Source organism: Aulonocara sp. 'chitande type north' Nkhata Bay, linkage group LG3 (assembly GCF_057382095.1).
Source record: "Aulonocara sp. 'chitande type north' Nkhata Bay isolate Kocher_YH1m ecotype deep benthic linkage group LG3, A_spYH_male_GT1.1, whole genome shotgun sequence".
NCBI lineage: Eukaryota > Metazoa > Chordata > Actinopteri > Cichliformes > Cichlidae > Aulonocara > Aulonocara sp. 'chitande type north' Nkhata Bay.
The window spans coordinates 22,423,518-22,484,465 of NC_141346.1; the positions used below are offsets into that span (position 1 = coordinate 22,423,518).

Below are 60,948 nucleotides of genomic sequence, written 5' to 3' on the forward strand. Positions count from 1 at the left end.
TTCTTTATGGAAGGGGAGAGCTGCCACCCAGGCCAAAGAAAAAAAGAGCTATATTGCATTATAATGAGAAGACCTTTTCATTCTAACAATATGCTTTTCATGATAGTACAATATACTTTTCACATTCAACATAATATCACGTTGTTACAATATACATACTCATCATGTTATAAAAAAGCCTTTCACGCACTTACAATATAAATATTATATTGTACGAATGTGATCATGTACTCTAGAAGTATAAGTATATCCTATCCTAATCCTATATAAAAGTATAGCATTATAAGGCCCCGAAGGTAAAAAAAACGACATTTTCCTGAGGTCACTTTCGGTTTTAGGCAGGTAATGGTGGAGGAAGTGTTTTGAACAGCTGATCAGATCCTCAAAGCGTGCTTCTGGAATATTATGTTTTTGTTGCTGCAAGTGCTTTTTGTGCAATTTTTGCAAAGCTATGTGTGGAAGTACAACTGCTCCAGTTTCATATGCAAAAAAAAAATAAAAAATCATTGCGCTAGCTTATGTGGTTGCAGTTCTACAGGGTTTTAAAAAACTACTTACTGTTCCAACCTTCTGTACCTCCTGATTCTTTTGATTCTGAACTGGTATAAAACACACGACTCGAGACATCATACTTCACTTCCCGTGTTCTTCTTTATTTACCCATGCACATGGGGAGATGTGCACAGCACGAAGCCTCCTGCAGATCTGAAGGCCGCTCCTTCAGTCATGTACATTTATAACTTTTGTCACACAATACATTTACACACTTTGACCTGACCCTCCACATGTGACTGTGATCACTGAATCCATACGCTCCATCCCATGACCATGTATGTGTGTAACTGTCGTGTCTCTTACCGCTATATGTCCTGGCTCCCTGCTCCTCCTGCTATGAAGATATCAAAATGCCCTACTTCTTTTCCCTGCTTGCTTCTTACTTAACCCTTTAAGACCTACTATAGAACCAAGTCCGCCAGAGCTTATATTATATTTTTACATGGTGTGGTGCCATTTTTGGGACCATTTCAAGTTGCTATCCATCAATACAACAATTATAGCCCAGATTTTAATGATATGTATTCATTAAGTGCATAGTAATTACATAAATTGCAAAAAAGTGCAATAAACTACAAAAGAATTGAAAATCGTTTTTGCTTTTTTAACATATATTTCTAGTTAGAGAAATTTAAGAGGCTTATCCCTCAAAACTGTAAATACAAAAAAGTTGCACACAATAGTTTCCTCCCACAGGAAATTTATTTTGAGTGTCTTCATAGTTTTATTTTTGAAATACACCAATTTTTATATACTGCAGGAAAAACGAAAATAAATATTATACTGCAAATTTGCAAAAACGCAGCATGTGCATCAAAATAAACTATTTCCAGCAGTGCAATATGAGTCCTAAGCATCCCAGAAACGACACAGAAAGTCATAAAGTCAAAGATAACTTTTAAAAACACCAGTATAGGCCCTGAGGCCCTGATGGTAAAAAAAAAAAATACATTTCCGTGAAAATGACGTCACTTCCGGTTTCGGGCAGGTCATGGCAGACGTGCAAAAGTTCGCGCTGACGTCTATTCCAACGTAGGAAGTGTTATGAACAGCTGATCGGATCGGCAAAGCGTGTTTCTGGAATATTATATTTTTGTTGCTGCAAGTGCTTTTTATGCAGTTTTTGCAAAGCTTTATGTGGAAGGAAACCGTGACCGAGGACAAGCTGATGGCATAAGATGTAAGTACAACTCCTCCGGTTTCATATGCAAAAAAATTATTGCGCTAGCTTACGTGGTTGCAGAGCTACCGCGATCTAAAAATAGTTACGCAAAACAGAGCGTGCCCGCTCCGACCGGCTCTAAAGGGTTAAGGCCAGGTCAGAAGATCATCCTGTGTACATATATAGACACATCACTGGCGTCTCCTCTCCTGCATTATCTACCCCCACAGTTACACACATGATGTTTCACATGATCTCTCCCCCTCCTCAAACTATTCATACTTTATTATTTTGCTGCATTTCTACAAACAGAGGCCTCTTGTTAGCAAGCAAACCTAATATATTTATCCACATTACGCAAAACGGAGTGTGCCCGCTCTGCTTGGTCAAGTTTGCTGTCTAAGGACAGCACTAGCAAGCACTCTCCGCTTATGTCCAAAAACTAAAACAACAAAACAAAAAACACCCCTTTGTATTGGTGGAAAAATGTACAATGCCAACCAATGAAAAAATGGTATGGGAACATCACATTTGGTTGTTTAGGAAAAGGGGGACGTTTTAGGAGTGATGGCGAGGGAGAGCGAGACAGAGAGAGAGAGAAAGAAGGCAGAAAAGCAAGAAAGAGAGAGAGTTTTTGGAGTGTACACTTAGTGTGTTGTCTTGTGTAGTGTAGTGGATAGTTTTGTGTTGTGGGTCAGAACAATGAGGTGATAGCTGAATGTCACAGTTGCTGCCAAAAAACCACCAAAGACAGATTACAGTGTCTCCAGGCAGAAAACAGGAGCGTTTCTGATGGCACAGATTTCTGCCCATACGATCTCTACCAAGATAAAAAAAAAGATGAGAGAGACTGGTGTCACGACACTAGTCAGTCTTTTACCTTTTCACAAAAGGTTAAAAAGTGATTGTCCACAATTTAGACTTTAATTCCAGAATAGTTTTGCACAATATTTAATTAAAACAATTTTGCAAGAGGAAAGCAAAATCAAATAATATCAATAACAAAAAAATGATCAAATAACATGTATCATATTTATCTACTTAACCTACTCTGAGCTAATGCTGATTTTGTTCTTGTCTTTAGCGGAGAGAGGCTGAAGAAAGGATGAGCATACCTGGATCCATAGATGCACTTATTGATGATAATCTCCCAGAAGGAAAGCAGCATTCTCTGGGCATTTTGTAGAAGTATGATGTAACCCAAAATCCTTCTGAATTAACCATCTAACACAGCAAAAATGAGCAGAGAGGAAAGCCAAAAATATACAACCAGTTTGCAGAGGTCGGGTTGGACTGGGTCAATAACTCTACCATCCCTCTTTGAATTTTCAACTGTGAACCTCTTATATCCAATCATCTAAACTGCTCATCTCACAGAAGACAGAGGGGAAGAACCCCAAATGTCTTTTACTGCCCACTTTTATACCACCTCTAACACCTAGCCTCACCTCTGGGGACATGTAGTCACATCATTAACATTTAATTACCCACACGTTACCATCCTCTCTCTGACTTACATGATCTAACACACAGTTTAAAGTTTAAAATCACTTCATTATATTTTCTTCATTATTCTAAACACAGAAATTCTAACATCGTTAAACATTCAACAGCATGTAAATGGTAAATGGCCTGTATTTGTATAGCGCTTTTACTAGTCCCTAAGGACCCCAAGGCGCTTTACACGTCCAGTCATCCACCCATTCACGCACACATTCATACACAATTCACACAGTGAATTAAATATAATTCACTTCATGTTTCATTCAATTATTCATTAGATTCATCTTTAGCAAATTTTCACATGAAAATTTTAACATAATCTCTTTTTAATTGAAGTACACAGGAATATTTTACTTTTTTAAAACGGAGTTTGTCAATCACCATCTATTTAATACAAGTTCTTTTTATTAAATCATACATTTTATAAATAAACCATTTTCTGTGATTTGCACTCCGATCATTTTAATCACTTAAAGGTGGATTCCCCCCCCTCTCAGCTGTGACAACAAGCAGTAGCAAAGGGGGACTTTCAGTCTCTCTCTACCTCATGTCACCTGACACATCTTGATTGACACTCACTGCTTTACAGGATTGACATTAAGTTTAGAACGATGGACGCACCAACATCCTAAACTATTTATACCAAAATACAACCAACTTCTTGAATATTCTCAGAATTTTAAAGAACCCACCATTAAATCTTAACAACCATCTAAAAACAAACGCCCAATCACTCAAAAACACAACCTAACACCCCAGCAAACAGTCTACACTCCATCAATTACAAATATACGAAATAAAACCACTGGATAAGTGCAACTGAAAAGCAATAAATAAAATTGAAGTCTTTCTTCTGATGATGCTGTCTAAGGGACGCATGCATAATGTAAACAGAAGTGGTGCTAGCATGGACCTTAGTGTGTGAAGAGGACTTTCCATTTACATGAAGAAATCAGAGTCAGTTAGATAGATATGATGCAAACCACTGCAGCGCAGTACCTGTAATACCTACAGCGTGCTCTAATCGCTCTAGTAGGATATTATGGTCAACAGTATTTTTCGAACACTGCACTGAGGTCAAGCAGGACAAGCACAGAGTTAAATCCACTGTCAGAGGCCATGAGAAGCAATGAGCTCTGAAACCTGACTGAAACTCCTCAAATAAACCATTCTAGTACAGTTAGCTGTTTTACGGCTAATGCATTTTATTTATTTTGGCACTGGCAGGTCATCTAACTAGTCAAACACATCAGTTCCTGCCATATGATAAAACCAGTGTAAGCATTACTGAAATTACATACGGGAACATTCAATTTTAAAGGAACTACAGCATTTATATTCAAGATAGCGGTCTTTTAAGTTTGCTTAAATCACTATTTTCATTCTTTTTCACTTGCAGCTCAGTTACATTTAGGAGCCAAAACTACAAGCAGACAATGACAAAACCTCTGCAATTATCTGAAAAACTCAGTACAAACCAACTATGCTGAACAGATTCTGCTTACATGACAGTGAAAGGTGTGAAGACAGGTCCCTTTGTTTTAAAGTATTTTTTATGAAAACATAAAAGTTCCACTGCAACAATTGCCCTGACAACTACGATAAATACTCAACTAGAATTCATCAATAGTTTCCTAAAAGAAAAGCAACATGTGAATTTTCCTGCTCTGTGTAGATAAAGCAGAGGTAACACCAAACAGCTGGGAAGGTTAAGTCCCTCTACACTTATTTCCACCAAACACTTGACAGTCTTGCTTATTACAGGGATATTGTGCACTGGAACAGAGGCAAGCAGCCCAATGCACCACAACCAGAGCACGGATGATATAACTGTGATGGTGTAGAAGGCTCTTTGCTTTGATTGGTCAACCTGTTTCTTTTCTCCACTTGCTTCCCCTGGCCCTGGACGAATCAGAACACGGAGAACAGCGAGGTTGCAGAAAGATATGACTGTTATGGATAAAATCAAAACACATAACAATTGTATGGAGAGTTCATTATGCATAACTAGAGCTCCAAAGCTCAGTCCAAAACATAGCAGCCAAGCACAGCCAATGCTGATGTTTCTGATCTTGACCCCACGGGCGTTTCTTAGACTCATGTAGGTGATGGGATGAACAACAGCCAGGTAACGTTCTACACAGGTCAGGATGTGGAAAATGATCCTCCCATAGAAAGTCATATAATACGCATTTAATCCAAGGTTTGTCAGTGCTGAGTTATTAATATAATTGCTACCAAGAACAAAGAAGCCCCCAAAGATCCAGATCAGCTCCATGGCAGCCATGTGGTAGGTGAAGATGTCAGAGTGACTTGCTGTTTTAAAAGAGCGCTGCTGCCGCCATTGTCTATGGCCCAGGCAGAGGACGATAGTGGAGAGAGGGAGGAGGAGGAGGATTCTCAAGGTATTGATGGTAATGCTTACATATCTGTAAACATTGTAGTTGTTGCAATCCAGAACACTGGAGGTGGATGAGGTGTTAACTGACATATCTGCCATATCTCCTGTATATTGTAGTTGTGCTGAAAAAAGGGAATTCAAGAGACAAATAAGGAGACAGAAGGTATAGAGTAGAAAAAGGAAAAAAGAAATTGAAACACTTTTACTGTTGGTCCCTGGTGTTTCTTTTGTCTCGTCAGGTTAATCAGGTCCAGCTGTGTGTGATGTCCCAGTGTCCCTGGGTGTATTTATGTTGTGTGAATTGGTGTGCTGGTTACTGGACCGTCTGTGTTCGTCTCCTGGAAACTGTCTGCGAACCTCTTTGTGAATCCACTGTGTGCTCTCCCTGCTGTTCCCCTTCGTGTTCAGGTTTTCCGTTCAATAGTTTAGTTTCTCCCAGTTTAGATTATCCTAAGTTCTGTTTTTGCCATCCCCACTTTGTGTTCTTTCATTTATAATAAATCTCCCTCGCATCTCACTAAGTGCCTGCATTCGAGTCCTTTTCCCACACACCACAAGACTGTTGCCGTGACAGTCCCGTGACAGTCTCATTTTAAAAAAATGCTGGAATTGCACCCACTAGTTCACAGATTAGAAATCCAATCGGTTACATTTGTAGAACATTTATTACCAAAGATGTTTATTCAAATCAAACTTAATTTCTGGACTATAACCTGCTCTGCCATCGTGTTTTATGAATTATGCAATTTGAAGTCACAAATAAGTATTTAATCTTAATAAAAACTGCAATATCATCAGCAGTTAAAGTTTTTTTTGGTTGATTTTAATTTTGGTGTCAAATTGGGATATTTTTTATCCTATTTTCCAATTGTAGCTCTAACAGTGATCATTTCTTAGCACAGGTAACAATCATTTTCCATTTCTTATTGACTTTCAGGGACATCTGTTTTGATCATAGTGTGCTGCTGTTATATCACCTTTTACTTGTTGTCATTCTGCACCTTTTGGGGCCTTAATGCATATCATAATTCAGTCTTAGTAGAAGGCTGCTGAGTTTAAGTTCAGCATGGCCAAAATATTACAGTACATTTTGGACACACATAACAGCGTGTGTGTGTTTTTTCCACAGCTTTTATTGTGTATTTAAATTGTCTGGGTATCATTTATTTGGTTTCCAATGCAATATCAATAATTTTAATACATTATATGGCCATTAAACTAATCAAGTCCCATTTCCCAGTCAGGTATAAATACTATTTTTAATTCATGATCATCAAACTTTTTACTAACAGAGAGCTGCAATGTATTTTTTCTCTTTAAAGTGTTTAATAAGAAGCAATGAAAGTGTAATTGTTTTTTAAACAAAGGTAAGTGCAGATTTTTAATTTTCTACAAACAAAGACATAGAATGCAAACTTTTCTGCATAATATGGATTATAATAAAGAACAAGTACCTCGTCTGTCGTCTCGTTGTTGTTAATCTCAGGCGTCCAAACTGAGTGATTGCTGTTCACTGCAAATGTCCTTTGAAGCATCTGGCTTGTGCTCACCACCACAGCAGCAGGACTGTCTGAGTTGTTTGCAGCAGAGTGTTCTCTGACTCAGTTACTGTCAACTTTATCAGGCATGGAGAAACTACAATCTTGCTCTAGGGCCCATTCTAATGACCATGGACTCTTTATGTGGCAGATAATAAATAATAGAAATTCAAACATGCAGTAAATAAACACCAACTCAGAGTTGAATTAGTTCAGACTTTACAACAAAGTAAACTGTTAATGAAGTCTGAAAAAACAGTAAGCCCTATTTCATTATACTGACTCATTTCTATATGACTTGTTGTGCTTGAGGCTACCAGTCCATTACCTTTGACAGGATTCAAATGTACTGCAAAGAAAAAAACAGGTGTTAATTCAAATAAGGCATAATCTTGCAGGCAGCGTGTACAGGGAGCACTTTCTCATTCTCATTTGCATGATTCATGATTCTAGTAGTCATGAGCGCAGAAGGAGTTGTTTGTTTTATGTGCTGGATTCAATTTCCATGAGTTAAAACAACTGCATTCACAAATTGTTGAACAATTACAGAATAAGTCTTCTCAACGTAAAATTTTGAAGACTACTGCCATCATCAACAGTTCATAACATCATCAAAATAAACCATCAGTCTAAAGCAATCTCAACAGGAATCCTTACAGGAAAACATTACATAACAGACAGTAGTTATAGCTTCTCTGCTTTGATGACCTTTGGAAACTATAGAACAAGGACTGGAATTTCATCAATTTAGGACTCGAAATAACAAAAATAAACAATGGAACAATATAACATGTAACTGGTTTTTCTGTCTCTTTGTCTCATGTCCTCCAGGTGTAGGCATCCACTTATTGGCTCATTTAAACTTGGTATACCTGTATTGGCTTCTCTAAGCATAGGCGACCAACCCCTCACCATGGATCATTGCAAAAGGAGCAGCTTTCACATATATTGTTCAAGATTGGCTGGAGCAGCACAAATAAATAGCATAGAATAAAATAATCCTTTAATCGTCCCACAAGGGGAAATTTGGTTGAAAGAGCAGCCAGAAAGAAACATATACAAACAAACAGTACACAGGACACAAATATACACAATTTTTAAAATATTTTTTTATAATGAAATGGTTATACAACATACATCATTAAAGACTTTTAAGAACAGTTAGTGGGCACAGAAGTTTAAAAATATTTTTTTATATTTTCTAATTCACACAGAGTCAAAAGTATACATACACCCGAACTAATTGTAGTTATTTCTCACTTAGCTTTTCACAGCTGACAGTTTTTGGACTGTTATGACATCATTTTTAAGCTGAAGTTTTGCAGGCTGTGACTATTGGATAGCAGTCATTTAATTCTGTTTTAAAAAAGTGACATTTCCTGTACATGTTATACAGGATGTTGGAAATTTTTCAAGTCAGTTGTTTTGCAATAATGACAGCATGTTTCAGTGGTCCTACTCCGCTCTTGCCCCAACATGAAACACTGCGACATTTTCTCTCAGGGAGATGCAATGCTACATACAGTTTGACTCTAAATACATCTGAAAAATGTGTCAGTACAAAGAAAGTCACGGCTCACATATGTGTACATAAAAGCAATTTTATAAAGAAGAAGCAGTGAATACTTTACATATGCCTATGCTGATGCAGAGTTTTAGTGAAATATAGGAATATAATATGTTTCATGTTTTCATTTCTTGAAACTGTCCCAGCACATAATGGATCTGCTTCTAGAAACTTAAAAATAAAAAACTCAAAATAAATGAAGCACATTAATGTCTTTCTATTATTTCACTTGTACTACTTGCCATCATTGCACTGTTTCGTGCATCACAACAGTTAAAATGCTGGTGAATTTGTTGTTTTAACTTTGATTTTCCCACAGCAAAGAAATCCCAGCAGCAGCAGAGCCACCATCACGATGGTGAACACAGTCCGTAAGATGAGGTAAATAAGAATCTCTGGGTAACTGACTGCAGAAATAATAGAAATTAATTCGTTGTCTTAACATTGGCTGGTTACTTAATATCTACATTTTATTCTGGCAAATTCAAGGACAGAAAAATTGACAGAAACTGCATTTTGTGTAAATGCCCACCTGAGTAATAAACAATAAAACAAACATGTTTATAGGCTAGTACAAAACACTCTTTTGCTATATTTCCTCCGTCTCTACCAATATATTTAACCCTCTGGGTTCCAGGGTATAATTGGCCATTGTTGATTACTTTTGATTTTCTTTTTTTCAGTGATTCATTCCCACACTGATGGACGCATCGGAGAGAAACTTAAAGTTAGTATCTTGCCCAAGGATTTTTGGCATATAGACTCTGATCGAAGAAACGACAACAAATTAGCTGCTCTTCCGCCTGAGCTATAGTCACTAGTGATGTGTCGGTCGCAAACGAAACGGCTCTTAGAGCAGATTCTTTAAAGTGAACGACCCGAGCCATTTTTTTTCTCTCATCCTCTCTCTCTCGCACTTTTGTCCCGCTTCACTTCACACGCCAGCCTTGTGCTTTGGGCTGAGCAGAGGGGGAAGAGCCGGTAGTTACACTCACAGTAGCACAGGAACAGAGCAGGAGGGAAAGAGAGCCAGAGACAACAACGTCACATTAGAAAGGTATAGTAATCATCCACAACTATTTTCAGTTGCAGATGATAAAGGATTCAGAAAGTTTATTCATGCAGGTCCATATGACAGAGAATATGCATCTTCTTTTTGTTTTCATATTATAATTTATATTTAATTGTGTTGTGGTTTGCAGTGTTTTGTGTTGTTTCATTTTAAATTTGTTTAAAAGGAAAAACCTGAAAATTTAAATAGTTAAAAGTTGAAATGTAAATAGTTGGTTTTTGTATTATATGATTTATTTATTACATTTTATGCGGAGTGAATAAATAAAAGTATATTTACGGTGACCCCTAGAGACAAAGCACGTACAAACTTCAAATCACGTACTAAACAAAACAGAAGTGCTCCAGGATGCTGGGCGCAGTGTTGAGCTTTTGTTATCTAGTGGCTACACAAGCCAGCAAGTACCAACAACCGGATTTAGTGTGTGGTAGTAACAGGTAAATGAACTTGTTTGAATATATATGAATGCTTGTGTATAAACACACAAATGCTTTCAATTATGTAATTTAAGTGATCAAGGTAGCTCTGTTTTGGAAGTTCAATTAACGATAGAAATATGTTTTGTAGTTTGTACGTGCTTTGTCTCTAGGGGCCACCACATATATTTATATATAAACATATATAAATAAAACCATGTTTTTTTTTACATTAGTAATTCCTTTTGTGCATAATCGTATATTGTTGTTAATAATAAATTAATTAAAGCAACAAAACAACTTGAAGAGCCGGTTCGGAGCCGAAAGAGCCAGTTCTCTAAAAAGAGCGGGGAATCCCTATCGCTAAGGCTAGGTTCACACTGCAGACGAAAGCGCATCAAATCCGACTATTTTGACCCTATGCGACCCATATCCGATCCAGGTATGACAGTGGGAACGGCACAAATCCGATATTTTCATATCTGATCTGGGGCACTTTCGTATGTGGTACTGAATCCGATACATATATGTTTTAGAAAGCGACTGCTGTTTGAACGGTCATGTCGCATTAAATCCGTCTTTTACGTCACTGACACAAAACAGACGCCAATTAGCAGCGCCGGAGAAGACATCGCGAACACTTCCTTGTCCATCCCGTGTAGATGTTTCGAAACTGTTGGGAAGACAATGTTGGAGAAACGTGAACATTTTATTTGTACTGTATAATCTGCAGATTCTGACAGAAATCTGCAGCTATCCTTTGAAGCACCGCTCCTCTCTACACTGTAAAAAAGAAAAAGTTGAGAAAACTTAAAATTTCAAGGCAACATGATGCAAGAGATTTTTGAGTTTTCTCAACTTTTGCCAACTGTTGTTGACTTAACGAAGATTTACAAGTTCTGCCAACTTGGATCTTCTTGTTCACCTAATTAGGATAATCCTGGAGGTCTAACGAAGAAATTCTGGTTTCATTGCCATGTTTTTCTGCCTTCACCAAACAAGGATATTCTTGTTGAGTAATCATACAATTCTTACTCCAGTGAGTTGGAAATTTACCTATATAAGTAAAAGAAATGTATGCTGTTATTGTACTTGAAAAAACACTCAAATAGATATAGAATAAAACAAAGCACAATTCAATGTTATCTAAAAGCTTGTTTATTTTGTTCAACAGTGCTTTCAGTACATTTCAGAATGTCATGGGTAGTAGGGTGAATTTCTGTTAAAAAAAAAAAAGAAAGAAAGAAAGAAAAGGAAAAAAAGAAATAACAAACAAACAAAAACTTGTTGCCAGTTTCTTCTGGGTGCTTTGTGCACCCCAGCAGAGACATTAAAATTCCAGAGCCCAGAACCGAAATAGAAAAGTGTCCAGCAACTTAATAATTCACGCACACACCCTGACCGTCTTGTAAAAGCTGAACATAACTATTGCACATTAAATAGGGTAGTGCCACAAACGAGTGCCTATGTACCCAGACATTGACATTTTACATGGGCTTGCCATGATGAACTATGGAAGTTAAAAGTTATTAGAAATGTTACCATCAATGAAGAAGAAACTAACAGGTAAAACACCAGTTCTATGCTTCATATGGAAAACACTATAACAAATCTTTTAAAATACTACAAGACAAATTTTCACCATATATTCTCAACAATACAGATTCATCTGACTCAAATTTACATTTCGAATAATGATTTATCCACTTCACTTCACCTTCCGACCAGGTCAAAATAAGATGGCCTGAACTGCTTCAAAGGTATAACTCATCTGCTTTGGATAATCAATGTTGAGGGCAAACAGAAGGCCAAAGAGGTGTGGCAGGGCAGTAGAGAGATCTGGAATGTTATGTAGCACGATGTCCCCTTCCAACACATCGTTGGCATCGTCATCTTGTAGGATGATGCACCGTTCAATACTGGTTCCAAAATGTCAGTGTCCTGAAGAAAAGTAAAATATGAATTATTGAAAGCTAAGAAAAACTAAAGACAAAACAAATTTGTAAAGATTTTAACTTTAACCTCTATACCATGCTGGTCGTTTGACTTATGGAGGTTTTAAGAAGAAAAAGCTTATTTTCCTTTAATTAATGCCACCTTGTGAGTTTTGTACAAACATATTTTCTTCTGGAACACCCACTAACAATGCCCAGCTGCTGCTCAGCAGAAAAAAAAAAGAAGTGGGAGTTATGACAACTGCAATCCCCACTATAAAATTATCTGGACTGCACTGAGGACGTGTACATTTCCATTTTGGATTAACTCATCCTTTAAAAACATCTTATAGCAATTAGTTTTACTTGCATTACTTTTTTGTACTTACTAAGCATTTCAGGAAAACCTCTGTTGCATCTTCTCTTGAGGAAAATGGGCTGGCCTCTCGGTGCCCTTTGGACACAATGTCAGATGTCTAAAGAGTATTCAGTGGAAAACAAGAATTTCAATTAGTGTAGTAACATGGTGTACTATACACAATGCAAAATCAGAACTCTCATAGTAAAGAAAATAAAGCACAGGTCAGACCCAGCAACACGCAAAACTTACAAAACAACAACAACACCACCATGTTAACAATTTTACTTTCTTTTTACAAATTAAATAAAATATTGCCAAATAAGAACAAAGCAATGACTGATGACATTAATTTTTACTGACATGTCCACTGATGTGTTTTGTTTGAAGCCAACATCTTTTTCCGTTTCTGTTAAGAGAAAAGTATACTCTCTTCTAAAAATGTCAGATAAAGAAGCACTTCACTCACCTGTTCGTCAAGTTTATCCAGGAGGTCTTCCATCTCCTCACAAAGAGCTCCCTTCTTAGACCGGTACAGATTCAGCAGGCCAGGCACAAATTTGTCAAGGGATGCATTGAAGGTCCCCAGGAGGTCTTTGCTTGTGATCCGATGAAATTTTTCAGATATCTAAACAAGACATTCACCAAAATATTGTCATTTATTCAGCACAGAAAATTCCTGGGTAGCTGTCTTGGACAGTCTGCACCATGTTATATGCCTGACTGTGTTATCAACAGCAAAACCTACTTCAAAAATCTCTTATGAATACATCTTTAGCACAGGAACAGAAACACCCTCCACAAAAACCAGTATCAATATGCAAATACATATTATGTTCTAAGTTGCACCAAAATCCGTGACCAATCAGATTCTGTGACCTACCTTAGTATTCTTTCCCTAACCATCTCAGTCTATAGAAGTCCTATTTCTAACACTAAAAGAAAAAAAAAACATGCTAAGTCAAAATTATGAGATTGCCTTTCTGTTTAACAATTTCGATTTAGCATGGGGACTCTTTTCTTGTACTGCCAGAAATGTTCACGGTAAGGATTTCAATATAACACTGGCAAGGGCCTTGACTGGAGTGGTAGCACAAGATAATAAAGTTGGCCAATGCATTACCCCAGCAAATACTGTACTACTTCAATATAGTCAATCTACTATAAATCATGCCCAATTTGAATAATAATTAAATTATAAATAAAGGACAGTCTTACCTCCTCAGAGGAAAACAGCGCAGGTCATCTTTCCTGGACCTCAGATACCATAGGCTGACACTCCACGACCTCTCTCCGCCTGAGAGAAAATGTTTGCAATAATGAAACATTTCAATATAATTTAGAGAAAAACGAGAAAAAAAGTTACGGATCGGACTCCCCGATCCTTACTACGCATGTGCAAAGTCGGCCGGACAGATCGCGTCTACCCGTGGAATTGTACATAAAAGCAATACTCCACCAACAAAAAGGCTCTCAAAACAATACAATACTTTCCACAGCTTTGAAGGATGGGTCAGGTGTATCCTTCGTGGCTCACCCTTTGCCAGAATTCATAGCGCGGCCCAGCCGATTCTAGTTTCAAACAATGGCGGCAGCCACTTAGTTTTAATATTACTCTTATTACCCTTTCTGCGCTACAAAAATTCTAATTTTCATCCAACTTTGGCCACGTTTGTTCAAATTTTCTTAGCAGGTTTTCAGTCCAGAACACATCGACAAACCACAATCACACAGCTCAGGTCTGCTCAGGCTCATTTGGTCTAGTTCAAACTTGTTCAGCCCACGTGTTCCAGTCATCTACGGGGTTTCCCACTGGTTCCCAACTCGACTCAAAAAAATCTACTCAAAAGTTGATAATCTTTGTTATGCTCTTTAGAAAATCTTAGTTAGGACAACAATGGAAGAAATTTGTTGGGCAGACATGCTTTTTTAGGTTGTAAATGGAAAATTTTATTTCTAAGTCAGTTTAATTTGAAAACTTTAATCAAATCAACAATTACTAGTTATCGTTTTTACAGTGTAAAACAGCAATAAGGATCATTATTAGGCCATATGTAAATAACAAAACAACTTAAAGCAAAATTGGGAAACGTAAAGTCCAAAACAAGTCATTATATTAAGGTCCATCAGTCAAACAATATCGTTTGGTCTGGGTCTAAACAGAGCGCGTTGTGTGTGACGTCTGCTTTTGTGCATGCCGGCCGCTTTGAGGATTCACACTAGAGCGCGTTTGCTGTCACATTTTATTTGTAGTGTGAACAAGCAGACAAAAAAATTGAATTTGATCAAAAAATCGGAATTGAGCATTAAGACCTGCAGTGTGAACATAGCCTAATAGTCACCCCCTGCGCTCTGCCACAGTTGTTATTAAGGTGGATTTGCTTTGAGTTTTTTCAGAAAAAATATGTGAGCAGTGCAGTGAATCACTGTATTTAATCACACAAACAGGAGTGCGGAAAAATAGAAAATATAAACGTGTTTATGACTGATGCATGAATCAGCAGTGATTGACCAAAATCCACTCGAAAACAGAAGAAAAAAAGTGTCTCACCTGTGAGACATGGCAGAGAGACAGCCAGCCAGCTCACTAGTGATTCACAGGTGAGACACTGAGATGTTGCACTTGTAAAATCCTTCATCTGTCTTATAAACTTCGTGGATGGTCAAGTTTCCTGTTGAGCTGCTCCCTATGTGATGCCCATTTTTGAAGAAATCAGCTGTGAAGTTGGATGAAGTCATCTTGTTCCTGCAGCGAAGAGTCACAGCTTCTCCCTCCATCACAGGAACAGCAGGACTCTCCAGGATCACAGGACCATCTACACAACAAGTGACTTAAAATTTTAAAATGTTAAATGTTGAACTTGTTTTTGTTTTTGACAAAATATTACAGCCTTCATTCACTCATACCAGTGACTGTGTAGATATTGTTGCTTCTATTCCCTCCTGCTGTACCACACAGGTATTCTCCACTGTCACTTGCATAAAGATAATGAATGGTGCACTGTGAACCTGTTGTTGTTGCTGTTGTATTCTTACTGGTTGTGTTGCATTGCTCTACTTCCTCTTTCATCTTATATAACACGTGTCCACGAGAGATCTCCTCACAGTAAAATAGCCATGATAGCCAATAAAATGTGCATCACAAGTTTTGTGATGATTACCCCTTTCAAACACAAAATGATAAATAAAGCTTATAGTAATAAGCAAACAGATGGTACTCACCAACTTTCTGATCATGTGTACACAGGAGGATGATGACAGTCACTTTCACTGAGTCACTGAGACAAAAGAAAAAACAATAGATAATAAAATGTGTGACTTTTCATCTTTGTTGACTCTTTTTGCTAAAATTTTATTCATCGTTACTTCTCTCACGAAGTCTCACGAAAAGGTTCACATCACATTTTAACAGCTTTATGAGACTTTGTTAAAGTTAATAGTTTAGTTTTAATGTATAAACTGAGGCAATACTCACACAGTCTAAAGCAGAGTTCTCTGCCCTCCATGATGTCTTGCTGCAGACTGACTATTTGGCATATTTGAAATGAATCTAAATAGTTTTCAGAGAAGCAGAGCTGCTGTTGTGGTAGGTCACCTGACACAAAAACAGCCTGATGCTGCTTTCAGTTCTATTTGTAGCCATTTCAGAGTTCATCTTCTTCTTCTTGTTTTACAGCACTGACGAGAAAAACATTTCAGTGCAAACTAAGTCGGAAGTGAAGTTTGTTCACAAACTACCCACAGAGTTTCTTAATAGACATGCAACAACGTCAACAGGCAAGATGTGGTCTATCTCTCATCGCTGGCTGCATTGTTTTTTATATATCATGACATTTATGTTTGCGTAAGGATGAGTTAGTTATTGTTGCTCTGATTTTTCCACAGTTAAGAATTCCCACCATCACCACTACCAGCAGCAAAGCCACTATCACAAAAATCAGCTGCCATGTTGGAGGAAAACATCATGTTTCTGCAGGAAAGAGTTAAATACATGTCAACCTTATCTCAGAATATTGCTTTCCTTCTGCAGATGTACCAGTGACAATGAAATTCATAATGTTGCTTCTGTTCCCTCACATGCTAAAATGTTGCTGGCTCATTCATCACAGGAACAGCAGGACTTTAGCTGAACAACATGCGTTCCAGATGCAGTTCAGGTTAGAATCATGTTTAGTGAGAAACACTCCTGGATATGATCAGGATTTTAAAAGAACAAAATGCAAATACCGAGAATTACAACATTTCTCCATCATTTAGAAGTTGCAAATTCCTTTGTACGTGTTAGAAAAGTTTATTTTATTTTTAAAAAAAAATGTTTGGTTATTGTAGAAGGACAGGACCTCCTCCTTTAAGCCCTTTTTTAAAAATGTCCATTTTCCCCGTCAACCTTTCTGTGGTTTGTTTAGGTTCAGACATTATAACTACATTTATGGTGTAGTATGGAGCCCCACAAGGGATATTGGAGAAAGAAAAAACAGTTTAATTTTAGTCCATGCAGTTTCGGGTCAGCGCTGAGATTTTGGAAGCAATCATAGTGATGGAAGACACACATCCATTGGTGTGATTCATAGATTTTCATTTTGAGCTTGGCCTGAACTATTAAGATATTACATAAGTGAGAGACATCTGAAGAGAGTTCTAAGCGTAAGAGGACAAAGTCATCTCTGACCTGGCTTCGTAGTTTAGTCAGATGAAACACCAAATTATTATGCTAACCACTTCTCCGTGTCAAACTCAAAACATGAATCCAGAATGACAAATGCCACCACCTTCTACCGTGAGTCATCAGAGTCTAATTGGCAAATGCATAAATTTCTCTATTTCAACAAATCATGTTCTATTCTTCTAAGTGATCTCTCCTTATTGAAATAATATGTTTTTCTTGAAAGCCACAAAACAAAGCCCACTGTGAGACAGGCCATTATCATGTGTGGCAACAGAAAGACTGAAAAGGTTTGTTCTTAATGATAAGATCAGCAGCCACATTGCTGAATGAATGAGGGATGACTGTTATTATGGTCCCTCTCTAACTTTGAGAAAGGTTTAAGAGCTGAGAATCTCTTATTGCCTTTTCTACATTTTTCTCACAGTGTCAACCAACATTCAGATTATGACTTGTGCTTTCACACAGTTTGACATAACAAATATAGATAGCCATGTCATTTTCTTTGGCTGTATTGAACAGATGTTGCTGTTGATGTTGCTGCAGCATGAAACAAGACACCGCTTACTATGCCTGGGTAGTAGACCACACTTCAGTTAGAGACATGCTCATGCAAAGAAATTGAGGTTTTTTTTCCACTGCTGACCACAAAAAGACCGCAGTGAATGGTAAAGGTGTGGCAGTTATTTCCTGTAGCAACATTCATACACTTTTAAAAAGACCAATCAGATAGAACAAGTTTAAGAGCATGTGGGTCTGCCTGTCAGCTGTATCTAAATGAACACACACAAGCTATAACAATTTATATACATGTATCAAACTCAACTGACAATATGTTGCTTAATTACAAAAGCAATACATGATAAGTTTTTGTTGTTTTCACTCTCACTCAGATGTGATTATGTCTTCGGTCAGCTCTCTGTAACATACATTGGAAGGAGAGAACAAAAATAAACAAACTGTTTCCAAACGAGAATGAATATCTTTGAAAAGAAACAGATTTATTATTGTCTCTGGTGGAAAAGGTGTTAATTCCACTTTTGCATTTTGGCAGTGTCATTTTGTACAGATTTTATTTAGAGTTTTGGGGTGATTACAACTCACAAACTCTGTGTCATTTACATGTGTCATAGCATGTAAATGTATCTAACATCCTGCTGGGGATGTAAGGATGGAAAAGATCACTGATATATGTTGGTGCTGTTTCCATGCAGGGCCCTGAATGTCATAAGGCATGGGAGTACTTAGAAGACTTGGGCAGAAGCTTTGCTGCAGCGCTCTGAACAACTTGCAGATGCTGCAAAGAGGTTTTACATGAACAAGTAAACAAAGAATTACAATAATCCAGACGAGATGAGACAAATGCGTGTATGACAATTTCCAATACAATGCAGCTGATACAATGGAACTCAGCTTAGCAATATTTCTCAAGTGATAAAAACAGGAGTGGACCAGAGATTTAGCACAAAGGTCCAAAGTCAGAGCTGAGTCAGACGTTACGCCAAGGTTCCTGATAGAAGATGTGGAGCAGGGAAATTATTTTACTGCTATTGTTAAATAATCATCATCATTACTATTGCATTAATAATAGAATCTGCAGCATTGATATTGTATTCAGAGGTTTAAACAGTGTGTGTGTCTTTCAGAAAGACTAAGTTGCAGGCTGACAGGAAGTTGCAGAGAGTTTGCAGAAGTGAAAGCAGAGTCTATTCTGAGCAGGTTAGACGAGGCTATTTGAATTACTAGGTTATTCAAATTGTCTGTTATACTTTTATATTCTTTTATTAAGCTCTTAGTAGAGGTTCTTGATTAAAACATTTATTCAACATAGTACATGTAGTTTCAGTTAGGGTATTACACATAAGGATGAGCCTCTGGTCTGGTAAAAGGTCAGAAGTGCAACGGGTGAGATGAGAGGGCATGTAGGGTCAACACATACACACACACACACACACACACACACATTAGTTAGACTCATTTATAGGAGAGAAGTTGGTCATGTTTGTCTCTGGAAAGAGGAACAGCGTCTGGCAGGATGTGGGGCTCGTGTTCCAGACGAGACGAAGACAACGTTCTTTCAAACTGTGTTAAAAGTCATTGTGGTTTTGATTTGACGTATGTATATATTCTGTCTGTGACGTATGAAGGGGCGTCGTTAATTCAAACCCTGATGCTATAAAAATCTGTGTATGCTTTGATTAAGTCGAAGATTAATTCCTGTCTGCATACAGAATGGTCTTCCCACGCGTGTATTCATTAAAATCAATTGTTTGACCAAGATCTTCTGGACCTGGTTGTTTGTACTCTCCCTCCTCAATTATGTGAACCTTAACAAAGATTTGGCAAATGTAGCAACTGGTTTTTCCATAGCCCTAGGTAAAAAAGAAAAAGAAAAAAAAAGTTAGGAGCACAAACAAGGACTTCAAGAAAGTCATCCAACCTCTAATGGAGTCCATATATGGAACATCTGTAGTTTGGAAACATCTTGAGGCTTAAAGGAGATATATAACTGAATATCATCTGCATAGCAGTGATAAGAAATGTCCTTAAAAGGGCTCAATACATGCTGAAGAGGGAGGATATGCAACAGGAACAATAAAGCTAAAGAAAAAAAACTGAATATAGCTACACACCTGCAATGAAGCTCTTTGTGGTTACCAGTCAATACACTCATTTTAAACTGAAGACAAGATTAACAACTTTTTGTGGTGATGTGAGTTCATGAAACAGAGGTACAAATGCAAAACAATACTTCAGAGCACGGAGCAGTCTTAAATGTTTACTTGCAGTGAACAATTTTAAACATGTTTACTTCTTTTCAAACGTTTACTGTCCTATGGATAGTGATTTTTTACAGGAGACAAATAGCAGGAAATTTAAGAGATGAATAGCTTTGCAGTCTGTGATTATTTAATAATAATATTTACAACACATATCATGCTCACCACAACAGGAAATATGTAAGAAATAGATTATAATAAAAAAATACACTTGATGTTTGAAAGAAATATTTCAATACAATTAAGTTGCAGGTCACCTACAACCACACATGCAATAGAAAGTGGTGGAATTTGCAGGTGTTTGCAGATATTTACAATATTTTTTTCCTTCAAATATGTCACAGTCTTTTATAGAAGCAGTGTTGTGGGTACTTCAGAGATGTTTATCAGCATTATGGTGGGATTTTACAGGCATTTTTCCAAAATGACTATTTTTTAAAACTATTGTTTATTTGTGCTACACATATGCTGTGGGTCCCACACCCAGTTTCACACCTTGGCTCAGGCGATTACACTGTTAACCTTTGCTGTATTTTTCACAGTAAAATACCACAAAATGCCCAGTAACTTACCTGAAAACATTTCTACAGTTAATTACTGTAATTTGCTTTGCATTATGGGTATATTAAGGTTTTTTACATTTACTTACTGTATTTTTTAAAATTGCGGTAGTAGTTATACCTACCGTTAACACATTAGCAGTAGTGCTACTGTATTATGTGATTTGAATGGTTCATCATACTGTTTGTGTATTTTTACTCTTTCAGTGGTTGGTTGCAATAGTGCATTACATTTTAACTCTTTCACTGCCAACCATTTCCAGATTTTCCTCCAACCTATGCCATTTGTCAGTATGATACCAGTGAAAGTATTATGGTTTTGACTTTTTAGGGGACTTGCCTGTGTGTAAGGTTCAAGAATTCTGATCATCTAATCTGCTGCATGCAGTTGTATGCACATGCACAGCTGCTGCAAATGTGTGCTTGCCACTGCGTTGCCAAAGGCGAACTTCAGTCAGTGGAGAATATTGTAATAATTTGGTGGAGGCTTCTCAGTCGAGCAGTAACTGAATTGCTCATTTACATGTACAGAACTCTTCTGGGAACTAGTCAACCCAACTTAGTGAAACACACACTGAATGCATGCTGGCCCCGCCCACCAACCTATCTCTACCAACCACCACTCCATATCCTGACTGACATGACCTGTGATCCAGTGATTGACAGGAGAGGAAAGACAGGCCAACTTTGCTAACTCTTCGTTACGATATGCTCGAGAGGACAAAAGATTTTGCACCTCGTTATTGTTGGACCTCTGTGTGGAAACTGCAAACGGGACGTCATAAGGTAATGCAAAGGACTCTCCTACCTAACATACTCGTTTATTAATTTTTAAGAGCATATATATTTTTTGTGTGTGTGGGGGGGAGGGGGGGCTTAAATTCGGTGTTAGCTTGGTCGAAATAGCACATTAGCTGAATTATTCTGGAAAAAATAGGTTGTGTGTGTTTTTTTCTTTTCTTATTCAAATAAATATTTAGATATATATTTTCCACGGGGAGGGGCGAGGAACACAGGCGCAACGACAGTCTTTGTCTTTTTCCCGCCGAGTGTGGTGCATTGTCCTCCTGCGCTTCTGTTCTATGACTTTTGAGAAGCTGGCCATGCTAACAGTGGGACATTTAGCTTCAGCTAAAGCAGCAGGTAAAAATACACATTTAATGAGAATAATGTAAGACAACTTTTTTTTTTTGGAAATTTAGAGACTGCTAAAACAATCTTATCCAGTTTTGAGCTTGCTCATGTAGGTTAGCCTGCTTTATTTAATTTTGTGTGAGCTGCAGTGCACAACATTAAAAAGTTAATATAACGTTAGGTTGGTGGCGCGAGGAACTCCAACCTAAGTTTAATATTTATTATTTTTTTAAGTGGGAAGGGGAGCATGTTTTTTTTCCTTTAATACAACGTCTTCCAGGGTCTTTTTCATAGGAAAACCATGTAACGTCTGTGTTAGGTTGGTCAAAAGGGAATTAGTTGAATTATTCTGGAAAAGATGGGTTGTGTGTTTTTTTTCTTTTTTTTACTTATGTAAATATATTTTTCAAGGGTTAAATAAATGCAACATTAAATTAACAGTTGTCTCTCTGTCTTTTCCCGCCCAGTGTGGTGCATTGCTGTCCTCCTGCCCTTGCTGGCCGCGCTGACAGTGTGATGTAGCCTCAGTTCTTTGACAGACAAGACAAAACAGCAGGTAAAAAGACATATTTAGTGAGAATAAAGGTAGACAACATTTTTTTGGAAATTCAAATTCAGACACATGCAGCCATGTACAGGTGTAAATTTTGTGGTGTTTTTTGTTCAGAATTAAGACAATTTTGTTATCATACGAAGAAACATCAGCACACAGCTAATTATCGATTCACATGTGGAATAGAGCAATGTCCTTCTTCCTATCGAACATTTTCTGCATTCAGATCCCATATGCACAGGAACCACCGCTATCGCAGGGCTCAGACTAAACACACCCATTTTAAAGGAAATCTTGCTTGTGGAGTTGAGGCATGTTTCTATGTGGCAGAGAATTTTTCAGCATTATGCACTCATTTGAGATTTCATATTAAAGATGGCAAGAAAGTTGTCTGTCCTTATGATGACTGCCACAAACATTTCAGAGTGCGCTCATCTTTTGCCACACATTTATCCAGGAAACATAAGCCGGTGATAACAACTCAGGTGTCAACTCTCCCCGAAAATATAGACTGTACTCAGCCTTCTGAGGAGACTCTGACTCCAACTCCATGTGATCATCTAGAGGAGTGTGATAATCAACAAGAGACATTTTTACATAATTTGGCTCTTTTCTACCTGAAAATGCAAGCCAAGATGCTGTTGCCAGCGAGCACAATACAATGTATTCTTGATGGATTTCTGCATGTCCATAGCACTTCTATGGCAGATGTTTTTGACAAGTTGAAGGGCAAGCTTTCTGAGCTAGACATACCACAAACTGAGATAGAAATGATTATTCAAAATCTCTCTAAAGAGGATGTCTTCACAATATACAACAAAGGAATACTCAGATCTGACAAAACAAGGAGAACATTTTACAAGCAGTATTTTGACTATGTTGAACCCACCCAGATTTATCTGGGAAGTGATGCTGCTGGAAAGGAATGCTTTTGCCAGTACATTTCCATCAAAGAGACATTAAAATCACTCCTTAGACAGTCAAGTGTTAAAGAGCAATATCACCAATCCAAAAATCATACCTCTTCCAACATGGTTGTAGAGGATGTGGCAGATGGAAGAAATGTGAAAGAAAATGCTCTGTTAAAAGACAATCCTTCTTCATTGTCCATCATCCTTTACCAGGATGGATTTGAGGTTGTGAATCCTCTTGGGTCAGGGAAGAAAAAACATAAAGTTTTGGGGGTTTACATGAGTCTTGGTGAGGTCCAGCCACACAATCGCTCTTCAGTTGATCCCATGCAGTTGGTGATGCTGTGCAGAGAAAGGGACTTCAAGACATTTGGTCAGGAGAAAGTTTTCTCAAGTATTATCACAGACCTTAAAGATCTAGAAGATACAGGGATTGAGACAGATGATGGAAATACCCTCAAAGCGGCCTTGATTTCCATTTGTGGAGATAATCTTGGTTCACACTGCTTAGGTGGTTTCACTGAAAACTTCAGTTGTAGTACGCATTTTTGTAGATACTGCTTGATTGAAAGGACAGACTTTGAAAAGACACCACTAAAGCTTGGTCCAAAAAGAACCATCACTGGTCACAAGGAGAGTGTACAACAGCTATCCACCACTGACCAAGACATGGTACAGGGGGTAAAGTTTGACTCACCTTTCAATTCTCTGAAATATTTTCATGTCTGTACTGGGCTTCCCCCATGTTTGGGTCATGATTTATTTGAAGGTGTAGTCTCTAATGACTTGGCATTGTACATCAGTCATTTAGTGAAACAGGAAAAGCATTTCACTTATGCACAACTAAACAGGTCGATCACACAGTTTAAATACTCAGGGAATGATAGTCTCAGTAAACCATGTGAGGTTAAGGAGTGTGGCAAAAAACTTTCTGGTTCTGCAGCACAGAACTGGTGTCTGTTGCGACTGTTGCCATTGTTGGTTGGTGACAGGATAAAAAATCCTGAGGACAGTCAGGTCTGGCAACTGTATCTACAGCTCAAGGAAATGGTTGAGCTCATATGTGCTCCCAAGATCCATCATGACCAGATTGCATACCTTAAGATAATAACAGAGGAGTATGTTCATTCAAGACACACAATTTTCCCTAATCACCCACTCAAGCCCAAGCATCACTATTTACTGCACTATAGTGACCTCTTTTTGCACTTTGGGCCTCTTATTCGCTTGTGGACTCTCCGGTTCGAGAGTAAGCATTCGTATTTCAAGGAATGCGCCCGGAAACTGCACAACTTTGTTCACCTTTGTAAAACACTGGCAGAAAGGCACCAGCTGCTTCAGGCGTACCTCAGCAGTGGACCATTGTTTGCTCCAGCAGTTCAAGCAGTTGGTGAAACTAGTGAATATGATGAGCAGTTGTACAATGGTCTAATTCAGGAGTCTGTCAGGACAGCTGGCTTGATGAAAGAAACAACGTCAGAGGTATCAGCAGTAGTTTACAAAGGAACAAAATATTGCAAAGGGCTTGTTGTTGCTATGGGTCATGATGAATGTGGCCACATCTTTGGAAAAATCTCAGTGATCCTCATCAGTCACAAACAAGTACACTTTGTTTTGGACATCCTTCAATCTGTGATACTGATCAACCTTGGACTTCACTGTCTATACAATTCTGAAAAAAGATTCATATGTGTTCAAGCAGACAGTTTGTTTGATTACTACCCTCTGCCAGTGTATATCGCTTCAGGTTTAACCGTTGTATCTTTGCATCATTCAATATCATCCTCTTAATTCATTGCAGATATGGACAGTGGCAGCCTACATCATGAAATTAACCTGGCATTACCTGACCTGCATGAAGAGACAAAGAGGGCAGTTATTGAGCACCTGACAGACATTATTGGTGTTAGAAACAGAGAAGATCTCCTGTTTGTTGAGCCTGATGATATCAAGCCTTTCTTGACACCAATTCAAAGTCGAAGACTTGTTCAAGTATTCAGAAAAGGTGAGAATGCATTAATGTCATAAATGGTTGCAGTCCTATCTTGAAAATAGTTGTAAATTAGTTATTTTGAGAGTTATTTTGAAATTGTTATAGCTTTCAAAACTAAAACTAGCTTTCATTGCCATTGGTATTATTTCTCCAACACTCTTGCTTTTGTGTCTTATATAAGAGTATTACTCAATAAATACTCCAAAAAACCCATCTGTACATAGTTAATGTGGAATTGTTCTGCTGTGTTTATGTGTGTGTGTGAATATCGACGACCAAGTGGAGTCTGGCTCTTCAAACAACCCAAAGGAACCTGAAACCACCTGCTCAACAACTGTGCAAATGCCACTACAGGGTAATTCACTCTGTTCTGCACAAGCATCAGGTCAACTCCCTTCCACACAACCAAATGTAAGCAACACCTCCTGGATCAGCAATTTTTCAGTTCCCTGGGAGAAGATGCCAACAAGACTTTCACAGGCCTTGGCAACTGGTGGAATGGCTCACCCAGAAGACAGGAGAATAATGATTAGGACTGTTGTAGAAGGAATGCGAGTACACTGCCCCAACCCTAACAGAGCTGCTTGTGGGGAGGTAGCTAGAGCTATTGTATCTAAGTATCCCGCTACCTTTGCAGATAAGACTGCAGAAGGTGAGCAATTAGGCTGTGGTTATTATTCCCTACTCAAACAGCTTAAAACAAGAGTTGAACATGTAAATAGAGACAATGTCAGCAGCAGAATCCGGCAGCCAAGGAAAAGGTCTACCAGGGAAAACAATGAGGGTGATGTTGCCATCAAAAGGGGGAGATCTGAACTTGATAGCTATGGTTGCATCAACTGGCAACCCACAACCCTACCAGAAGGAGAAACGAGTGAAACTTTGGAGACAAAAAGACAGACTATGTCAACTGTCTTCAGATCAGCAGGTCCTCAAGCAATTGAAACAACAGATGTAAATACTTATATGTCTTTGACTTATATTTACCAGAGGCACATGCTTAATTCTTGGCCTGCCCCCACCTTATGTGAGGTTCAAGAGCATTGGCCATTTCTTTTTACTAAAAGAGGCCTCTGCACTCACTTCCACACACTCACAGATATTGAGGTAGAGACACGTCTCAGTGAAGCCCTTCTTACGAAAGGAAGGAGAATTTTGAACTTCTTTCAAAGCCAGAGACTTCAGTGGAACAAGGAGATTGAACATCTGCTACGTGAGTGCGACAGTGCAAAGCTGAACCACAACCAGATCGCCACAGCAGCCATCCTCCTTCTGATGAAGTACTTCCAAGAAAAAGAGGACTCAATCTTCATCTTGGCTGACGTAATTATATTTAAAATTTTACACATGCACTCTCAATACTGTCAACATAAACAAAGGAAAATATTTCAATGATTTTGGGTATCATCATTCAATTCAGTTCATTTTGTGTTTTAAAGGCTTTTTCCACCAAGATGTCTGTTGAGAGAGAGATGACCTTACCCATCACACCAAGGGTAATAGCGCTTGGTAAGTAAATAGTTTCAATCCTGTTGTAATATTTTTGTAAAAAATCTATGTAATTATTGTGGTATTTGTACCCACAACAACTTACTTAACAGGGGTTTGTCTGTTTTATATTGTATAAAAATAGAATACACACAGTTTGCTGCTGTTTCTCTTATTATTTATTATACACAATGACCAACAGGAAAAAACAGCCTAACACTTCAGCACAGGCCAAAATGCAAAGACATAAGGCAGTTTTTTCCTGTAATTGATCATAATTTTCATTAGATAATAAATAATAAGAGAAATAGCAGCAAACCGTGTGCATTCTATTTTTGTACAGTGTGAGGCCTGCTATCCAGCATTCTTGTGGAAACCTTATTTGTAAGGGTGAGCACATTGTCTTATTGGACTCTTGTCTGTTTTTAGGGAATAATTTCATGTCTGCAAGCCGCTGGATGATCAGTTTGGAGGGCAAGGTATTTTATGAGCCTGAGCAGATGCATGACTTTGCCAGCACCCTTGCTGTCTTCTTTGCGTCATACTACGTTTTCAACCTTGAGTATCAGGAGTCAGCGTCCATCACACTGGAGATGATACAGAGGTAAATACTTTACACCATTAAAGCTTACACCATTTAAGAATGAAATATATGTGATAGCTTGACTACAGTTGCAGAAACATATAGGTGATTGCTGTAACGTATGTTTTAATTTTGAAATTAAAGCAGCCTTTTTTCTGTTAAAAGGTTCTTTGTGAGGATCAATCCAGACATGGGAACAAAATGCCCTGCAAAACTTGGTACAAGCCGCAAGACAGGTCGTGTCGTAAAGAGGAAAGTTACAAGCATCTGCCCTCGGATCACCACCTTCCTCCAGCGGCTCTCTGAGTTTGAATGGAGGACTTCCAACTAGGTAAGAACAGAGATGATAATATCTTTTACATAGCTGATAATTATATACATACTGTACACACATCCATACAACAGTATGAATGATCTCAGACAGATGTGAACAAGTGAATAACCTGAGCAAACATGAATATTGATTATGTGTCTTTGACAGGTGGTGATGTAGACTACGCTGAACCCGACCATCCTGGTAACGGAAATCTAAATCCCATGTCACATTCTATTTCCTGGGACCCACTGATAATTATTACATTTTGTAAATGAGTTTTGTTTTACAATTGTAATAGTTTATTTAATGTTCATGCTGGTGGGTTTGTCCTGTTTTTAGTGGAATGAAAAACTGTTTTCCTTAAAAAAATCAGACAGAAAGGTGAAGGACTGTGTAGTTTTCATGTACGCTTCTATTTATTTTGGTTATTGGCATTGTTTTTATTCAGTTGAAAAATGTTTTTCTTGTTAAAAAAAATATCAACAATAAATGTTGGTTTAATTCACTATTCTGAGACTACTTTATTGAATTATATTGTTTTTTGTAAATGTTCTTATATTGAATATGAATGTTAATATTATTTTATATGCTGTAAAACACAATTACAGTCTAAACAAATTATACTGTACACAATTACAGTGTTATACCATAAACCACATTTGCAGTACAGTGATACTATAAAACTTAATCACGGTAAGTCTTTCTAACTGTAAACCACGTTTACAGTAAAGCTGTTATACTGTAATATATGTTTACAGTAAAGTGGTTGAACTGTAAAACATCACAACAGTAAAGATACTGTAGATCAGTAATTACAGTAACTTACTGGCAATAGTGTTGCCAGTAAGTTACTGTAAAAATACAATAAAATGTCTAACAGTGTAGAGGATCATCAGGGGGTCCTTTTGTCCCTCTGTGGGGGGTCACTCCCACTAGGTTTAAATCTGGGACTCTCTGCCATTTGACCTTAGAACTGAAGAAGCTTCTCGGATGAGAGGTGAAACGTCTTCAAGTAACTTAAAGAAGTCCAGATGCTTTTCTTTGCAAGCTCCTTTGACTACGATGACCTGGATGACTGAGAACCTTCACAGACATGTTGCACAGTTTCCAGTATCATGACAGTTACATTTACATCTGGGTTAACAATTAGTTGCTCTGATTTTCCCACAGTGAAGAAGTCCCACGAGCAGCAGTAGAAGAGCCACCATCGTGATGGTGAACACGGTCCGTACGATGAGGTAAATATGACATCCAGGCTCTGAGGAGGGGTCTGTCTCAGTTTCTGTGTGATTGCCAGCATAGATGATAAAAATTAATTAGATGTGTTCACCTTGGTTAATTACTTAATTCATTAATATCTACATTTCATACAGACAAAGGCCTCAACAATTGCCAGAACCTGCAGTTCCTCTATTGCCCCCACAGACTGTCAAACTGTTAAAATGCCCAACAATTGGCCAACTAAAGAAATATGTTTATGGACTTGAATAAAAATGTTGTTTCTAGATCTTTCTTTTTTTTTTTAGCTTTTCTTTTAGCTTTTTCAACAGGACAATCCTGTTGCTGCTCATTTTTATTTTATTTTTTTAGCTTTTCCTTCTCTTTATGATATTAACTCTGGTTATTTTATATATTTTCATAACTGAATCCACAAGTCAGAGGGGGATGTAATCATGTTGTTAGCTTGTTTGATGTTTACTATCCATGACAGAATTGGGGTTTTTTTGGTGGTTTTTGGCGTCTGATGTGAAGAGAAAATTGTGTGAATGAGAAAAATATAGTGAATTATTTTGCAATGAAAGAGTGTGTTTAGTGATGCAGCTTTAATACTCCTGGCATTAAAAAAGGGGGGAAAGTGTTGATTTCCTCAGTGTCTCACCTGTGACATTCAGCCAGCTCACTGGTGACTCTCCAGCTCCTGAAATGCTGCATTTGTAAAGTCCTTCATGAGAATATAAAACTCTGCCGATGGTCATGTATCCTGTGGAGCTCTTCCTGATGAGGATTCCATCTTTGTAGAAATCAGCTGTGAAGTTGGAGGAAGTTGTCTTGTTCCTGCAGCTCAGAGTCACAGCTTCTCCCTCCATCACAGGAACAGCAGGACTCTCCAGGATCACAAGACCAGCTGAAAACCAACATGTATAAATCTATTCAATGATGTCTTTGATTATGACAACGTAATGCTTACTAAATGGAAACTTACCAGTAACAGTGATGTTGATAATGTTGCTTTTCTCCCCTCCTCCAGTCTCACATATGAACTCTCCACTGTCTTCTGTATAAACATTTTTCATAGAGCAGGACAATCCTGTTGCTGTTTTCTCATTAGTGTAGCTGCATGATTTCATATTCCCTCTCAACTTATGTACACCATTATAATGAGAGACGCCCTCACAGTAAAACGTTACTGACTCATATTCAAAGAACTGTGATCTGTTTGGAACAACACGAAGAAAAACTGCACCTGAGACAAAATAAAAGATTCACATTAGTTATATTTTTCAATAACTGAAATGTGGGAGCACAGGGTAAAATAAAATATCTCAAACTGATGTAACTGATAAATGTTAATGTCAGTTTAACTAGCCAGTACTTACCAACTCTCTGATCATGTGCACAAAATGGGATCATCACACTTATTACTGAAAAGACAAAAAGGGCTAAACTTGTAAACCTACTGATAAATGTATTTGCTGTTTGGCAGTTTGTTATGGTTCCTCAACATGAAACTTTTAAAACAACACAGTAGTTTAACAATGTTACTTTCTTAAACAGATTCCTTATATTTTAGTTTTAATGCGGGAATGAAAAAAGTACTCACTGAGTTTGATGTAGAGGGCTCTGACCTCCATAATGTCTTGCAGATTGTGAACAACAGTCTGTTCCTGTGTGGCTCATTTCTGCTGCTGAAACAATATTTAGCATTTAAAAATAGCTTTCAAAGAAGCAGAGACGCTGCTGTTGTTGTCACGCCTCAGTGTTTCAGTTCACACTCACTGCAGGGAAAAAAAAAGCTAAAGCTTCACAAAACCCAGAGTGACACTACTGTCTGAACACTGGAAAAAAAATGCACTGCTAATGGGTTCATTGTATATGATGAAGGTGCTTGCACTTATCAGTGAATTAACCTGTTTTAAACTGAAGCTAAGATTTGCAAGTATGAGACTGTGAGTACATCAAACAGAGATACAAATGTAAACCAGAACTTTATAGCAGAATACATTCTGGACTTTTATTTCAAACAATGATTTTTATTATGAAACCCTGACGATATACACTTAGGTGGATATATGTTTTGACACGGACACAAGTTGTTTTTTTGTTTTTTAACCTGTTCACTTAAACATATTCCAGTCATAGTTATATAATAGACATAATGTGTAGACTCTCAGCTTTCATTTGAATATGATATCCCCAATCAAACTGGATGAAGGGTTTAGCAGTTTCAGCTCCTTAACATGTGCCACCCTCTTTTTAATGGGATCAAAAGTAATCGACCTGCTTACTCAAAGGCTATTTCATGGGCAGGTGTGAACAGTTCCTTCATTACGTCATTTTCTTTTAAGCTGATGAAAGGCCTGGAGTTGATTTGAGGTGTAGTCCTTGCATTTGGAAGATTTGGCTGTGAACCGAAAATATGCGGAGCTCTCCATGCAGGTGAAATAAGTCATCCTTAAGCTGTGAAACAGAAAAAAATCCATCCGAAAAATGCTACAGTATCAGGAGTGGCAAAATCTACAGTTAGGTACATCCTGAGGAAGTAAGCACTGGTGAACTTAATAAGAGAAAAAGTCCTCACAGTAGGTCTAATCACAGAATAATTTCCATGGTGGAGAGAAACCTCTTTTCAAGGGCGAACCAAGTGAACAACACTCTCCAGGAGGTGTATTGATATCCAAGTGGACAATAAAGAGAAGACTACATGAAGATAAATGTAAAGGATTCACTGCGAGGTGCAAGCTACAGAAACGATTAACCTAGATGTAAATGTGTTCTCAGTGTCTCTTTAAAGGTTTGTTTTCATGTTGGCTTGAAATAAAATATTGCCCTTTGCTGGTACTGCACCTTACTAACAAAGTGTGACAACACTACGTGGGGAAGGTTTCTAGGATGAGCTGAAGGTATAGACCCACGTGATTTGCTGTAAAATATTGTCTTGTCTCTGTGTTTTGTCAGCTCGTATATAAGACATGAGCAAACAGCGGCCATCTTCACAGAAAGTGGCATGGGCATCTGACTCAGCTGCTCTCTCTGAATGGGATTAAGCCACTTCAAAAAAGGTTCATTGAGGGTTTTTTTGTTTTTTTTTTGTGTCCCGTTTGGATCTATAGCCATCAGAATTGTTGTCTTGAGGCCAAGAAAGATGCCAAGCGGATTTATTTTACCAAGTGGATCATCATGGCCTTGCCATATTGGTCCATTTGATTGACCTTTATTATAATTATGAATTTATTTTATTTTCAGTTGCTACAAACGGGACAGACATGACTGTGGGATAGGACAGGGAGAAAGAATGAAAGAAAGAGAGGGAGAGAAAGAAAACCAAAGGGGAGAAGAGATGGTGAGAAGGGGGGGAAGAAAGAAAAAAAAAAAACAACAAAAAAAACAAAACACCTGGAGAAAAAAAACAGAAGAGAAAGCAAACAACAAAGAGCAACATAATAAAAAAAAACGGCACCATCACAATAAACTAGCTAGCAGTAGATAACAGTAGATACTAAATAATAAACGATATTGTGCATCACGCAAGATAGACAGCGCACAATGTGCTTTGAGGCAGCAGCCAAGAAAGCTGTAGTCCGCATCTGTGAATACCCATGTGTACACCTGTGTGCACACCTGTGTGGATCAGCATGCTTGTATTCCAAAGGTTTCTCCATGTAACGATCTGCTAGGGAGTGTGGGGAGCCACAGCCCCGTCCTCCAGGGTATGAAGCAGGTATGGAGGAGATCATTGAGGGTTTGCCATTTATTTAAAACTTCCACAACAATATGACAGACTGCCACAGACTGCAGTTTCTCTGGTGTCCACTAGAGGGTAACTCCAGAAATGAGCCAGTGTAAATCATTGTTTGTCTTCTGTTAAGTCTCTCACCAGTGACCCAGTGATCATCTCTTGTAGTATCCAATCACGCTGTTAATATCTAATCTTCATGTACTGTATAAATTGAACAGTCACTGTATTGTAAACATTTATTGTCCCAGTCAGTCCCTTTGCATTGATGGTAGCATCTGTTCATTTCAGTCCAACTCTGGCACCTGCAGTGACTCATGAACATTGCAGCATTTATTTTCATCAGCCCAAAAAACAATACATGTTTGTTGATGTTGAGTACATGAGTGTAATACTGCCATTAAAACCATTAAATTATGAATTTACTCATAATTTCTGTCACATGATTAAATGAATAATGTTCTAAAATACAGCTTGAATTTTATTAGGTCATCAAATTCATTTATTTACAATTTTTCATCTGCCTGATAGAGAAACTGGGGAGACTGTGTGAGACTGCTGTTTAAATTCATTTGCAGCAAACATGGTTTGTGTTATTACACAGACCAAGAGAGTGAACACAGCAATTATAATCAGACTGAATCTATGATGATTGTTATGATGCAATGTGTGAATGTGTGTGTGAATGTGTGTGTGAACTGCACACAAAGAAATTGGCGTGAAAGAACAATTTCAATAAGCCTGCGTCATGTGAGAGAATTTTTGTATTTTTTTTTTTTAAATTGGGTTCCAGAAGACGTTCATGTGCTTTTGGGTGTTTCTGTTTATTTCTGGCGTTCATACTTCCCCTTTCTCATGGTGTACTATACTATAACTGATTATGTTGTCAAGGTGAATTAGTGTATACTCAAGAAAAATTATAATTTTAACATACAGTCTTAATCCTCTTAACTGATATTTTTACAGCCACATGCTGACTGTAGGTTTGTTTTAATAGGTTGTGTTGTTGTCTGACTCTTTATTGTACATTTTTGGAAGTGCATTAAGACACCGGTCCCCAACCCCCGGGCCACGGACCGGTACGGGTCCGTGAGTCATTTGGTACCGGGCCGCGAGAGTGAGACTCGGGTGTGAAATGTATGGTTTTCAGGGTTTTTTGTTATCGTTTTTTCGTTAACTCGGTTTTCCTGGATCTTTTCATGTGTGTTATGAATAAATCTTATTTTTTTCAGTACTAGTTTTATTTTGTTGTATTTATCCACGACACCTTAAAGGCCGGTTCGTGAAAATGTTGTCGGGCACAAACCGGTCCGTGGCGCAAAAAAGGTTTGGGACTGCTGCATTAAGAGACTGAACTATATATTCAATATTCAATAATGCAACATAATAATATAATTTAATAAAATAATTTCAATGTAAACTACATCAGATATTGACTATAAGTCATGTAATAAATATGTTTTAATAATCGATTTATTCTTCCTTATAGCAAAGTGTATGATCTCGGTGGTCTTTCAGTGTTCAAACAAACATACAGCCTCTTTTCACAGAGCTTTATAGAGATTTTGGTTATGCTGCAGATAGTTTGTCAGTCTTTAAAAAAGGCCTAACCAACAATAGCAATAGAAATACTGAGAGATGGTTTAGAAACCAAACAGATATCTTACTTGAATTCACCACTGTACATGACAGATAGTTTTATTGTACTTTTTTTTTTTCTCAATGTGCAGAACCACGGAAACACACATGCAGAAAAAGACAAAAGACATGCTGTGGAAGAGAGATTAATAAGAAGTTTGATCCAATGCAGAGAGATCTATTAACACATACTGAGTGAGAAAGGTGATTGAAGAAGAAACACTCAATGCATCAGGGAAATCTCCCAGCAGCCTACACCTATTTCAATGTAACTAAGGGAGGATTCAGGGTCACCTGGTCCAGCCCTAACTATATGCTTTAGCAAAAAGGAAAGTTTTAAGCCTAATCTTAAAAGTAGAGATAGTGTCTGTCTCCTAAATCCAAACTGGAAGCTGGTTCCACAGAAGAGGGGCCTGAAAACTGAAGGCTCTCCCTCCCATTCTACTTTTAAATACTTTAGGAACAACAAGTAGGCCTGCAGAGCGAGAGCGAAGTGCTCTAATAGGGTGATATGGTACTACAAGGTCATTAAGATAAGATGGGGTCTGATTATTTACCTGATTTTGGAGTCAATTCTGGATTTAACAGGGAGCCGATGAAGGGAAGCCAATACAGGAGAAATATGCTCTCTCTTTCTAGTCCCTGTCAGGACTCTTGCTGCAGCATTTTGGATTAGCTGAAGGTTTTTCAGCGAGTTTTTGGACATCCTGATAATAATGAATTACAGTAGTCCAGCCTGGAAGTAATAAATGCATGAACTAGTTTTTCATCGTCACTCTGAAACAGGATATTTCTAATTTTAGAGATTTGTTTGACTACTACTCTTTCAAGGATTTTTGATATGAAAGGAAGGTTGGAGATTGGCCTATAATTAGCTAAGACTGCTGGGTCTAGAGATGGCTTTTTGAGTAAAGGTTTAACTACAGCTAGCTTGAAGGCCTGTGGTACATAGCCGATTATTAGAGATAGGTTGATCATATTTAAGATCGAAGAATTAATTAATGGCAGGACTTCTTTGAGCAGTTTTGTAGGAATGGGGTCTAAAAGACACGTTGATGGTTTGGAGGAAGTAATTATTGAAGTTAACTCAGAAAGATCAATTGGAGAAAAAGAGTCTAACTTAACATCAATGGTACTAAGAGTAGCTGTAGATAATATTACATCTGTGGGATGATTACTGGTAATTTTTTCTCTAATGATAAAAATTTTATTTGTGAAGAAGTTCATGAAGTCATTACTAGTTAACGTTAAAGGGATTGTTGGCTCAAAAGAGCTCTGACTTTTTGTCAGCCTGGCTACAGTGCTGAAGAGAAACCTGGGGTTGTTCTTATTTTCTTCAATCAGTGATGAATAGTAAGATGTTCTGGCTTTGCGGAGGGCTTTCTTATAAAGCAGCAAACTATTTCTCCAGGCTAAATGATGATCCTCTAAATTTGTGACACGCCATTTCCTCTCCAGATTACGAGTCATCTGCTTTAGGGTACGTGTTTGAGAATTATACCACGGAGTCAGGTACTTCTGATTAGAGACCTTAGTTTTCACAGGAGCTACAGTATCCAGAGTCGTACGTAGTGAGGAGGTGAAATTATTAACAAGATAATCGACCTCTGTTGGAGTAGCGTTCAGATAGCTGCTCTGCTCTATGTTGGTACAGGGCATTGAAGATGATAACAGTGGGTGGAACTGAACCCACTGTTCAATACAAGATTTTTCAGTACATCTATTTCAGTTACAATATTTTTTTTCGGTTTCGTTTCAAGGTGGCATCGTTCTGATTCCATAGTTTTTGTGATGTGGTTAAAACGATAATGATTACAAAATAGTGCTTGACATTAATGGCCATAGTTAAAGTCCCTTATTCACATTTTTTCATTTGTCTGATAGAAAAAGGGAAATTGTGTAAATTCACTAAATTAATTTCAAATTAATTTCAGTTTCCCCCTTTTTGTACAAACAATTGTTGTGGTGCAGTGAAACAGTTAACTTTCTGTCTGAAAGGTGATGTAAGAACTGAATGGAATTTTTAAATCACTTCATGACTCAACCTGTAACCCATAAAAAATTTAATTGTGTTTTTTTTTCCTTTTAATGTTTTTCCAAGTCTTAATCCTGCTGACAGACATTGAACATATCGGCGGTGCCCAGTGCTAACCTTCACTCTCCTAGTACCTATGGTAAGGATTTGAAAAGCCTACATCGCTTCTTTCTCATGTTATTTAGCTCACAAGATTTTCAGGAAACATGTCCGCTGACTTTGACCTTGAAGTCAAATTTGTCTGAAATATTAAAAAAAAATACACTTATGGTATCAATAGAAAAGCCTAGGTGACATCTGTCTAGGTCACTAAGGTTTGGACAAATTCAAATCACAGTGACCTCGACCTCAAGGTCAGAGGTCACTGAGATTTGAACTTGTACAATTGTTTTAGTAGATGTGCCTATAATATCAATTTGAAAATCCTACACCGGCTCATTTTCAATAATGTTCATAAACTTGAGTGTCCATGCTCTCTGCCAGTCCTGCCTGGTGACAGCAATAGTCCATCAAACTTTTTCACTGAGGGTAAAAACTATTCACATTCACAAATGCCAGTTTTGCCTTTCTCCAAAATACTTGTGAAGTGAAAGTGTAAATTCAAAATAAGTATTAATTGTTTACCTGTCAAGGTACACAACATACAGTAGTGCATTTTTTCATGTTTACTCAGCTTAGAGTTAAATGATACTTTTAGTGTAAGTAATTTTATGTTAATGTTAAATGTTAAGCTGAAGGATGCTTTGAGAGGATTTTCAATAATAAATCTTTCTCATTATTTCTCTAGTCTCCCATTAATGTCCAGTGGACATCATTGTAACTCACTGGGGCAACAGCAGAATACAGGTAAAACACTGATGTGTAGGGCTTTCATATATAAAAAAATAGACATGTTTGAAAATGACATCAATTACATACACTCTCCCTGATGAAACATTTGTAGGCATTTAAGGCAGTGACTCCTTCCTGTCTAAAATCAAAGCATCATCAGACCCACTTCCGGTATGATGGCGCCTGTGTTTGGCTTTACCGCTGCCGGCCGTGGTTTCTCTGTGCTGTTTTTTTCGGCCTTTTTGCTTTCGCTTTTTGTCACTAATGTGTTGGCTGCCCTTGTCTATGATCGCCTGACGCTATTATCCATCCGATCCTCTATGATAAGTCAAGATGCCTTATCCTCCTGCGGTATTTTCCATCCTCCGCTGCCGACACCGGTGTCTGGATCTTCGTTAGGTGTCATCAGTGGCGCCTTTCTGTGTCCGCGCAAGTCACGGAGAAGGAGAGGAAAAAGAGCAGGTGTCCAGGTAAAACTCAGACTGTTCTGGAAGCGGGGACTAACTGTGCCTGGATCTATGAGACGGCGCTACCTCAGGAGTGTTCATCCAGACTCTCCTGTTGTTTGGCCTTCCATCCCCGCGGTGAGTGGAATTTATGAACGTCGCGGATCAAACTCTCTGTTTCTTCGTCCCCTAAATCGGGCCGCTTCTGTTAATAATATGTCTTCTACTTCGCTGAGAGTGGCGCTTTTCAACGCTCGATCAATGACTAATAAAACGTTCCTGCTGAACGATTTTATTCTTTCCAAGAAACTGGACTTCTTATTTCTAACCGAAACCTGGCAGCGCGATGGTGACTTTTCATCCTTCATTGAACTCTGTCCGAGTGGGTACTCCTTCATCAGCCAGCCTCGGACGTCGGGTCGAGGAGGAGGTGTCGCTGCGGTGTTTGGAAGCCGGTTTTACTGTCGCGCAGTGTTGGTCGGACATTTTTCATCCTTTGAACTACAGCTGGTTAGAATTGGAAATAAAGATCCATTTTACTGCGCTGTAGTGTATCGTCCACCTGGCCTAAACACTATGTTTTTAAAGGAGTTCAGTGACTTTTTATCCTCGACTTTGAAGCTGTCCAGACTGGTTATAGTCGGGGATTTTAATATACACGTTGATGATGACTCTGACCTCTTTGCCAGAGGTTTCCTTAGCGTCATGGATTCTTTTCATTTTACTCAGCATGTGTCTGGTCCCACACACACCAAAGGACACACACTGGACCTTGTTTTTACTTTAGGTTTAAACATTGATTTTATTTGTACTGAGGACATTTTTATTTCGGATCATCATTGTATTCTTTTTAATTTGTCTTTTCATTTGTCCTTCTCTCCTATTCGACACGTGGTTAGCTCTCGCATCTTAACTTCCTCTAGTGCTGTTAAATTTTCTGATGCTTTTAATTTAGTTTTATCTCCCTATAATGATGTTCATTTTTTAACAAATCTTTTTAATAATCATTGTCTTTGTATTTTAGACAATGTTTGTCCTGTCAAAGTTAGACTAGCTTCGGTTTCAAAGTCGTCTCCCTGGTTAAATGACAGCATTCGCTTCTTAAAGCGTTGCTGCTGTAAGGTTGAGCATTTATGGAGGAAAACGCATTTGCATGTCCATCTCCTTTATCTAAAGGACCTTTTAGTCTCTTTTAACACTTCAGTTCGAGATGCGAGGGCGGCCTATTTCTCAGACTTAGTGTCTAAGAGCAGAAGTAACCCTAAGGTACTATTCGACACCATTAGTGATATTGTTGCTCCTGCTCCACCTGCTGTCCCAATTTCATCAAATGAAGATTGTGAAAAATTTCTTTCTTTCTTCGTTGAAAAAGTCAGTAACGTGAGGAACAGTATCTCTCCTTCTGTGTCTCTCTTGTCTGCTCCAACTCAAGCTAGGCCTGTAATTTTAGAAAGATTTTTACCTGTGTCCTTACCTGAACTGGTCAAGTTGGTTAATTCAATGAACGCATCCTCCTGCTCTCTTGATATTTTACCTGGATCTTTGTTTAAAAATGTCTTTCAGTCTATTGGTCCCTGTGTGCTCACAATTATTAATACCTCACTGGTTTCTGGTCAGGTCCCTGTGTATTGTAAGAATGCTGTTATTCACCCACTGTTAAAAAAAAAACCTAAGCTTGATGCTTCTCTTCTCAGTAGCTACAGACCGATTTCAAAATTACCGTTCATTTCTAAGATTTTAGAAAAGGTTGTGGCTAAGCAGCTTATAGCTGTTCTAGATGAATACAGCATTCTGGATAAATTCCAATCTGGCTTTCGTAGAGCTCACTCTACTGAAACTACACTTCTTAGAGTCTCCAACGACATTTTAATGAGATGTGATGCAGGAGAATGCTCCGTTCTGTTGATGTTGGACCTGACCTCCGCCTTTGATACTGTGGACCATCATATTCTGCTAGATAGGCTGAGAGACTGGGTGGGTATATCAGGGGCTGCTTTGGACTGGTTTGAATCCTATTTGCATGAACGATCCTTTTCTGTGGCTACCTCTAAGTACAGTTCCTCTTCTACTTTTCTTGCCTATGGTGTGCCACAAGGTTCAGTTTTGGGGCCTTTATTGTTCTTACTGTATTTACTTCCTCTTCAACACTTATTGAGCACTTTTAAGGACATTTTGTATCACTGCTATGCAGATGATATTCAGGTATATAACTCCTTTAAGCCCCATGATGTTTCCAAGCTACAAATTTTGCACAAGTGCATAGACTCCATTAGATGTTGGATGGCTGGAAACTTTCTTCAACTAAATGAGGAGAAGACTGAAGTTCTTGTTTGTGCTCCTAAAACTTTTGTACCTAGTGTTATGGAAAATTTGGGTCCACTTGCTACATTTGCAAAACCGTCTATCAGGAGCCTTGGTGTTAGTATTGACTCAGCTCTGACTTTGGATGCCCATGTAAAATCTTTGGTTCGCTCCTGTTTTTAATCATTTGAGAAACATTGCTAAGCTGAGTCCCGTTGTATCGCGCTCCGAATTAGAAATTGTCATTCATGCATTTGTTTCATCTCGTCTGGACTACTGTAATTCTTTGTTTACTTGTTTATGTAAAGCCTCTTTGGATCGTCTGCAAGTTGTTCAGAATGCTGCTGCAAAGCTTCTGACCAAGTCCTCCAAGTTTTCCCATGTCACACCCCTGCTGATTCAGCTGCACTGGCTCCCTGTTAAATTCAGGATCCAGTTTAAGGTTTTGACCTTGACTTTCAGGGCCCTGCATGGACAAGCACCAACATATATAAGTGAACTTTTGCATCCATAAATTCCGGGCAGGTCCCTGAGGTCATGTGACCAGGGCTTGCTTGCTGTCCAGCACACGAGGCTGAAAACAAAAGGCGACAAAGCTTTTGGAACTGTGGCCCCCAGATTGTGGAACTCTCTCCCTTTGAGCCTGAGATCTGTGGACTCAGTGGTCACTTTTAAAAAACAGCTAAAAACCCATCTTTTTAAACTTGCTTTTAGTTGATTTTTATTTTTAGGTTTCAGCTTCTGTGAAGCACTTTGTGATTTTTATCTTGAAAGGTGCTATATAAATAAAGTTTTACTTACTTACTCTGTATGGAGCCCAAGGTGTCATGTTTCGGCTGTGTGGCAGGCAGGAGAAGGACCCAAACGCAAACTCACGGAGACAAAACGTAAACTCAAAAACACAGCTTTAATGCTGGCAAAAGGTGAAACACAAAAACAGTACTAAACTAAACTGGGAAAGCTAAACATAAAGTAAACCAGGAACCACGGGGAGAATCACACACAGCATGAGGGAGACTACGACACTGACAAAGAGAAACACAGGGCTTAAATACACAGAGGGATAACGAGGGAATGAGACACAGAAGGAGGGCACAGCTGGGAGAAATCAGGACTGACGAGACAAGCAAAGCAGGACACATTCACATAAGACACGGAACTTCAAAGTAAAACCGGAAGGATCACACAGAGACGCGAACTTGACACAGTGGAGACAGCAACTAAGAAATACAGAGACATAAACCATAAGGCAGAGGACTCTAAGAACCGAAAGACACAGAGGGGAAATCAAACATGCAGACACAGACTTACACAGAACAGAGGGGACACAGAGAAACATGAAGGGCAAGGGATCGAAACTAGAAACCATAAAATAACTCACACAAATACAATATTACAAACATCACAAGGAACTAAAAACGCTGGGTCAGGGGACCCAGGACCATGACAGTACCCCCCCCTCAAGGGCTGGCTCCAGACAGCCCAAACTCAGAAAAACAAAACCAAACAGAAAACAACCCAGGGCGGGCGGCGGGGGTCCAGGACGGAGGGCCAGAAACAAAGCCACAAAAACACAATGTCGACCAAAAACACAGGAGCGCAGGGAACAGTTCACAACTCCTCAGGGGGCCGACCCGGAGGGTGACGGTCCAGAAGTCCATAGTTCATTTGATCAGGGGGCAGGCCCGGAGGCCGACGGCACAGGAGTTCATGGTCAAATAGTTCCGGGGGCCGTCCGTGCGGACGGCAACGGTGTGGAAACAGTTCAGGGGGCCGACACGGAGGTCGAGAGCACCACAGGTGGAACAGTTCAGGCGGCCGACCCCAATGGCAACGATGTCCAGCTGATGGCCCGGAAAGCGGCTGGCGATTCCGAAGGGCAAAACGTGGCGTGGGCGGCAGCAACACAGCCGCAGGACCAGGCGAGGCCGACACAGAAGCAGAGGCTGAAGCTGGACCAGACGAGGCAGATGCAGAGGCCGGACCAGGCGACGGCAAAGCAGGAGCCGAGGCCGGACCAGGCGTAGCAGCAGCACAGGCAGAGGCCGGACCAGGCATAGACGATGAGGCAGAGGCCGAAGCCGGACCAGGCAAAGATGAAGACTCTGATGAAACCGGACCAGGCGAAGCTGAAGGCACGGAGGCTGGACCAGACGAGGACGAAGACTCGGAGGCTGGACCAGACGAGGACGAAGACTCGGAGGCTGGACCAGACGAGGACGAAGACTCGGAGGCTGGACCAGACGAGGACGAAGACTCGGAGGCTGCAGCAGGCGAAGCACAGGCTGGAGCTGCAGCAGGCGTGGACGAGGCTGCCGGTGGAGCAGCTGGTGGCTGAACGGGCCCCTCGGACCCTCCAGCGGAGACGGGTGGCTGAACGGGCCCCTCGGACCCTCCAGCGGAGACGGGTGGCTGAACGGGCCCCTCGGACCCTCCAGCGGAGACGGGTGGCTGAACGGGCCCCTCGGACCCTCCAGCGGAGACGGGTGGCTGAACGGGCCCCTCGGACCCTCCAGCTGACGAGACAGGAGGCTAAACGGGCCCCTCGGACCCTCCAGCTGACGAGACAGGAAGCTGAACGGGCCCCTCGGACCCTCCAGCTGACGAGACATGAGGCTGGTGTGGTTCTCCGGAACCACCAGCTGACGAGGAAGGCTGCTGGATGGGCTCCTCGGGCCTTCCAGCTGACGTGGCATGAGGCTGGACGGGCTCCTCGGGCCTTCCAGCTGACGTGGCATGAGGCTGGACGGGCTCCTCGGGCCTTCCAGCTGACGTGGCATGAGGCTGGACGGGCTCCTCGGGCCCTCCAGCTGACGTGGCATGACCAGTAGGTGCAGAGACCACCGGCTGAGCAGAAGGCTGAGTGGGTGACGGAACAGATGACTGAGCTGAACAATGGGGAGCTGGCTGAGCTGCACAGTGGGCTAAGGGCTGAGCTAACGGAAGCACGGGAAAGTGTACTATGGACTGGGTGGCTAACAGCGCTAATGACTGAGCTAAAGACTGAAAGGCATGCAGTAGTGATGGCGGTGTGGATTGTAGACCGAATTCTCCTGAGCCCTTAGTAGAAACAGGGACGGGTGCAGGCACATGCCGGACACTAGCCACTCCCACCCGAGGAGTAGGTACGGGTGCGGAGACGGGCTGTATCCTGGCTGACCTCACCCTGGGGACTGGAACAGGCACCGGCAACGGCTGGGCAACTGCCCTTCCCACCCGAGGAGCTGGTACGGGTGCAGAAACGGACAGAGCCTCAGCCGGCCTGGAAACCAGAGCGGGGACCAACTGGGCCTCAGCCTCCCCCACCCGAGGAACTGGTACGGGTGCAGAGGTACGCTGGGCCCGAGCTGCCCCGGGAGGAGAAACACGAGCAGGAAAAGGAGCAGGCTCAGAAAAAACAGTCTTAGAAACGGCAGGCTCAGGGTCGACAAAAACAGATCTGTCAAAAATGAACCCGCCGTCCACTTCGTGTTTTGCAGTCTTAGTATTAGCAGTCCTTGTTTTAATAGTTTTCGAAATCCTTGGGTTAACAGTTGTAGAGTGAGCTGACTTGGGGATGACTGAACCAGACTTAACAAAACCTGAACTGACAGAACCTGAACTGAGTGTTGTAGACCTGGTAGAAGTGTTCACAGTTTTTCCTTTAACCGCATTTACAGCCTTTGGAGAGCGCTTATTGTCTTTGATTTCTCCCTGTTTAGAGGGAGCAAAATGAACAAACTTTTCCCAGTCTATGTCATCGTCCATCAGGGACACATCGACAGGATCAGGAGTGTGTCTATTGTTCTTAATGTCCAGAGAAGCGGAAGAAGGATAATCAGTGTTACTCACCACCGGGAGTTGCTTAACATGGTCCATCTTATTGCGGCGTGTGCGCCGCTTCCTACGGGGAGGGGAAGCGGGTGGAGAGAATAGCCGAGCCTCCGGCGTGCAGAACGGCGACACGGAGGCTGGAGCGTGGGCAATTGAAGGGACGCGGAGAATTCCCACCTGAAGCGGCCGCGGCTTGGGTGCAGGTGAAGCGGCAGGTGGGGGCTTTTGGCAGCTCCAGGGACCACCGAGAGCCAGCCGCATTCCTTGGAAAATCCGCCCGTAGTCAGGAGTGCGCCACGGCCTCAAGCGGAGCTCCTCCTCTAGCTCAGCAAAGGCAGCATCCTGACGCTCACGCAGCTGAGAGCGGTTTGCTGGGTCCATGTAATGGTCGTAGTCTTCTGTCATGTTTCGGCTGTGTGGCAGGCAGGAGAAGGACCCAAACGCAAACTCACGGAGACAAAACGTAAACTCAAAAACACAGCTTTAATGCTGGCAAAAGGTGAAACACAAAAACAGTACTAAACTAAACTGGGAAAGCTAAACATAAAGTAAACCAGGAACCACGGGGAGAATCACACACAGCATGAGGGAGACTACGACACTGACAAAGAGAAACACAGGGCTTAAATACACAGAGGGATAACGAGGGAATGAGACACAGAAGGAGGGCACAGCTGGGAGAAATCAGGACTGACGAGACAAGCAAAGCAGGACACATTCACATAAGACACGGAACTTCAAAGTAAAACCGGAAGGATCACACAGAGACGCGAACTTGACACAGTGGAGACAGCAACTAAGAAATACAGAGACATAAACCATAAGGCAGAGGACTCTAAGAACCGAAAGACACAGAGGGGAAATCAAACATGCAGACACAGACTTACACAGAACAGAGGGGACACAGAGAAACATGAAGGGCAAGGGATCGAAACTAGAAACCATAAAATAACTCACACAAATACAATATTACAAACATCACAAGGAACTAAAAACGCTGGGTCAGGGGACCCAGGACCATGACACAAGGTCTGGCTCTTACGTCAGATGGACATGTTGCAGTGGATGACCGGCAATCAATGCTTTAAAGTTTACTGCTACCTGCAGTGATGGAGGCTTAAATGACGATAGGGGGTGGTGACGTGGAGGCAGTAGAGTGGTGAATAACAGAGCAGTGGTTGAATTGAAGTCATACAGTGAGAACCGTCAAATAATATGACAACTTTGTGAGCCTCTATTGGTGCCTGTAAATTTGGAAAAGGGGATAAATAGCAGAGATAAACAAGCCAGTTAAAAAGTTCCAGTGATAAGAGACCTCATTTGGGAAGTAGATATTTTTGATTATTTTAATTTGGTAACAGCATAAAAAAAATCAAAAGATGGATACCAGACAACTCTCAGTAGTGTTTAAGATAGGCTCATGTGAGGTGCAATGGAAAATCTCAATAATTTGCAGCCTTCCTACAGATATTACTTAATGGGATGCAGGTGTGATGCATGGGAAGGCAAAACTCATGACACATTGGTTCAGAGATGTCAAATTTAAGAGATCCACTGTCTACCACCTTACATCTACCAGCTCTGTCAACAGAAGTCTATTTACAATATTTACTGTAAATACAAAAAACAACTAATCCGGCCACAGAATCTTCATCACATACAGTACAGAGCTAAACACAATCTGCTTTAAAGCTGGAATTAGGCAAAGCTTTCATTAGCATGGGTAATAATTTATAGCCAGGCCCATTTTCTAACAATATGCTTTCCTACAACCCTCAATAACAATAACTACATAATTAGAAACTTCCCCTATGGATTTGAGTTTCATTCTGCCATTTGGACGCAGACATTAGCTACCAGTTCCCAGAACTAGCAAATGAGCTTTTGGAAAAAGCATTGACGAATAAGATGCATTAAATTATTTTTTTATTTTTAGTCTCTGTCTTTCATGATTTCAGCTGGTTACTTATTTTCAGAAAAGTATTCTACACTGCAGTACTGTTTAAAATACAAATATATATACAGTATATTACACTATAATGTATAATTAATTTTTTAGAACATGTGCTGGTAAAAACCTGCCTTAAACAGCCCTATCTATGGAATTTGGTACAATCATGTGTTTTCAACAATATACTAATTGGGAAGAGAATGTTCTTTCATATTTCAGGCCCGCAAGTTTCCAGGCTTATGAATGATTTCTACATGGCAGGCCTTATGCGAGTACACAGTTTGATAATATCACATCAATGTGTGTGGTTAAAGCTTAATTTCACTTCTCGGCAAGTTATATAATAAATCATATAAGCAAACACAAAGCACCAACAAGCACTGTACAAACAGTAAAGATGATTTGTGCTGTCATTTACATAGACAGCAGCCATTATTCTGTATGTGACTTTGGAAGACATCATTTATTTTGTTTTGCATTTTTCCCCATTCAAACAAAGAATTAAATCAATATGGCAAACTGATCCATCAACCCAGAACCTTCTTCAAAGTTTTAACATAATTATGTGATGCCACACTTTATAACGACACATGATCAACCCAGTATGTACCTTATAATCACTTTCTTTTGTATGCAGCTGATGAAATATGGCTTTTCTTCCCAAAAAGATTAAGATGGAAGTTTCCCTTCTTTAAAGAGCAGCCCAAAACACACTGATATAAACACATTACACCACACACTAAGACTGTGGTTGTCTTTACTTGTTGGTATAACTACAACATGAGAGTTTTCCTGCCCTATGCAGATATAACAGAGGTAACACCAAACTGCTGGGCAAGTTAAACCAAACCGTATACATCAACATTGAACACTTGCCAGTGCTGCTCAGCAGAAGTGACTGCTTGAGAGAATTTGATACAAGAAAACCAACAACCCATAGCCACACAGTGCAGGTTATAGCCAGGATGGTGTAGAAAACTCTCAGCTTTGATTGGTGCAACGTCTCCCTTTCCCTAGCTGCTTCCCCTGGCCCTGGGCGAATCAGAACACAGAGAACAGAGAGGCTGCAGAAAGATATGATTATTATGGAGGGAGCCAAAATACAGAACAGTGGGGCAGTTTGGTAATTAGGAGGTAATAAAACTTTAAGACATGTCAGTCCAATGCTCAGCACCCAAACACAGCCAATGCAGTTGTTTCTGATCCTGACCCCACGGGCATTTCTTAAACTCATGTAGGTGATGGGGTGAACAACAGCCAGATAACGCTCTATACAGGTCAGGATGTGGAAAAATATCTCTCCGTAATAAGCAATACGAGAAGCGTGTGATCCTACAGTCTCACTCATTAAGTGATTAGTGTATGTGCCATAATAGATGAGGAAGCACCCCAAGACCCAGATTAGCTCCATGGCAGCCACGTGGTAGGTGAAGATGTCAGAGTGACTTGCTGTTTTAAAGGAGCGCTGCCTTCGCCATCTTTGATGACCCACATAAAAAACAAGAACAGAAATAGTGAGTATGAGGATGAATCTCACTGCATAGAACGGAATGAATTTTGGTGACTTGTAGGAGCAAAAATAGTCCAGAAAATTGTTTGAGGTGGAGTTAAGTGACATATCTCCTGTATGTTGTAGGTCTGAAAAGAAAAAAAAAAATGATTAGAGAGACAGACGGGACAGATTGAAAGTTCAGTTATGATGCATCGTATTAAGGAACTGTACTTTAAGGCAGTCATGGACCAGTTAGTATAGCAAATACATAAAGCAAGATATATGGAATTATGTAGCAAAGAAAAATAGAGACATATCACCAAATGTTTTATATTTTAGATTCCTCAAAGTAGCCACACTTTGCTTCGTTGACACCACTGCAAACCCTTGGCCTTCTCTCAATGAGCTTCATTATGTAGTCACCTGTAATGGTTTGCATAAGATGTGGCCTACTTCATATAGTGAATTATATAAGGCTTATATGATTTACTCATGAAAGTGGCCACTTTCTCATTACTTTCATATATTTTTAGTAAGTATCCAAAACATACAAGTTTTATTTATATAATTTTTCAAGGGATCTTATATCTGTTTTCACTCTTGTAAGCTTTTCATACAAGTTTCACACAAGACAGATAAAAACTTTAAAAGATTTATATATATATTTTCCATATGGGTATGGTCAACTACCTGCTAAGAAATCACTACTTAGGGAAAGCAGAAGAGATTTCTTTGGGCCAAGAAACACAAGGAACGGACATTAGACCAGTGAAAATCTGTGCTTTGGTCTGATGAGTCCAAATTTGAGATCTGTGGTTCCACCCGTTGTGCTTTTGTGTGATACAGAAAAGGTGAACAGAGTTTCCACATGCGTGGTTCCCACCATAAAGCATGGAGGAGGTGTGTAAGGGCTACTTGTCCAATAAGTATAAGTATAGTGATGGAGTGCTGCACCAGATGGCCTGGCCTCCACAGTCACCTGACTCAGGGCTCGCAAAATTGCTAGCCCGACGTCCCGGGGCTAGTGATATTTCCAGTTGGGCTACCAAAATCTATCTCAGCCCTGCCCGTCGGGCTATCATAGGAAGTAAAAATATATGACAATGCCTTTGCTTTCTTTCGCAAATGTAGCTGAGTAATTAGCTGAGTCCTCATCAAAGAACAGTGCTCTTTAATGAATGCAGCACATAACTTTACATCGTAGAGGTAACAGGGAGACATATCGAGTTATCAGATAGCCGTCTTAACTATATTCTAACTCTACAATTTCCCAACTGCACTTTCCTCTTATTTCATGACACCACCCTCTAGTGGTGCAATATGGTATAGTCAGACAGGACACAACATCACTCACTAGCTTACTCTTCAAACGTGGCACGTGAAATCTCCCGCAGCAAGCTTAAACGTGCTAGAGGTTGACTGCGCAGAGAATTAAAAAAAAAAATCTCTGGCATGTGTAAAGACAGATGGATTTACGCAGGTATTTTAGTTCTGCTGAGCCAAAAAAGACAGGTCAGGATGAAGAAGGGACAGGCAAAGAAAGGCCTACCACAAAGCGGAAAAGTTATGATAAATCAGATTACGAGGCAAAAGAAAGCGCAGTTTTTTGGATTCATGGACAAAAGAATTTCTGTGGCTGGAATATGACAAGGTAAATAACATGATGTTCTGCCGGGTGTGTCGTGAGTTTCCCTCTATTGCTGAGTCGACACGCACCTTTGTTACTGGGACCAGTAATTTTAGGAAAGACCCCATCAGAACTCATGAGAAATCTCTGCATCACAAGAAATGCATTGGTGCTCGGTCTGCAGCATCTGTCCCAGAACAAACACCAATTGCAAAAACCATACTAAAAATAAACCAAGCACAACAAGAAGTCCTGAAAAAGCTGTTTAGAACTGCGTACTATGTTGCAAAGAGTGAACTACCACTGGCAAAATTTAGCAGTCTTTGCAAACTTCAGAAAGCAAATGGCCTAGATCTTGGTTCCACTTACCACAATGACCATGCTTGCAGAGAGTTTATTGGAGCAATAGCACAAACTTCAAGAGACCAGATTGAAAAGGAAATTCAAGAAAGCAGGTTCTTATCTGGCAGCACGGTGGTTAGCACTGTTGCCTCACAGCAAGAAGGTCCTGAGTTCAATTCCACCATCAGGTCGGGGTCTTTCTGTGTGGAGTTTGCATGTTCTCCCCGTGTCTGCGTGGGTTCCCTCCGGGTACTCCGGCTTCCTCCCACCGTCCAAAGACATGTAGTTTGTGGGGATAGGTTAATTGGATAATCCAAATTGCCACTAGGTGTGAATGTGAGTGTGAATGGTTGTCTGTCCTTGTGTGTTAGCCCTACGACAGACTGGCGACCTGTCCAGGGTGTACCCCGCCTCTCGCCCTATGACAGCTGGGATTGGCTCCAGCACCCCCCGCGACCCTGAAAAGGATAAGCGGAAGCGAATGGATGGATGGAGGTTCTTATCCATTCTTGCAGATGGCAGTACAGACACTGGTATAATAGAACAGGAGTTGGTTCACGTCAGGTATGTGAGGGATAATGGTGACATAGCCACATACATGATCAAATGTCAGCCAGTCAAGAGTGCAAATGCTGCAGGTATTTTAGAGGCTATTGATGAAGCAGTGAACACCATGGGTATCAGAGAGGACACATGGAAAAAGAAAGTAGTGTGTGCAAATTTTGATGGTGCTGCAGTGATGATGGGTCAGAAAACAGGAGTAGCTGGGAGACTGAAACAGAGGATACCCCACATCATAACAATCCACTGTGTGGCACACAAACTAGAGCTAGCCGTGCTGGATAGCGTGAAAGGCTGTGAGTACCTGGTGAAATTTGAAGATACACTGAAAACCATCTTTAAGATGTACTACTATTCCCCAAAGAAGCGAAGAGAGCTGACAGAAATAAGTGAACTGCTAAATGAGAGGCTGGCACATTTCAGTGGGCTGAAGAGCACACGGTGGCTTCCAAGCCGGCTGAGATGTCTAAAGGCTGTGGAAAAAAATTACACTCCCACTGTTGTTCATATGGAGAACATGGCAGAAGGAAGTGATGTCAAAGCCGAGGATGCAGCCAAGGCTAAGGGGGTGGTGCAGGAGATGAAGACTGAGAAATTTGTTCGCTTCCTGCATTTCATGTTGGACTACAGTACCATCTTATCCAAGTGCTCTACTGATTTTCAGCATGATAACCTAAACATCACACGAACAAATCAGTTAGTTGAGAGCACAACATCACGCTTACTCAGCCTAAAAACAAAACCAGGAGAATATCAGAAAACCTTGGACACAAAGTTCACAGCGAACCAGGATGGTAGCATTTGCTCAGCTAACAAAAAGTCAGCGACCTGCTAGAAGAGGTGAGGGAACAGACAAAGACACCTTTGGTGCAGAGATCCAGAAGATTATTGACAACACAGTCAAGTACATGGACAACAGATTTAAAAATCTCCATGAAAAGCCTCTCTCTTGTTTCAAGGTTTTTGACCCTTCCACTCTTCCCTACCCCAGAGAAGAACTAGCAAATTATGGGGATGAAGAGGTGGATTATCTTGTCACACATTTTGCCTGTTTGCTAGATGCAGAAGAGAAAGAGAAAATTCCACAAGAATGGATGGATCTAAAAGTGTGGCTTGCAGAACGCCGGGGTCGCAAAGTAGATTGCTTGTACAGAGATCTCCTCTCAGAGAATCCAGAACATCTCTCTCATATCTTGTTGCTGGTGAAATTAATGCTGACACTTAGTCCATCGACAGCCATCTGTGAGAGAGGATTTTCTTGCATGAACCGAGTGAAGACAACACATCGTAACTCTCTACACCCTGAAACACTGAATGACTGCATGCAACTCTCCATTAATGGGGAAACAGTTGAATCTTTTTGCCCTGACAAGTCGATTCGTTTCTGGATGTTTTCTGGAAAAGGTTCAAGACACCTGGATCATAAAACCCCAACAAGAACAAAGAGCAGTGAAATGGAGGGCAATGCACAGGAAGAGAAAGCTGATGAAGGAGATGCTATGCCCTCAACGTCGAGTGGCATTTTCTCATCCGAGACTTCAGTGGAAATTTCAGATTCAGGATCTGACACAGACTAATTCATGTTCTACACAGTTCTAACAAGTTCACAGAAAATTCTGTTTAATTAGAACCAGATATTTGAGTTGATTGTAATGTTTACACAGTTGTTGTAATTTGTGTTTTAACAATTTTTTGATTGATGTTTTGTTTCCTTTACAATATTATACAATAAAAATAATCTTTTTTTATTCGGGCTACTCAAATTTATTTCGGGCTACCAAAAACTAAAGAGTGCCTGCCCGAAGGGCTACCAGGGATTTTAAAATTTTGCGAGCCCTGTGACCTAAACCTAATTGAGATGATTTAGGGTGAGGTGAACTGCAGAGTGAAGGCAAAAAGCCCAACAAGTGCTCAGCATCTCTGGGAACTCCTTCAAGGCTGTTGGAAAATAAGGTGCCTACCTCATGAAGCTCATTGAGAGAATCCCAAGAGTGTGCAAAGCAGTAAGCAAAGAAAAGGGTGGTCATTTTTAAGAATACAAAATATAAAACGTGTTTTGAGTTAACAAAAAAATTATGAAATAAATTCATGTTTTCATTCATAGTTTTCATGCTTTCAGTGAAGATCTACAATGTAAAATAAAGAAAAACCATTAAATGAGAAGGTGTCTCCAAACTTGACTGGCAGTGTATGTTCCAATACAAAACACATTGTGTCCCTCATCCATGATATAATATAATTATATAATCCCAGTCAAAGTTCTTACATCTACCTAATCAACAAGCAAGTATTAAGAAGATGTCTGATCTGATCACACATAAAGCAGCACAAAAACATCTGTACAGTGGACAACATTTATAAAAAATGTAAGTAATTTATAGTTAACACAGAGCAACCTTTGTCTGTGCTGCTGTCAGAAGGAATCATCTAAAATCCCCTAGTTGCATTAGTTTAAAAAGATACAAAAGTTTAAATATGTATGAAAAAGAAGGCATTTAAAAATTAAGTTGTCACTATAATAAATTATATTAAAGAGCACCTTTTGGTTGAATTGTTTCCTCTAGTTCACGTCTCCAAACGGACTGACTGCTATTTACCCTAAACATGCGCTGATGCTTCTGCTAGTGTTCAGGGTGCTCACAGTTGACACAGCAGTAGAACCATGTGAGCTTTTTGCATGAATCATTAGGTGGTACTTAATGTAAATTACAGCAGCAAATTGTACTTCACAATTTGGGTCACAGAGCAGTGTAGTAGGTACATCTGCATTTTCTAACCATGTGGAGACTTTATGTAGTGAAAATAGAATTCTTATTTTCACCCAAACCAAAACTAACAAGCAGTTTGTTTAATTGATGCAACTGGTTTAGATTCAGTTTTTAAATGTGACATATAGTAACATGTACTTTGGACTATCAACAATGCGGAAAAAGTAGTGTTAGAGATTTTTAATGTCTATGTTTTCATTCACTTCATTAGATCTCATAGTGTTCAAAGGGCCTGTAATTAAAAGCAGCTGTTTATTCAAATTAGGCAGTGTCATGCCACCTGTGTGTACATAGAGACGATTTATGGGATCTCATTTCCATTCTTTATGGAAGCGGAGAGCTGCCACCCAGGCCAAAGAAAAAAAGAGCTATATTGCATTATAATGAGAAGACCTTTTCATTCTAACAATATGCTTTTCATTTTTGTACAATATATTTTTCACATTCAACAACATAATATCTATAAATATAAATAAATACAATAAATACAATATAAATATTATATTGTACGAATGTACGAAATATACTGTACAAACATAAAAAAGATTAGATTATTATTTTTTTATTGCACGAACATTAAACGTGTTGTGTTCAGAAATCCAAATGCATGGTAGGTGTGGAGAGCCCACGCTCTTGAGAACTGGCAGCGGCAACTTGCAACATGCTGCTTTCAACTTGGACACAAACCAGAATAACCCACTTCCAAGATTTCTTCGGGAATCACGATGTACCTGAAGACTGTCTCTTGTAAATGCTACAAGAACACAGAACTACTCTCTCTATGGGTAAATTTGTAAAACTCACTTTATGCGAAGTTGCAGCATCTAAAAATGTGACATATTGCTAAGTTAGCAATCATAGCAGTTTTACAACTTCTGTCTCTTACTGCTTAAGGACGTAATGGTAGGCTGCATCTGCCTGTATAAGATGGATAATGTAAAACAAGGAAACCAGCTATAGAAAACTGGGCCGTTGTTATGAGAAGAGTTATTAAATGTTGCTAATTAATCTATTAGCTGTATGTAGGGTCCAGGTTTATTGAATAGGTCACTATATTATTTGATGACTTTACCAATAAAGCACAATGTTTCCTTGCTTATCTAAAAATAAATGAATTAAACCGTGTTTATATTGATATTTGGCTTCAATTTAAAGCAAGGATAAGAATAAATTCTCAAGACTGATGGCTGACACTAAAATAATAACAGATTTCATAGAATGACATAAACAATTATCAAAACACATGTGAAAAGCATATACATTTTTATTCTGATGTACCATTAATATATGTAATAACATGTGACGTGAAAGCAGTAATTTGTTTTTCTGTACAGTAATAAATATCTCTGTTATTACAGCTTGATGCCACAGTGAAGACCCTGTCTGGTTACATCCCAACATATGTTGATCAGAGAGCTGCCAGATGGTTCGGCTTGGAAAACAATGGCACAAGTAAGCAAAGTTTATTTATTAAGTGCCTTTAACTTTTAAACGCCAGTAACTAAATAATTAAGAACAAAACTCTTTGCCTAAAAAATTGATGGATAAGATGCACATTAATGAAAATGAGAAGAAACCAGATCATGAGGAGTTATTTGCTTCTAAGAAAAAAAAAAGAACATATGCGATTTTCCACTGATGAAGATGATGGTGAAGTTTATGATAGAGGGAAAACACATGTGAACGATGCTACACAACTGACTGACTCACATCAAGGAGATGAGAAAGCTTCATGATCCCATCATCAGATTTTAGGAATGCTGATGAAGATGTATTGGACTCATCTGAGGTTAATGATTGGACTCTACCTTGTAGCGTCTCTGGGTTGTCATTTTGATGACACTGTAATACATGAACCATGCCTCCAGTTTGGAGAAAATGGTCTGGTCATCACATCCATTACATTTCCTCTAACAAACACAGCAGTCAGTACTCTAGGTACATCTATAAGCGATGAAGCAACGGGTTCTGCATCATATGATGTTGTCTGTGTCACCATCGAATTTCACAGGACTAATATTCTGGAGGAGAAGATCAGCCAGTTGTCCAGCACTCGTCATACACCCACTAAAACACAAATATATTGATGAAAAAGGAAGTGATGCAGACAGTTTATGAAGAGATGTGCATCCTGCAGAGTTTGCAGACAACACAGCTGAAGGAGTATTCTCTACAAACGTTAAATTCCCTAGAAACATATACATATGAAACCCTCTCAAGGTTATCCACTGCAGTTCAAACCAGTGTTTTAATGTTTAATGTAGTAGTAGCAGTACCAATTATATCCAAAAGAGGGCAGTGATGGCGCTAAAGTTGTCCTGCACTGCGTTATGCGGCAAGAAGAAGAACTGCAGCAGAGCAGATAGCCAGCAAGGCAGAAAAACAACGCACTGAGTGCATGGAGTACCGGAGGGAATAAGAACTTTTTTCCTAAGTGTGAAGGTTTTCACAGTTACAGACTTGTTGGGATTTGCTTACCTTGCATCCCATTCTCCAGTTGTATTTTTACTTTGTTGGGACACAGTGCGAGAGACAGCTGGATACTTGATCAACGTTTGGAAGGTAAATCCAGTTGGTTTGTTTTTCCAGATACGTATCGCTCCACCAAGGAGGGGGGTGAACAAGGATTCTACTCATCTTTGCAGATGAGTGTGTGTGGTATAGCTATATATATGTATATACATACATATATATGAGGGGCTGTACAAGCCAAAATTCATTCTTTCACTCTCGCATACATATATTCTTTTTTCACTAGGGATGGACGTTCCATTATGTCCCCGCAGCCACGGAACTTATCCTGGGACCCACACATTATGCCACTGCCCGAATTAGCGACCCAGCTTTGCGCTGTTTCTCACAGATGAAATAGTGCTGCACATTGGATCGATGACAAATGACAAATCTACAAGGAAGACGCAGGAATAAAACAATGGAGAGACTTGGACACGGATGAAATAAGGGCTTATGTGGGACTGCTGATCTTGTCCGGTGTGTACAGTTCAAGAAACGAGTCATTGCACAACCTCTTTAGTGAGAAAACCAGACGGCTGGTTTTCCGGGCCACCATGTCGGTAAAAAGATTTCTTCACATCACCAGGGCGTTGCACTTTGATGATAAACTTTCCCGACCCCAACGTCGTGGTGACAAACTGGCTCCAATACGCAAAGTCTGGGACATGTGGGTGCACCGCCTCAAGATGCTGTTCTGCCCAGATAGAGACGTGTGTGTGGACGAGCAACTTGTGTCATTCAAAGGCAGGTGCGGATTTAGGCAGTACATGCCAAAAAAGCCTGCTAAGTATGGCCTGAAGGTTTGGGCCCTACGTGATGTCAAGACGTCATACGCCTGGAAAGTGCAAGTCTACACTTGCACGGTAGCCATTGGCCCTCAACCAGGGGATGAGGGTGGTCCTGAAGATGACAGATGGGCTCCAGGGACACATCTTCGCCTTCACAAAGACGCACACCCTGGTGTCTTACGTCCCCCGACACAAAACAAACAGCCTCCTGCTGGGCACAAAGCACCAGACTTCATCCATAACCGATGACGCCAAGAGAAAGCCAAAAATGATAACTGAGTACAACAAATGTAAGGGAGGTGTCAACAACCTTGATAGGGTAGGTGTCATTACCCATCAGTTACGCACACATTTTTTAATTCTTGCTCATCTATTCTTGTGTAAAATATACATAGGTTTAATGTATTTGGTCTTTTTTTTTTTTTTTTTATGTTAGGCTGTCGCCACCTCTTCATGCAGGAGGCACACAGCACGGTAGCCATTGGCCCTATTCCACCACCTCCTTGATGTCTCCCTCTACAATGGCTACGTCTTGTGGAACGAAATTGACCCATCATGGCAGCAGGCCAAATCACACAAGAGGAGGCTGTACATTGAGGAGGTGGGAGAGATGTTAGTCTAGCCACAGATAGCGAAGAGAGGCTACCTTCCCCACTCATCACTCACAGCAGATTTGGTGAGAAGTGCGCAGGGTACTGCTGCTGCAGGCCCCTCTTCAGGCACTAAAACGAAAAGCAGGACTCAATGCGAGTTTTGCTCCGACAAAAGCAGAAGAGTTGTGACCACCTGCTGCCAATGTGGAAAAGTCACATGCCAAGTCCACAGTCTTTCCATCTGCAGCATCTGCTCCACCTGAGCAGGAATGTCAGAATGATGGAATGTACCAACATCCTAAACTATTTATAGCAAATGCAAAATACAACCAACTTCTTGAATATTCTCATAATTTTAAATAACCCACCATTAAATCTTAGCAATCACCTAAAAGCAGATGTACAATCACTAAAAAACACATCCTAACACCCCTATATGAAATAAAACCACCAGATAAGTGCATCAATCTGAAAAGCAAACAATACAATTAAAGTCTACCTGTGGCTGGAATGAGGCATGACGTGACCACAAATCTCCATTTGCTGACATTTCCTTTTTATTTCACTTGGTTGCTGTTACAATGCACCTTGGCTGCAGCGTCCCAGCTGCCAGCCAGACACACTCACAACAAACACAACCACACAACAGGACCCTACATGTGCAAGGTAGTAGGCTTTTAAGTTTGCTTTAATCACTATTTTCATTCTTTTTCACTTGCAGCTGAGTTACATTTAGGAACCAAAACTACAAGCAGACACTGTCACAACCTCTGTAACTGAACAACTGAGGACAAACCAACTATGCTGAGCAGGTCCTGTTTGCATGGCAGTGAACATTGTGAAGAAAGCTACCTGTGTTTTGTTTTTCTTTTTAAAAAATTTATTTATTTTTAAAAACATACTGCAGCAATTGCCCTGATAACTACAGATAAAGCACAGATGATATAACTGTGATGGTGTAGAAGGCTCTTTGCTTTGATTGGTCAACCTGTTTCTTTTCTCCACTTGCTTCCCCTGGCCCTGGACGAATCAGAACACAGAGAACAGGCTGCAAAAAGATATGACTGTTACCGATAAAATCAAAACACATAACAATTGTATGGAGAGTTAATTTTGCAAAACTAGAGCTCCAAAGCTCAGTCCAAAGCATAGCCAATGCTGATGTTTCTGATCTTGACCCAATGGGTGTTTCTTGGCCCAGGTAGTAGTGATGTGCGATACCAAGTAATATTCAGGGTGGTATCAACGATACTGATCCGATACCGATACTTTGTACAAAAACTCTTTATTTATTGTATCTCAAATGATAGCGTCATAATGATTACAGGACATCAGATTTCTTGTTCTTATCACTTAATAATGCAGAGTTCATCATATAGAAATAAAAAAAACTGAAGTTGTGCACTATTTGAACACCTTGCCTGCCTGCAGCACTAAAGGACTCCGTGAGAGACGTCACCTGTCCCTGTCTTCATCTTCAGTTCATCTCAACATATGCTCGTCATATTCTGTGATATGATTTACTCTGAGGTGTTTGACAAGGTTAATGACGTTACCACAAACATACATACCAACCCTCCTGATTTTTCCGGGAGAATCCCGAATTTCTCCCAATTTTCCACCCAGGCAACAAAATTGAAAAACTATATGCAGAATTCATAGCGCGCCCCAGCCAATTCCAGTTTCCAACAATGGCAGCAGCAACTTAGTTTTAATATACTAATACTAATAATTTACTCTTATTTCTCTTTCTGGGTCGCAAAAAAACTTTTAACATATTTTCAGGTTTCCAGAATGTAGCTGTGTAAACTTTAAATATCTGAGCCGATCGACACATTGTTTTCAAACCCCCCTGGTCTTTCGCTACTTACGCTAATGTGCATGTTTCTTTTTGTTTTCATATTTTAATTTATATTTAATTGTGTTGTGGTTTGCAGTGTTTTTTGTTTCACTTTAAATTTGTAAAAGGAAAAAGCTGAAAATTTAAATAGTTAAAAATTGAAATGTGAATAGTTGATTTTTGTATTATATGATTTATTTATTACATTTTATGTGGAGTGAATAAATAAAAGTATATTTACAGTGGCCCATAGAGACAAAGCACATACAAACTTCAAATCACGTACGAACTCTGAAGCATGTACAAACTCCAAAACACGTAAAAACACGTACAAACTCCAAACCACGTAAAAACATGTACAAACTCCAAAACACGTAAAAAGACGTACAAACACGTACAAACTCCAAAACACATAAAAACTCAAAACACGTACAAAAGACAACAGAAGTGCTCCAGGATGCTAGGGACAGTGTTGAACTTTTGTTACCGAGTGGCTACACAAGCCAGCAAGTACCAACGACCGGATTTGGTGTGTGGTAATAACAGGTAAATTAACATTTTTTTAAATTATTTGAATATATATGAGTGCCTGTGTATAAATACACAAAGAATACACATATGCTTTCAATTGTATAATTTAAGTGATCTAGTAGCTCTGCTTTGGAAGTTCAGTTCATGCTAGAAATGTGTCTTGGAGTTTGTATGTGTTTTGTCTCTAGGGACCACCGCATATATTTATATATAAACATATATAAATAAAAACGCTTTTTTGCGTTAGTAATTCCTTTTGTGCATAATTTTATAATATTGTTAATAATAAATTAATTAAAGCAACAAAACAACCTGAAGAGCCGGTTCGGAGCCGAAAGAGCTTTTTAGTGAGTCAAAAAAGAGCCAGGAATCCCATCACTAAAAGAAAGAGAGCCAGGGACAACAACGTCACATTAGAAAGGTATAGTAATCACCCACAACTATTTTCAGTTGCAGATGATAAAGGATTCAGAAAGTTTATTCATGCAGGTCCATATGACAGAGAATGTGCATGTTCTTTTTGTTTTCATATTTTAATTTATATTTAATTGTGTTGTGGTTTGCAGTGTTTTGTGTTGTTTCACTTTAAATTTGTGAAAGGAAAAAGCTGAAAATTTAAATAGTTAAAAGTTGAAATGTGAATAGTTGATTTTTGTATTATATGATTTATTTATTACATTTTATGTGGAGTGAATAAATAAAAGTATATTTACGGTGGCCCCTACAGGCAAAGCACATACAAACTTCAAATAACGTACGAACACTTAAAACACATACAAACTCCAAAACACGTAAAAACTCAGAAGCACATAAAAACTCAAAACACGTACAAAAGACAACAGAAGTGCTCCAGGATGCTAGTGTTGAACTTTTGTTACCTAGTGGCTACACAAGCCAGCAAGTACCAAATTGTGTAATTTAAGTGATCTAGGTAGCTCTGTTATGGAAGTTCAGAGTCACCTATATCACTTATGCTAGAAATGTGTTTTGGAGTTTTTACGTGTTTTGTCTCAAGGGGCCACCGCATATATTTATATATCAACATATATAAATAAAACCACTTTTTTTTTTTACATTAGTAATTCCTTTTGTGCATACTTTTATATTATTGTTAATAATAAATAATTAAAGTAACAAAACAACCTGAAGAGCCGGTTAGGAGCCGGAAATCCCATACACCACTAAGATGTTTTCAGAAATATGCAAGCAGGAGATGGTGGATTCTATATTACTACTAGTGTAATACTTGTAACTGTAGCAGACAACAGTTCGATAAAGTGCTTTGCAAAAAAAGACACCAAAAGATTAGATTCTATAACTTTCAAAGACATTTAGTTTATATAATACAGTAAATGTATACGAATGACCTGCAATACTGTATTTTCACGACCATAAGGCGCACTGTGCTAAAAGGCGCAGTCTCAGTTATGTGTGCCATTACTGTATTTAACACACATAAGGCGCACTGGACCATAGGGCGCATACAAGTACCGTATGCATATTTAAAAATAAAGCGGGAGCAAACCTGAATTCGGTACCTTACTCACATTTCTATTGCCGGTAATCGTCATCATCAACAACACACAAGCATACAAGTGTGCGTATTTAAAAATAAAGCAGGAGCAAAACAAAGTTTGGTACTCACATTTTTATCATCAAACCCATCGAAGTCCTCATCCTCTGTGTCTGAATTGAACAGCTGCGCTAAATCTCCATCAAACATGCCAGGTTCACTTTCTTCACTGTCAGAGTCACTTTCCGTGCCGTGCGGCTCCTCGGAAATGATGCCGGCTTTTGCGAAAGCTCGAACAACAGTGCCAGCAGCCATGTTAGCCCAAGCATCTACAATCCATTGGCAAATTGTGGCGTAACTCGCCCGGCGCTGCCTTCCACTCTAGGTGAAACTGTGGTCTCCATCGGTCATCCATCGCTGGATGTGTTTGTCGCCGATGTGTTTGCTGCAGTAGGAGCGGAAGATGGCCAGCTTTTCCTTATAATCCGCTGGAAGTTGCTGCGCTACCGTAGTCCTGGTCCGGATGGAAAAATGGCACCGTTTCATAAAAAGTGAAAGTGAAACTGCTTTTAGCCGAATGGTGACCGTCGAAACGCTTCTCCCGCTCGTTCTTTGCTCGATGATCGCCTTATGTCCGCGGAAACTCAGCTGCGTATTCTTGACCTGTCGGAGCTTGTTTTCCAGCTTCCTCCACTTGCGAACCATCGATTCATTAACCTTAAATTCTCTCGCCGCTGCTCGATTTCCATGTTCCTCCGCGTAGCTGATGGCCTTCAGTTTAAACTGTGCTTCGTAAGCGTGTCTCTTTGCCATTTTCAGGGTTGTTAAAACAGCGATGTCCTGCATAATGCACATACCTGTTCTTTTATACAGGTATGTGCGATTGTCCCGGTATATACGATCAACGCCCACACTTCACCCTT

At 39.7% G+C, this 60,948-nt stretch overlaps 6 protein-coding genes across 6 annotated transcripts; 2 read left to right on the top strand and 4 right to left on the bottom strand.

Annotated features, from left to right (window-relative positions):
• Positions 1-4,829: 4,829 nt before the first annotated feature.
• LOC147334583 (uncharacterized) lies at positions 4,830-5,711 on the bottom strand. Its single transcript, XM_086285955.1, has one exon. It carries the CDS (start codon positions 5,709-5,711, stop codon positions 4,830-4,832), a length of 882 nt encoding a protein of 293 aa, XP_086142081.1.
• A 14,809-nt stretch (positions 5,712-20,520) lies between these two features.
• LOC147334584 (uncharacterized) lies at positions 20,521-27,916 on the top strand. The gene is made up of 8 exons (XM_086273299.1): positions 20,521-21,295; positions 22,111-22,199; positions 24,909-25,112; positions 25,381-26,423; positions 26,540-26,609; positions 27,018-27,192; positions 27,337-27,502; positions 27,653-27,916. The coding sequence occupies exons 3-7, from the start codon at positions 24,911-24,913 to the stop codon at positions 27,500-27,502; spliced, it is 1,656 nt and encodes a 551-aa protein (XP_086129425.1). The 5' UTR covers positions 20,521-21,295; positions 22,111-22,199; positions 24,909-24,910; the 3' UTR covers positions 27,653-27,916.
• Positions 27,917-28,480: 564 nt separating this feature from the next.
• Positions 28,481-30,339, bottom strand: LOC147334585 (low affinity immunoglobulin gamma Fc region receptor II-b-like). The gene is made up of 5 exons (XM_086273531.1): positions 30,309-30,339; positions 30,085-30,129; positions 29,691-29,951; positions 29,367-29,612; positions 28,481-28,769 (listed from the first exon to the last, which is right to left on the bottom strand). Exons 1-5 carry the CDS (start codon positions 30,337-30,339, stop codon positions 28,627-28,629), a joined length of 726 nt encoding a protein of 241 aa, XP_086129657.1. The 3' UTR covers positions 28,481-28,626.
• An 11,017-nt stretch (positions 30,340-41,356) lies between these two features.
• On the bottom strand, positions 41,357-43,886 carry LOC147334586 (uncharacterized). The gene is made up of 2 exons (XM_086285956.1): positions 42,433-43,886; positions 41,357-41,663 (listed from the first exon to the last, which is right to left on the bottom strand). The coding sequence occupies exons 1-2, from the start codon at positions 43,884-43,886 to the stop codon at positions 41,357-41,359; spliced, it is 1,761 nt and encodes a 586-aa protein (XP_086142082.1).
• A 2,327-nt stretch (positions 43,887-46,213) lies between these two features.
• LOC147334587 (uncharacterized) lies at positions 46,214-47,091 on the bottom strand. Its single transcript, XM_086273480.1, has one exon. It carries the CDS (start codon positions 47,072-47,074, stop codon positions 46,214-46,216), a length of 861 nt encoding a protein of 286 aa, XP_086129606.1. The 5' UTR covers positions 47,075-47,091.
• Positions 47,092-48,591: 1,500 nt separating this feature from the next.
• Positions 48,592-51,055, top strand: LOC147334588 (zinc finger protein 862-like). Its single transcript, XM_086285957.1, has 4 exons — positions 48,592-48,599; positions 48,965-49,030; positions 49,413-50,297; positions 50,470-51,055. The coding sequence occupies exons 1-4, from the start codon at positions 48,592-48,594 to the stop codon at positions 51,053-51,055; spliced, it is 1,545 nt and encodes a 514-aa protein (XP_086142083.1).
• The last annotated feature ends 9,893 nt before the right edge of the window (positions 51,056-60,948 follow it).

Coding starts and splice junctions, on each gene's coding strand:
- LOC147334585 (XM_086273531.1), bottom strand. CDS start 30,339: ATGGAGGTCAGAGCCCTCTACATCAAACTCA. Junction 29,952..30,084: donor TGCACATGATCAGAGAGTTG/GTAAGTACTGGC, acceptor ATTTTGTCTCAG/GTGCAGTTTTTCTTCGTGTT. Junction 29,613..29,690: donor TATCAACATCACTGTTACTG/GTAAGTTTCCAT, acceptor GTTGGTTTTCAG/CTGGTCTTGTGATCCTGGAG.
- LOC147334587 (XM_086273480.1), bottom strand. CDS start 47,074: ATGTCACTTAACTCCACCTCAAACAATTTTCTGGACTATTTTTGCTCC.
- LOC147334583 (XM_086285955.1), bottom strand. CDS start 5,711: ATGTCAGTTAACACCTCATCCACCTCCAGTGTTCTGGATTGCAACAAC.
- LOC147334586 (XM_086285956.1), bottom strand. CDS start 43,886: ATGGACCCAGCAAACCGCTCTCAGCTGCGTGAGCGTCAGGATGCTGCC. Junction 41,664..42,432: donor CCCGAGGAGCCCGTCCAGCC/TCATGCCACGTC, acceptor CCGGCCTCTGCA/TCTGCCTCGTCTGGTCCAGC.
- LOC147334588 (XM_086285957.1), top strand. Junction 49,031..49,412: donor AAGGAAATTCAAGAAAGCAG/GTTCTTATCTGG, acceptor GGATGGATGGAG/GTTCTTATCCATTCTTGCAG. Junction 50,298..50,469: donor ATTTGCTCAGCTAACAAAAA/GTCAGCGACCTG, acceptor TCCCTACCCCAG/AGAAGAACTAGCAAATTATG.
- LOC147334584 (XM_086273299.1), top strand. CDS start 24,911: ATGGACAGTGGCAGCCTACATCATGAAATTAACCTGGCATTACCTGAC. Junction 26,424..26,539: donor CAATCTTCATCTTGGCTGAC/GTAATTATATTT, acceptor TGTGTTTTAAAG/GCTTTTTCCACCAAGATGTC. Junction 27,193..27,336: donor ACACTGGAGATGATACAGAG/GTAAATACTTTA, acceptor TTCTGTTAAAAG/GTTCTTTGTGAGGATCAATC.